This window comes from Rana temporaria, chromosome 3 (genome assembly GCF_905171775.1).
Source record: "Rana temporaria chromosome 3, aRanTem1.1, whole genome shotgun sequence".
Classification (NCBI taxonomy): Eukaryota; Metazoa; Chordata; class Amphibia; order Anura; family Ranidae; genus Rana; species Rana temporaria.
Genome location: NC_053491.1, coordinates 49,265,450 through 49,337,538, shown reverse-complemented (window position 1 = coordinate 49,337,538; position 72,089 = coordinate 49,265,450). Strand labels below are relative to the sequence as shown.

The 72,089-nt window shown below is 44.0% G+C and overlaps 1 protein-coding gene across 3 annotated transcripts; it reads left to right on the top strand.

Annotated features, from left to right (window-relative positions):
* Positions 1-32,423: 32,423 nt before the first annotated feature.
* Positions 32,424-56,021, top strand: LOC120931270 (putative olfactory receptor 2B8). 3 transcript variants are annotated; one of them, XM_040342548.1, is made up of 2 exons: positions 32,424-33,328; positions 38,432-38,462. In XM_040342548.1, the coding sequence occupies exons 1-2, from the start codon at positions 32,424-32,426 to the stop codon at positions 38,460-38,462; spliced, it is 936 nt and encodes a 311-aa protein (XP_040198482.1). The 3 variants fall into 3 exon arrangements, with proteins under 3 accessions (XP_040198482.1, XP_040198481.1, XP_040198479.1); XM_040342545.1 differs by lacking the exon at positions 38,432-38,462 and adding an exon at positions 54,742-56,021 and having other exon boundaries at positions 32,430-33,020; XM_040342547.1 differs by lacking the exon at positions 38,432-38,462 and having other exon boundaries at positions 32,424-34,090.
* The last annotated feature ends 16,068 nt before the right edge of the window (positions 56,022-72,089 follow it).

Genomic DNA, 72,089 nt, shown 5'->3' with positions numbered 1-72,089 from the left:
GCCGCCATCCGCAAAGACATCAGTATCATGCTGGGCAGCAGCGGGTGTCCTTACGCGGACTGACTCGCTTAGTCGGCCTGTTCCCGGTGTCAATCCAGGCCACTCTCCAGCCCCTCTTCACTGTCGAACCCTCCAGAGACTCGAGACTCTACATCTTCGCTAGGGGCTTCGCTATACAAACTAAGTGAAGCCATGGTGGACCTACGGTAGTGGTTACGTCATGCCGTCAAACGGAACGGCGAGACATTTTCAACTCCTCACCGGATTTCGTCATAGGGTCGGATACCAGCCGCCTCGGCTGGGGTGCTCGGTGCAGTCCCTCGTCCTCCGGTAGGACGTGGTCCGCAGAGAACCCTCGGCTGCACATCAACACGTACACCCCTGACGGCCTTTTTTGCCATCGGAAGTCTGTTGCCACGCACGTCCATCTGCTGTGTGCTATTGCGTTCGGACAACGTACCCGCAGTCCGGTACGTCGATCGCTTGGTGGGCCCCTGATCCAGAATCCTAGCGGATCTAGTAAGACTTCGGGCACTTCTGCCTGGAATGCAACATTGTCCCGATTGCGGGATATGCCACAGACTATCCCTATAGGGTGGCAGATTGGATTCTCGTTACCTGACCGATTCCAACGATTGGCGACCGCACCGGTCAGGGTCCCTGATCCTCGCTCACTTCGCGGATCCTTCTCTATGGACCTGTTTGTTCCCCGTATCAGCCACCAGTTTCCGCGCTCTTACAACCGGAGGCCGGATCCGGAGGCGCACCATGTGTTCCCGGTGACCCTCAGGGTCCTCCTTCACTTAGCGAGCCGGAGGGCATCAGTCGTGCGGTTCACTCCGTGGTGGCCGACGCAACCATGGTTTCCCCTCCTTCTGAGGATGACGGTGGAACTCCCCAGGTTGTTTCCTCATTCCCCCCACCTCCTCGCTGGTCCGAACGGGGATCTGCACCCTCTACTCACGAAGCACATCCTACCTCTCCTCACATGGTTAGTATCGGGGTTCCGGTCGCAGACTACGACCTTTCGGGAACAGCTAGGGATTCCCTGCCTTGGACTGGGCCCCGGGACTAGATCAGCATCTCGATCTACCTGGGGACTCTGGGTTACTTGGTGTGATCAACGACGGGTCGACCCCGTTCAAGCGCCAGGGTCTGTAATAGCCAATTATCGGGCAGACTCTTTGGATCCGTTGGTGTGTCAATTTTGAAGGCGTTAAGTTTAAATCGCCCAATGTACCAGCACACTTGGGATTTTTCCAAGGTCATGATCATGTTCTCGGGCTGGGGGACGTTGACACTCTGTTTTGAGGTTACTGTCTTTCGAGCTTACTGTCTTCTTGTGTCTGATTTCCATCATCGTGGGTCAGACGTCAAGGCTTTGGACATATCCAGGCGTCATTCCTCGCCTCAGAGACTCAAGTCTTTTTCCGTCGTGCGTTGGACCAGACGGTACTTCGATCGGTTTTTCTACCCGTTCTTTCCCGCACATCCACAACTGTATGTGGTCCGCTGTCTACAGACTTATATGTCCTTGACAGCCTCGCTGCGATCTTCGCAAGTCTTTCAACTCCTCGTTTCCTACGTTAATCCTCTCTTCCCGGTTTCCTCTGTGACTTACTATAGCGGCGGACTGTTGTCAGCGACCGCTTTTCCGCCAATCCCGCTTTGAACAGGAGGTACACATATCTATGTCAGTGTTGTGGATTATTTTGATTGTTATTGGTCATATGCATTGTTATAGCTTTGAACTTGCATAAGATATGAGCCTCCTGTCTGATGTATAATTCGAGATTTTCCTAGCTTGTGACGGAAAATATTAATTATATGAAGACAGGAGGCGAGTATCTTCCCTCCCAACCCAACCCTGTCACGAGGTTGTCTCTCTCTCGTTCTAGACTGATGAACCACGCACCCTGCAAGTCGGAGGCTGGTACGCCCCGGGAGTTTGTTTTCACTATCCCCGTTGGGATTGCTGTCCGTTTCGATCCATGGGTTTAGTTCACCGCAGATGGAGGTTCCTACTGCGTTCCAGATCCGGAGTCGGGATGCCGTTGACTGAATCCGTTGGTCCATGTTCCTGAGGACAACTGACCGGTCGGCTCCGAATGGTTTGGGTTTCCTATAGTCCCCGTTGGGATGAAGCTGGTCCGGATGAAGTTGGTCCGTGTTGGCCTTGTCCTTTCGTTTCCTCCAGATTCGGATGTTGTGTTCCGGTCGGAAGGTTCCCGGCAGCCGCGGAGATGTCTAATTGGACTTTCGGTTCCTGTTTACACTAATTCGCATGAAGAAAGAGGAATAGGTTACCTCAGACAGTCCCTTATATAGGCTACGGTCTGGGAGGGGCTACACTGGCCCAGGGACTGCTGGGAAGGGTAGTTCTTTGAATTTTTTAAGTTACAATAAATGTTTACTGTATTTCTGCTATGGGCATTATTAAAGAAAGATAATGCATAAGATACTCGCCTCCTGTCTTCATATAATTAATATTTTCCGTCACAAGCTAGGAAAATCTCGAATTTACTCTGCAGAAGTCTGGTTGCTGCACTGCCAGGCACAGTGTGACACACCATTAACCACTTCCCGACCGCCGCATGTAGATATACGTCGGCAGAATGGCACGTACAGGCACATTGGCATACCTGTACGTCCCTGCCTAGACGTGGGTCGGGGTCCGATCGGGAACCCCCCGCTACATGCGGCGGTCGGATTCCCTCGGGGAGCGATCCGGGACGATGGCGCGGCTATTCGTTTATAGCCACTCCGTCGCGATCGCTCCCTGGAGCTGAAGAACGGGGAGAGCCGTATGTAAACACAGCTTCCCCGTGCTTCACTATGGCGCTGCATCGATCGAGTCATCCCTTTTATAGGGAGACTCGTTTGATGACGTCAGTCCTACAGCCACACCCCCCTACAGTTGTAAACACACACTAGGTGAACACTAAATCCTACAGCGCCCCCTGTGGTTAACTCCCAAACTGCAACTGTCATTTTCACAATAAACATTGCAATTTAAATGCATTTTTTGCTGTGAAAATGACAATGGTCCCAAAAATGTGTCAAAATTGTCCGAAGTGTCCGCCATAATGTCGCAGTCACAAAAAAAATCGCTGATCGCCACCATTAGTAGTAAAAAAATGTTTTTTATAAAAATGCAATAAAATTATTCCCTATTTTGTAAACGCTATAAATTTTGCGCAAACCAATCGATAAACGCTTATTGCGATTTTTTTAGGTAGAAGAATACGTATCGGCCTAAACTGAGAAAAAAAAATTATATATGTTTTTGGGGGATACTAATTATAGCAAAAAGTAAAAAATATTGAATTTTTTTCAAAATTGTCGCTCTATTTTTGTTTATAGCGCAAAAAATAAAAACCGCAGAAGTGATCAAATACCACCAAAAGAAAGCTCTATTTGTGGAGAAAAAAGGACGCCAATTTTGTTTGGGAGCCACGTCGCACGACCGCGCAATTGTCTGTTAAAGCGACGCAGTGCCGAATTGTAAAAACCCCTTGGGTCATGTAGCAGCATATTGGTCCGGTCCTTAAGTGGTTAAAATGTTCCTTTGCAGTGGGGTCACCCTCTGCTCTACAAGGGTTAGTTGCTCATTGTACCTTGGGAAATGAAAAAGGTGATATACTGTATTTACTGTATTCCTTACTCCCGCAGGCTTACTCTGCGCTGCATGACCATTCCCTCCGAAGTGTCTTCCCTTCATTGCCTGGCCGGTTGTAGCTCTCTGATCTCATCCCATATAGTGCAGATCCAGGAGTCCTGCATTATATGGAAGGATGTTGAGGGCCATGGGAAGCAGAGGAGAGTGCTGGCCAGGGCTGGACTGGGACAGAAATTTGGCCCTGGACTTCATCCAGACTGGCCCACTTTGACAGGTCTCTCCCATGGCGGCCGGACAACTCCCGCCCCCTCTCCCCCCTAGAACGGCTGGTACTGGTCCTCTTATAAGCAGTACCAGAGGGGAAGCTAGACATTATTTCACCCGGGCAAAGAATCAGTTTGGTGCCCCCCCTTATGGGTCAAGATTAGGCAGAAGTGAGAAACTCCCAGGCCATATCTGTTGAGTCAGCTGTCTGTCCCCTCCCCCCATGCTCCTCTGTCGTCCCCCCTGCTCCTCTGGTCCTCCCCCTGCTTCTTTGTTCCCCCCAGGTGAGCGCTGCGGGGAGGGAGAGGAGGTAAGCGCTGCAGGAAGGGAGAGACAGAGGAGCGGAGGGGGGCGGCGGTCTGCTGTCACTGAAGTCGGCCCACTGAGCCATCGGCCCACCGGGAAACTCCCTGTAGTCCCAATGGCCAGTCCATCCCTGGTGCTGGCTGCCAGGGAAGTGATTAATAAGTTAAGGATCTCACCATATTCACCTCCACATGGCAAAATTAGCATTTAACCCTTGCAGTGGTGGGGGGCAAGGGTGTACAGATACTCTTGCTGAGAACTTCATTCCCCTCCTTTCCCCATAGACTTGGCTGAGTGTACATGTTTATGCTGCACATGGTGTACAGTCTTGTGAGGAGGGTCATATTGTGTCCCCCCAGTGTTTACAGTCCCCTCAGTAGTTATCTTTGATCACTTACCTTCTTAATGTCTCCTTCTCCAAGTATCTTATGGAAGATGAAGTCCTCTGGACCCAGCGAGGCCGTTTCACATTCTTTACTTTTTGTGCTGTGAGTCGATGTCGTTGCGCTAACTCCTAGAGAAAGAAAAAAAAAAGAAAATGTATTACCCGTCACCAATCATGTTACTGGACTTATTTCTATTGGCAATTGAGGCTCAAACAGAAAGAACTGCTAAAACTGAGTACAGCAAACAAAAACATCTTATTCCAACTACAACTGATCATTCTGTTTTGCATTTAATCAGTTAAATGTCAAATCATTAACTAATTCCACTGCCACAATGGAAACCAGATCCTATTCAAACAGCGCCCCTTTCTGATATACTTGGGATCTATATCCATCTCACCACTCTTCATGTCAGGATTAGAAATAAATAAAAAACTCTTTATTTCTCAGGACTAAGATCATATTGTTTTTACAGGTTCCCTTTACCCGTTCCTGCTAGCTCCTTATCACCCTTTCAACTGTCATATTTTGCTGGCCAGCTTGGTCTGTTAAAGGAATCGGAGCCACAGACTTACTGGCTGGATCACCAGGTGATAGCACCAGGTGATAAACTGTTACAGGTGGGACTCAGAAAAACAAAGACTGCAGTCTACTGACAGCCTGTATCATGTATGTAATTTTTCATTCCTGCCAGAGATACACTTAATTTTTTTTAGATCTTCCCTTTATCTAATGCCGTGTACACACCATCAGGCCCCATACACACGAGAGGATTTATCCGCAGATACGGTCCAGCGGACCGTATCCGCGGATAAATCCTCTCGAGGATTTCAGAAGATTTCTATGCGATGGCGTGTACACACCATCGCATTGAAATCCGCGCTGAAATCCTCTGCCGATGACGTGTCGCACCGTCGCCGCTATTATGACGCGGCGACGGGCGCGACGCTGTCATATAAGGAATTCCACGCATGCGTCAAATCATTACGACGCGTGCGGGGAATCCCTTTGGACGGATGGATCCGGTAAGTCTGTACAGACGAGCGGATCCATCCGTTGGAATGGATTCCAGCAGATGGATTTGTTGAGCATGTCAGCAAATATCCATCTGCTGGAAATCCATCCCAGGGGAGATTTATCTGCGGATAGATATCCGACGGAGTGTACACACCATAGGATCTATCCGCAGAAACCCATTTGATGGGATTTATCTGCGGATAGATTCTATGGTGTGTATGGGGCCTCACTTTATGTGATGAAAAAAAACTACGTTTTTAAAAACGTCAATTAAAATGACCGTGTGTGGGGAAAAACGTGGTTTTATGTCTTGTGAAAAACGACAAAAAAAAATTGAAGCATGCTTCAATTTTTTGTGTCGTTTTTTAAAACGTCGTTTTTTGTGTCAATTAAAATGATAGTGTGTGGTCAAAACGACGTTTAAAACAACGTTTTTAAACCCGCGCATGCTCAGAAGCAAGTTATGAAGCTAGCTTCAATGGAAAAGACTGCTGAACGTAACCGCGCTTTGCTAGAGCATTTTGAAAAAATGATGGTGTGTAGGCAACGTCGTTTTTAAAAATGAAGTTTCAAAAACGTTGTTTTATTTCATGATTTAAAACGTCGTTTTTTTTTAATCACAGAAAGTGATGGTGTGTACGCAGCATAATGCTAAAATTGATGGAGAAATGCCTCCCCCTCATGTACTATACCATGATCTGTTATTATAACACTTACCTGCTTTGTATGTTCTTTCTTTTTTGGTCACAGGACTCTCACAATCAGGCTCTCCAGTGGATTTTCTCTTCTTGCCTTTCTGTTCTGTAGTGTCCTGTACTGTCTCTCTAGCAGTGTAATATCTGCTCGGCGTCTCACCATCCTCCTCTGAAGAGCTCTGTACTGTCCTCTTCTTCACCACAGGACTCTCACATTCAGTCTCTTCAGTATATTTCCTCTTCTTTCCTTTCTGTGCAGCGCTGTGTCCTGTCTCTCTGGCAGTGTAAGATCTGCTCTGCTTCCTTGTAGTATCATTATCCACCTCTGAAGAGCTCTGTACTGTCCTCTTCTTCACCACAGGACTCTCACATTCAGGCTCTTCAGTATATTTCCTCTTCCTTCCTCTCTGCTGTGCAGCGCTGTGTCCTGCCTCTGCAGCGCTGTCATATTTTCTCTGCTTCCTTGGAGTTGCACCATTCTCCTCCACAGAATTCTCTCCTTCCTCTCTGGTGCTATCAGATACTTCCTCTCTGCACCTCTTTCTGGCGCTCATATCTGAATTATTAGATGTTGAACAGCAGACGTTCTCAACTCTGCTGACTTCTTCTTCTTCTTCTTCTTCTTCTTCTTCTTCTTCCTCCTCCTTAGATTCCCCAAGTTGTCTCTGGGAGATTGGAGCAAAACTCTCCTTCCTCTTACGGATCTGTCTCACCATTTTAATTTTTTTTTTTTTAATATAAGTATAAACAAACTGCTCTTTTCCTCCTCGGTTGCGATGTACTTCCTCTAATATATATTATATAATGTTCTATATAACAGAATGAATAATTCAACAACTCTGAAATGGAGCAACTGTAAACACGTCTGTCCTCTACAAGCTTCTAGTTAGAAGTGAGAGTTTCATCTGTGAGCAGTTATTTACCAGGTTGGAATCACTATGTGCTATGAGGTCACAAAGGAACATTGTTGCCCTGACAACTAGCTTCCCTCACTCCACAGAACATGCGTTGCCACGGCAACTAGCTCCACCCACTCCACCTCTGTGGAGAGCTTCCTGGGTGGCAGTTATTATGCAAATTAGCCAAATCTCTGCAACTATTACTGGACAGCAGATGTGACAGTTATTATGCAAATTAGTTACAATTTTCTTCTAGGTGTCATTCACCTCCTCTGACATAGTCTGTAGTTTTGTACAATCACAAATCATTCTACAATACATTCATATAATTATGACTGACATATTCTACTTTTTTTTTTTTAACATTGGCTGGATCCAGCACACAACACTTATGTAAAATTGATATGTGTTAATTGTATTTTTTTTAAATTAACATGAAGCTTAGTGAGCTTCTGAGGGTTTAACCACTTAAGGACCGGACCAATATGCTGCTACATGACCCAAGGGGTTTTTACAATTCGGCACTGCGTCGCTTTAACAGACAATTGCGCGGTCGTGCGACGTGGCTCCCAAACAAAATTGGCGTCCTTTTTTCCCCACAAATAGAGCTTTCTTTTGGTGGTATTTGATCACCTCTGCGGTTTTTATTTTTTGCGCTATAAACAAAAATAGAGCGACAATTTTGAAAAAAATGCTATATTTTTTACTTTTTGCTATAATAAATATCCCCCAAAAACATATATATAAAAAAAAAATGTCCTCAGTTTAGGCCGATACGTATTTTTCTACCTATTTTTGGTAAAAAAAATCGCAATAAGCATTTATCGATTGGTTTGCGCAAAATTTATAGCGTTTACAAAATAGGGGATAGTTTTATTGCATTTTTATTAATTTCTTTTTTTTTTTACTACTAATGGCGGCGATCAGCGATTTTTTTCGTGACTGCGACATTATGGCGGACACTTCGGACAATTTTGACACATTTTTGGGACCATTGTCATTTTTACAGCAAAAAATGCATTTAAATTGCATTGTTTATTGTGAAAATGACAGTTGCAGTTTGGGAGTTAACCACAGGGGGCGCTGTAGGATTTAGTGTTCACCTAGTGTGTGTTTACAACTGTAGGGGGGTGTGGCTGTAGGACTGACGTCATCGATCGAGTCTCCCTATAAAAGGGATCACTCGATCGATACGCCGCCACAGTGAAGCACGGGGAAGCCGTGTTTACATACGGCTCTCCCCGTTCTTCAGCTCCGGGGGATCGCGACGGAGCGGCTATAAACGAATAGCCGCGCCGTCGTCCCGGATCGCTCCCCGAGGAAATCCGACCGCCGCATGTAGCGGGGGGGGTGTCCCGATCGGACCCCCGACCCGCGGAAAGGCAGGGACGTACAGGTACGCCAATGTGCCTGTACGTGCCATTCTGCCGACGTATATCTACATGCGGCGGTCAGGAAGCGGTTAAATGGACAGCTTAATTTGCCCTTCAACCAGCAGAGCAGTGACATGCTAGCTCCCTGTGAAAACTAGATAAGCCTCTCCTTGCTGAATGTATATGTCCGTGTTTAATACAGCTTGGCAGTTTGCACAGCTAATAAAGGAGGGTGTAAAGGCTTGTGTTTTTTCACCTTAATGCTTCATATGTATTAAGGTGAAAAAACACCTGGCAGTCACCGCCCTCAAGGTAACCCCCTCAGGAGAGCATTTCTCCTAGGGGTTATCTAATGCGGGGATAAGCCGCCAAGAAACCCCAGAAGTGGATGTTCGGGGCCACTCTGCGCAAAACGAGCTGCACAGTGGAGGTAAGCATGACTTTTTTATTATTTAAAAAAAAACGAAGCTTTAGTATCACTTTAAGTTTTTTTTTATTCTGCTTTTTAGGTCTGTCTGGGTCCCCTCTATGAGATATATTCAGCTACCCATCCACCTTTAATTATTTAAACCTGTGAAATGAATCGCCGCACCTAATCTCAATTAACCACTTTACAACCGCTGTACGACAAAATACGTCCTCGACTTTGTGCAGTGATATCTGAATGATGCCTGCAGCTACAGGCATCATTCAGATATCACCGTCTTCAGCCGGCGATTCTGTGCACAATAAGAATGATCAAAGCGGCAGTTCCGCCGCTTGATCACTCTAATGCCGCGTACAGACGAGCATACATGTACGATGAAACCGGTGCGCCGGACCGTTTTCACCGTACATGTATGTCCGGGGATTTCTGTATGGTGGCTGTACTCACCATCATACAGAAATCCGCGCGTAAACAATACGCGGGGCGTGTCCGCGCTGTCGCCGCGACGATGATGCGGCGACGTGGGCGGCCCTGCCAGTTCAATGCTTCCACGCATGCGTCAAAGTCATTCGACGCATGCGAGGGATGGCGGGCGCTCGGACATGTACGGTAGGTCTGTACAGACGACCGAACATGTCCGAGCGGGCAGGATTCCAGCGGGCTGTTTTAAAACAAGTCCAGAAATATTTGCCTGCTGGGAAAAAGCCCGGCGGGCAAATGTTTGCTGGAATCCTGCACGCTCGGGCCTACACACGACCGAACATGTCTGCTGAAACTGGTCCGCGGACCAGTTTCAGCAGACATGTTCGGTCGTCTGTACGGGGCCTTACCGGTGCTTCTCCGGGCTCTCCCTTGCCATCGGGGGCCTAGAGAGCGAATCGGCCGGCGCTGGCTGGGGAAGCATAGAGGTGACTGGTGACCATATGGTCCCCAGTCATCTCTATGACCGTCGGAGGCCCGGGCGCGACGTTATGACGTCACGCCCGGTACCCGGAAGTAAACAAAGCCGCAATCGCGGCTGTCGGTGTGAGATCGGTGAATGTTTTTTCACCGATTTCATGCTTGTAAGCCTGGAGGAGAGATGTGGGGTCTTATTGACCCCACATCTCTCCATAAAGAGGACCTGTCACACTGATTCCTATGACAAGGGATGTTTACATTCCTTGTAATAGGAATAAAAGTAATCAATAAAAATAAAAAATAAAAGTGTAAAAATAAAAAAATTAAGTAAAATAAAAATATTTTTTTTATTAGCCCCTATCCCCGGTAGCTCGCGCGCAGAAACGAACACGCATGTAAGTCCCGCCCACATATGTAAACGCTGTTTAAACCCAACATGAGGTATCGTCACGTGCGATAGAGCGTGTGCAACACTTCTAGCACTAGACCTCCTCTGTAACTCGAAAATAGTAACCTGTAAAAAAAAATTTAAGCGTCGCCTATGGAGATTTTTAAGTACCGAAGTTTGGCGCCATTCCATGAGTGTGCGCAATTTTAAAGCGTGAAATGTTAGGTATCTATTTACTCGGTGTAACATCATCTTTCACATTATACAAAAAAATTGGGCTAACTTTACTGTTTTGTTATTTTTTAATTCATGAAACCTTTTTGTTTCCCAAAAAAAGGTGTTTGAAAAATTATTGCGCAAATTCCGTGCAAGAAAAAAAATGGCAATGCCCGCCATTTTATTCCCTAGGATGTCTGCTAAAAAAAAATATATATATATAATGTTTGGGGGTTCTGATTAATTTTCTAGCAAAAACATTGTGATTTTTACATGGAGAGAAGTGCCAAAATATGCCCGGTGATCAAGTGGTTAAAATAGATAGGCATATGCATATTGTGTGTGGCTACTTTTACACCGAGGCGTTGGGGGCGTCAGCCATAAAGCGCCACTATTTTTAGCTTCACCGTCTTTTTTGCGGCACATTTCAGCTGCTAGCGGGGCGCTTTCAACCCCCACTAGCGGCCGAAAAGAGTTAAAATCGACCGCAAAGTGCCGCTTTGCTGACGGTTTGGCGGCGCTGACCATTGATTTCTGTGGGCAGGGGCGCATTAGGAGCGGTGCATACACCACTCCTACAGCGCTGCCAGCGCACCGCTTCAGTGTGAAAGCCGTGAGGCTTTCACACTGGAGTGAGAGGAGAGGCTCATTACAGGCGCTATTTTTAGCACTATAGCGCCTCAGTGTGAAAGCAGCCTGTGTATATGTGTGTGTGTGTATATATATATATATATATATATATATATATATATATATATATATATATATATATAAAATTGTTCTCTATGTCCATCTAATTCCGTCAATAATAAGGTTTTTCTTTTTTTCTTTTTTACTCTGTAGTGATTGATTAAATTTCATTCCACTGCAGATTCTGAATTATCTCCCTTTTGAAAAGACTCATATGCCTCGCTGTCAACTACATATGCTTTAAGATGTAGAATTTATCTTAAAGTGTTTGTAAACCCCACTTTTTGACTTTTACCTACAGGTAAGCCTATAATAAGGCTTACCTGTAGGTATAAAGAATATCTCCTAAACCTGTACGGTTTAGGAGATATTCCCCTCGCAATGCGCCGCTGATTGCAGCGGCACATGCACAGAGGAGATCCTCGGCTAAAGGGCCGGCCGCCGCCAGCCAATCGCTGCTCCAGCCAATCACAGCGCTGGAGCGGCGATACCCAGAAGACACGCTGAGGCAAGATGACATCTCGCTCGGCGTGGACCAGGTAAGTTCCCTACACCTTTTACTTTTCAGGTGTAAAAAAACAAAAAAAAAAAACAAATGCGGGTTTACAACCGCTTTAACACATCTGCTGCTACAATATTAACCCCTTCCACGTTAGACATATTTTTTACCTATATTCCTATTCAATCATTTATACATGTTTTAAGATATAACGGCTCACTAATGATTTTGGAATCTTTAAGTCCAACCAGCACTTCTTTTTCACTCTCTTCTGTGTTAATTCTTACCAACCCCAGTAGAGTTCAGGCTGATTGCAATGGTGCCTGTGCCCTCTACTGGTAACTGGAGGGCATTGCCTATACTTTCCTTTACCCATGTCTATTTTGTCAGCCTTTAAACAGGTACAAGTGAGATATACAGTTAATGCATAGAAAAAGAAGCTTACTAATGGATTTTTAATCTTTTGTACTTTTAGCAATTTCTTGATTATGTTTTTATTATAGAATATTGCTTCTTGCTTCCATATACACCCCTGAAGAAGATTATGATTTTTTTTTTTTTTATGAAACGCATTGGGTGTGCATTGTATGAGGCACTCTGATGTTTTCAAGTTTTATGGTCTTTTCTACAATGTATTGTATGTGTTTTTTTAAAACCAGTGTTGTGACATTTAATAAAGCAATTTGTAAAAATCGTTTAACCATTTCAATACAGGGCACTTTCCCCCTTCCTATCCAAGCGGATACACAGCTTTTCCTGTTTAAGCCTTGTACACACAACCGAGAATCTCGTCATAAATTAAATGTAGTTTTCCTCGACAAGGTTCTTGTCAAGCTTTCTTTGCGTACACACTGTCAAGACAAAATCTCGTTGTTCTAAAACGCGGTGACGTACAACACGTACGACGGCACTATACAGGGGAAGTTCGATTCCACTGGCACAACCCTTGGGGCTGCTTTTGCTAATCTCATGTTACTGCGTGTTAAGTAAAAGTTTGGTGAGAGACAATTGATGCTTTTCAGTCTGTTACAGGGTGACGAATGTGCTATCTCCATTACGAACGCTGCTTTTACCGAAGGTGTGCTCCCGTCTCATACTTTATTCTGAGCATGTGCGGGTTTCTAAGCATACACACGAACGTGTTTCTCGTCGAAAACCAGCCCGACGGGAAACACGACGAGGAAATTGAGAAACACGACGAGAAAAAAGAGACATGTTCTCTTTTTTTCTCGTCGAGATCCACAACAGTTTTCTCGACGAAAAACATACACACTACAATTTTCCTTGGCAATAAAGCTCTGCCACCAATTTTCTTGATGGATTTTGTCGAGGAAAACGGTTGTGTGTACGAGGTCTTTACACTTTGATCAGCTGTTATTGGACACAGCTGATCACGTGGTAAAGAGCCTCCGTCAGAGGCTCTCTTTACCTAGATCGACATTGCGGAGTGCCATACTAAAACACCATCAATCGCCGCGCGTGCTGGCTTGTTATCCTGCTGGACATTATATGTTGCCCAGTCAGGATGTCGTCTGAACCACTTTCCGGCCGTCATTCTGCTATAGGCTGGATGGAAGGTGGTTAAAGAATATACTCCTAATTGCAATTTACTTTGGGTAATATCTGTTGCCATGTAAAGTCCCGTTTATGAGGGTCCTTGTTCCATATACATGTATTTAAGGGATGTAGACAACCATCCATTTTATACTTGGTAGTAAAATGTAAGGTCATGTGTGTGTGTGTGTGTGTGTATATATATATATATATATATATATATATATATATATATATATATGGTCAAGACCCATCTATCTCGTAAGACAACATTGTCATGGAGTACCAACCCTGAAAATATAAATGAAGGAAGGGAAGTGGAGGGTATGTATTGGGCGTTAAACTGTCATCTTCAGACATGTATATATAAAAATGCACCAAAATGTATACAATCAGTTATAATTTAGTAAAAAAAAGGACAAACACAATATATTTACATATATAGGGAAGAAAGGTAACATTCCTATAATGAACAATATCATATGTACAACAAATTGGTTGCATAAAAGCAATCAATAGCTGACATGTTTCGTGGTAAATGTGCATATCCACTTCTTCAAGGCTGGGTTGCTTCTTATTTTAATCAGAATCTGAGACATCAGGATTAAGGGGAGACCAAAGAGAGAGCATGCCAAAGGTAGAGTCCACAAAGTATGAAGAGCGCACCTAATATGTAAAGCCAATGTGGTTGTCACTCCAAATGGGAGAGATATCAATGAACGTTTCCCTGTAGGTAGGGTGATTTGGCTTCAACAAGTGGCTGATGCCTCCAGTGACAAAAATAAATGCATATATTCTAAAGCACATAACAGGCACAAGTGACGTCTGAAACTTGTGACGTATACAGTCTGGAGGAGAAGGCAGCCATAAGGGACACTATTCCCAATGCGGGGTCCATCCGACTTACATTGACTCTGGGTCTCCTGAGGATTTCGCTCTCCAGCATTATGGCTGCCTTCTCCACCAGACTTTATACATCAGAAGTTTCAAACGTCACTTGTGCCAGTTATGTGCTTTGGAGTGATATATCTGGTATCCCCACCACAACTACAGATGCTCCAGACTGATAGATTCCAATTGTCACTCATACCCCCAACTACTGACTCTCTACCCGAGACTGACTTCCCCCCACCCCCAGGGCAGGACTTAGGGTGGTGGGGACCCCTGGGCTTGAGTGTTGATTGAGGGGCCCCCTGGAGCCGTGAAGCGGGGGGGGGTCGAAGTTGTTGAGCGGGGGGTGCCGCAGAGAACGAAGCTGATCAAAGTTGTTGAGCGGGGGGGTGCTGCCGAGATCAAAGCAGAAATAAAGTTGTTGAGGGGGGGGGGCGCTTATCGTAGTTGTGTTAAGGGGACTTCTTACCTCTTCATCAGCAGCGGCATGGCTCTTCCTGCTTCCTCCTCCGGGGGCCCCCTATTAGGCGGGCCCATGGGCTTGAGCCCAGTCAACAAAGAAACACCCGCAAGAAGCGCTACACCATAGGAATGGTAACCACAGTATTGTCAGTGGTTTAAGAAGTTTCACTAAAACATAAACCCGTGCAGCTGTCAACCACTAAGGAGACATGGGCAAAAAGCAAAAGAACAAAAACAAACAGCGCACAAGGGTTAAGTGAATGTCACTTTATAGTCTGTAATGTGTGGAAAAACATATAAGCATGAAAAATTGAAAAAATTGAAATAGCCACTAATAGCACACAGGGAAAAGGAACATTAAAATTTTAAAATTACTAATAAAAATAGTCCACATAACAAAGGCAGCAGTTCACGTGGAGATGATAGAGTGAAGACACATACACTTCGGGGGAGATGTTAGGAGTGAATCCAAAAAGTGTGCATACACTTGTAGGCAGAGGTAATACAATACCTCGACAAAAGCAGCCGCTTCAACGTCTCAATGCAGGGAGATGGAATCCATAGGTGGGAAGATGACAGCCACACTGGGAGCAGATGTAAAAGTTATTTCATGCAGAGAGGATACTGCCGTTTAAACACCACAAGCTCTAAGGCTGATGGAAAGGAAACCTTCTTCGCAGACAGGGATCTCCAGCGGCAGGGGAAGTCCTGGAGGGGAGTGACCAAGCTGCGTCACTGAACCGGCTTGGTGACTCCCCTCCAGGACTTCCCCTGCCGCTGGAGATCCCTGTCTGCGAGGAAGGTTTCCTTTCCATCAGCCTTAGAGCTTGTGGTGTTTAAACGGCAGTATCCTCTCTGCATGAAATAACTTTTACATCTGCTCCCAGTGTGGCTGTCATCTTCCCACCTATGGATTCCATCTCCCTGCATTGAGACGTTGAAGCGGCTGCTTTTGTCGAGGTATTGTATTACCTCTGCCTACAAGTGTATGCACACTTTTTGGATTCACTCCTAACATCTCCCCCGAAGTGTATGTGTCTTCACTCTATCATCTCCACGTGAACTGCTGCCTTTGTTATGTGGACTATTTTTATTAGTAATTTTAAAATTGTAATGTTCCTTTTCCCTGTGTGCTATTAGTGGCTATTTCAATTTTTTCAATTTTTCATGCTTATATGTTTTTCCACACATTACAGACTATAAAGTGACATTCACTTAACCCTTGTGCGCTGTTTGTTTTTGTTCTTGAGCCCAGTCAAGCCCAATGGTAAGTCCGGCCCTGCCCACCCCCATCTACCCCATATTGACCCCCTCACCTCCACTGTATTTTATCAACTCCAAAGTCAGCGCAGCCCTCTACCAGTACTTCATGTTTTCATCTGCTGATAAGCTTTATGGAGATGCTGATTTTATCTTCCAGCAAGACTTGGCACCTGCCCACACTGCCAAAAGTACCAATACCTGGTTTAATGATCATGTTATAACTGTGCTTGATTGGCCAGCAAACTCATCTGACCTAAACCCTATAGAGAATCTGTGGGGTATTGTCAAGAGAAAGATGAGACCCCAGACCCAACAATGCAGACGAGCTGAAGCTACCTGGGCCTCCATAACACCGCTGCAGTGCCATAAGTTTAGCGCCTCCATGCCACGCCACATTGATGCAGTAATTCATGCAAAATGAGCCCCAACCATGTATTAAGTGCATACTATTACTGTACATGTATATACTTTTCTGTAAGCCAACATTTCTGTATTAAAAATCTTTATTTTTATTAGTCTTATGTAATACTTACATTTTCTGAAATACGGAATTTTGGGTTTTCACTAGATGTGTGTACGTGTGTATATATATATATATATATATATATATATATATATATATATATATATATATATATATATATATAGATAGATAGATAGATAGATAGATAGACATTATTGGCTGTGTGTTGAGTTATTTTGAGGGGACAGTAAATTTACACTTTTATACAAGCTGTACACTCACTACTTTACATTGTAGCAAAGTGTCATTTCTTCAGTGTTGTCACATGAAAAGGCATTATAAAATATTTTCAAAGATGTGAGGGGTGTACTTTTTTTGTGAGATATATATATATATATATATATATATATATATATATATATATATACACACACTAATACCTGCAGTGCTGTAAGCTGTGATTAATACAGGGGGCAGTACTATACTGCATCACATATTTTTATCTCTCGTTTAATTACCATTTTCAGCTGGTATTTGGCATGGAGAGCCTCTGCTTAGCTCATTGTAAATCCGTAGCCACGTGCTGTCAGACATTTTAAGCTTAAAATGGGGAAAAGACCCTCTTATGGGATTTTGAAGGCAACCAAAAAAGGAAAATGCATAACCATTTATATATAAAACAACTTTTTATTACAAGGCTCTAAAAAGACATAGCCTTGTTAAAAACACGCATGGCCCTATTTAGGCCAAGGTCCATTGTACACATCAATATGCCGTTGATACTTTGGGAATGTTGCATATCACTTTGGAGGATTTGATATCCGACAGATAGTTTGCTTGGACATCATACATCCAACACGTTTTTAGATTTATTAATTAACCTCTTCATCAGGGATGATTAGATGCCCGGAAGAGAGTCAGCACAAGTGCCCCCATAGCAAGCAGCTTGCTATGGAGGCACTCAGCGGAGGAGAGGAGCCAGGGGTGCCATCATGGGATCCAAAAAAAAGGATCGGGGTTGCTCTGTGCACAGAGCAGCCAAGTATAACATCTTTGTTATTTTAAGGTTTACGATCACTTTAACCACTTAAGCCCCGGACCATTACGCTGGTCAAAGACCAAGCCACATTTTGCGATTCGGCACTGTGTCGCTTTAACTGACAATGGCGCGGCCATGCGACGTGGCTTCCAAACAAAATTGACATCCTTTTTTCCCCACAAATAGAGCTTTCTTTGTTGTGGTACTTGCGTTATAAAAAAAAATAGAGCGACAATTTTGAAAAAAATTCAATATTTTTTACTTTTTGATATAATAAATATCCCCCAAAAATATATATATAAAAAAAAAATTCCTCAGTTTAGGTCGATATGTATTCTTCTACATATTTTTGGTTAAAACAAATTGCAATAAGCGTTTATTGATCGGTTTGCGCAAAAGTTATAGCGTCTGCAAAATAGGGGATAGTTTCATGGCATTTTTATTAATAATTAATTTTTTACTAGTAATATCGGCGATCAGCGATTTTTATCGTGACTGCGACATTATGGTGGACACATCGGAAAATTTGAACACATCTTTGGGACCATTGTCATTTTTACAGCAATCAGTGCTATAAAAATGCACTGATTACGGTGAAAATGACACTGGCAGTGAAGGGTTTAAGTGTTCCCTAGGGAGTGATTCTTACTGTTAGGGGGCGTGGCTACACATGACATGTCACTGATGACCGTTTCCGATCATGGGGAACAGCCATCAGTGACAGTGTCACTAGGCAGAATAGGGGAATGCCTTGTTTACAAAGGCATCCCCCTGCTCTGCCTTTGCTGACCGCAATTGCGGGCCGCCCGTGAACATCGAGTTCCCGGGACCCGCAAACGTGCTCAAGAGGCACACGCGGGCGGTCCCCCGGCGGTGCCCGCGCCCGCTGGGCGGCAGATTTAATGGGATGTACTTGTATGCCAATCTGCCTGCCCATGGCATTCTGTCTACGTATATCTGCGTGCGGCGGTCGGCAAGCGGATAATACAACATTAACACTTGCTACGGATGTGCTGTGCCATGTTAACACAGTTGCCGAGACCCACATAACATGATTAGGATGTTTTTTCTGTTGTCTCTAACCTCCCAGGTGCTGTATGTGGGCAGCTCATTGAAGTCTATTGGGGCGCAGTGGCTGCACAGACACAGCCGCTTGTCCTACATACAAGGGCCAATTACCCTCTTGTCTGTCACATCAGGATGAGGGGCTGTGTCTGTGCAATGGCTCCATCTTTATCAGTGGGCTGCTTGTATGCAGCTCTCAGGCCTCATACACACGACCGAACATGTCTGCTGAAACTGGTCCGCGGACATATTCGGTCGTGTGTAGGGCCGACCGGACAATTTTCCGGCCGACCGGACAGGTTTCCATCAGACAAATGTTTCTTAGCATGCTAAGAAACATGTCCGCTGGAAGCCTGTCCGTCGGACATGTTCGGTCGTCTGTATGACTCACCGGACATGTCCGCTGGCCCGAGAACGCGCATGGCATCGAAGTGATTCGACGCATGCGTGGAACCATTGAACTTCCGGGTTCGCACCCCTTCGCTGGTCACGTCCTTGCCACATCACCACGCTGTCTGTCCGCGGGGATTTTGGTTTGATGGTGTGTACAACCATCAGACCTAAATCTGCTAGCGGACATGTCCGATGAAAACGGTCCGCGGACTGTTTTAATCGGACATGTCCGCTCGTCTGTACGAGGCCTCAGAGGTTGGGTACACTGGAAAAAACAGTGAATGAGACCTGAAGTATAATGCTGCTTTAAAATTTTCCCCATTTTAAATGAAGTTTGCACATCCATCAGGTTTAGCTGTTCCTGTCCTTGCAGTCTTTATATTTCAATAGTCTTTATTAAAGTTTTACAGTACAAACAACAAAGATTTCAGCTTTGCATTAAGCAGATTGAAGCATATGTGGAAAGTCATACCTCAAACTAGTTATGAAAATGCTGGACAATAGTCTGCCAGAAATAAATGAGAGGTACAACTAAACAGAAAAATAACAGAGGTCGAAACCCAATAATTAAGATCATTATAAAAAAAAGGGGGGGTAAAAACAAAGCAAAGAAAAAGTGCAGAGAATACAGTAAAGGAGGGAAGGTTGGGGGGAGGGGGACTACAGCTTTGTGCCTTGAGTCCCATAACTTAAGAGTGGGTTTAGTTTGTGAGTGTTCTGGGGTCGTTTGACAGGTAATTGATCCATGGATCCCATACTTTGTTGAATAACGTCATCTCGTCTTGCACAATTGCTGTTAACCTTTCATTTAGCATAAGCCACGATATTTTACGTTTAAGCTGAACAAATGGCAGTACAGCGGACCTCCAGTTCCTGACAATTGTTGTTTTAGCTGAAATAAATAAAAAAGTGAGGAGCCGTTGTTGGACTCTGGATGCTTCAGCTATCCTGCCACCGAGGAGTGCATGTTTTGCCGATTTCGTCAGGCTAATCTGGGTAAGGGTATATATAAAATTGTAGACCCTGATCCAAAATCTCCTGACCTTGGGGCAAGTCCACCATATGTGATAGGTGGATCCCACTTGACCACATCCTCTGAAACACCCAGAGGTGGCTCCGGGTACAAAGGTGACCAATCTGGCCGGTACCATATACCACCTCAATAAGACCTTGTAGTTAGCTTCTATAATGGAGGTATTAATGAGCGATCTAGAAGCAGTCTCTGATATCTCATGCCATTCCTCTAGATCAGTAAAGCGCTGCGTAAACTGTTGGCGCTATATAAATCCTGTATAATAATAATAATAATAATAATAATAATAATAGATCAGTGGTTCTCAACCTACCAGTGCCATGACCCCTTGATAAAATTTCCCAAGTTGTAGGGACCCCTAACATTAAAATAATTTTTGTATGGTGGGTTGTCAGTACCAAAGGCAAGACAAGAAATTTTTCGCCCCTAACTTATGGACATTTAGTGCTCCCTGAGTCCCTTCCACTCATACAGTATTAAAACCCCTTAGGATACATTTTTTTTCCCCATCCCTCTCTCTAGCCATCTTTATTGTTCTCTCTCTTATTCTTTCTCTCTCGTTTTCTTTATTCCTCCCCCTCTTTTCCTCTCCCTTCCATGTATGGGATGAGTGGTAGTGCTCGTGGGGGGTGGGATCAGTGGCAGAGCTGGGGGGAGTTCTGATCAGCACTTAGGTGCTCTTGATCAAGGTCATCTTCTGATCTGAGAACTGTAGTGGGGACTTTTAATGGCAACTCTAATCACAGGTAGTGTTACTCACTGTGTCTCCGACTTCACGGTGTCTCCAACTTTGTGGTGTCTCGCAGCAGTGACACCAATGCTGAAATCAGGAGATAGGGTCTCATCCAGCCCTTCAAATTTTACATTCCTCACCAGTCAGCTGACCTCTAGTCTCTGCCCCCTAGCCATGCTATGAAACTGAATGGGCGGCTGCGAAGAGGCTGAGTGGGCAGCCGTGGGCTCCAAGAACAGCCAAGCTGGGTGGCAGCAAAAAGGCTGGAAAAGCAGTACAGGCTTCAGGAACAGCCCAGGATTTGGTGACCCCTGGCAAATCGTCATTCGACCCCCAAGGGGGTCCCGACCCCCAGGTTGAGAACCACTGCTCTAGATCAAGGGTTTCATGCAAATCTTGTTCCCATCAGAGCATATAATTCAGTTTAATCGAGACATACATCAAAATTGTATTCGCTTATTATAGTGCCTGCACAAATGTTCCATGGGGGTCATCTTCACTAAGTCCCCCTTACAAGCTACCGTTTGCATATAATGATATATTTGAGTATATCTGTAGCGTTCGGAGGGAGGCAGTTGATATTTTTCTACCAGGGATCGTTCGGGTAGCATACCTATATTGTCACAAAGATCAGCTATCCGTATTAAACCCTTATTGGTCCACCATTCAAATGCGAGGGGGGAGAGGCCTGGGGTGAAGTCCTTATTGCTCAACAGAGGAGCTAACGGAGTGTGGGGTGACTTGAATTTCTGGGACCGTGACAGTCTATCCCAAATTCCTAGCAAGAAGGAAAGAGAGGGGCATAGTACTATTGGTCTCTCCTTCATTGGAAGCCACGTAATATGAGAAACTGGTTCAGGGCAACAGGAATAAGATTCCATAGTCATCCATATTGTTCTGGGTTTTTGGGAGTGAAACCTGGTGAGTTGGGCCGCGTAAAAGTATTTCAATAGGTCAGGCAAGCCAAGCCCCCCTTTAAGCTTTGGAGGGTACATTGTCCCTTTGTTCACCCTAGGCCTCTTGTCACCCCACATGAACTGGAGAATTTTATTTTGGAAGGCTTGGAGGTCTGTTCGGTTTAATGACACCGATATAGTGCAAAATAAATATAGGAGCTTCGGTAATATATTGATTTTTATCGAGTGTAGTCTGCCGAACCACGATGGGGGGTGGATCTGCCATCTGGCTAGGTCACCAATCAGTAATTGGAGGCAATCCGCGCTATCCCCAAAAAAGTGTCAGTGCCACAAAGTGCACAAAAAAACTGTCAGTGCCACAAGGTGCACAAAACAACCTGAAATGTTTGTTCTCTTGGGGGCACAAACAAAGTGACATATAAATATGACAAGGTGCTGCAATTATAAATAAGTTCGAATAGTCAACTAAAAGTAAAAGTGAAAAAGAGTAAAAATTAATGCGCAACCAGAAAAGTCGCTTAAACAGCGACTTTAAATTATATAGATATGTGAAAATATATATAATGAAAAAACCTAGGGGTGAAAGTGATATAACTATACTCCTAGGATAAAATGTAGCAATTCTCAATACACACGTGTAATGAAACAGTATAGTTGAGCAAAACCCCAAAAAGTGACTGTAAGTAATCATTCAAGTCCAACCAGAAAATGTAAAAAATTAAGAAAAATAAGATAAAAATTGGTTATAACTTGAAAGTCCAAAATAGCAAAAGATTGGAAGTCCTACAAGATGTAACAATGTAGCAAATAAACTTCAGATGTTCAATCAAAACATGGGAGCAGGGGTATGAATCTTCAGTTTAACAGCTTCCATCAAATAAGGTAGATAAATGGCCGCTTACCACATCAGATGGACCTCTATTACGGAGATCATACAAGCTCAGCACACACAGGATGGTTCATCAGGCTCCAGGCATGGAAATCACTCCTCAGCAGAGAAAAACTTTTTTTCACCTCTCCAAGGAACACCGAGAACTCCCCCGCATCAGCTGGATCCTTAGTGCACATACACCGTCTCCTCTCAGCTCAGCAAAAAGGGCGTTCAGTAGGCAGTAGTATTTAGAATAAAAAGAAGGGAAACTTCATGGTGCAGTATGTAAAAACACGTACCCTTTATTGAATGGGTTACTGACATCCAAAGAAGATTAAAACAAAACTCTCAAAAACAAACTACCAGCAGCGGCTCACGCCAGACCAGCTGGAGTATGATGACGTCAGAGTCCTTAGCTCCACCCGACACTGCGTTTCTGCGTACAAGGCGTCCACTGGGAAAGGAGGCTAAGGGTTCAGACTTCTCATCATTTAAATACAAAAAGCAGGAGAGATGACACCGGAAACAGGCAAAGATAACCATACGCCTGCTCGCTGTCACACATCCGCAAGGATCAGAACTAAATGGGTGAGCAAAATTCCTGCTACCTGGAAAGTAACACGGCAGCTGACACAGATATTCCCGATCCTCGCGTCTAATGCATAGATAATTTCAACATATATCATTATTGCACATAAATAAAGATATATAATATATCTATATACAAATTAGAAAATAAATAAAACTGTCAGTTATTATATTTCCTCTAAATAAAAAACCCTCTGTGCAGTTCCCTGAGTGTTATCTCTAAGGGAAAAGGGAAAAGGGAAAGAATATAGAGCAGCCCTTACTCCATTACTATTAAATGCAGCGAAAGCATTAATCCCGAGATATTGGAGAATGAAGGACCCACCAAGGATAAAGGAATGGTTTAATGAGGTAGATAAAATAAGAGTAATGGAGGAGTTAATAAGCTTTCAAGAAGATGCAGAAATAAAATTTCAAGAGACTTGGGGGAAATGGATACATTTTAACCTCCTGAGACCCGCGCTATAGTCGAATGACGGCTACAGCGCGGATCTCAAAATCCAACTAGACGTCAATTGACATCCGCCCCTTTGGGCGTTCCCCGCGCGCGCTCCAGAGCGCGCAGCGGGGAAACTCTGTGTTGGCCGTGTCCCTTGGACACAGCCAATTACAGATCGCCACGAACGGCCAATCAGAGTGGCCGTTTGCGATGCGATCTGTGCGGCCAATGAGAGATGATCTCATATGTAAACATATGAGATCATCTCTCATTGCCGGCTCACACAGAGACAGCGGTGCTGTCTCTGGAGAGGAGACCGATCTGTGTCTCTTGTACATAGGGACACAGATCGGTCACCCCCCCCCCAGTCACCCCCCCACCTACAGTTAGAACACTATATAGGGAACATATTTAATCCCTTCCTCACCCCCTAGTGTTAACCCTTTCAATGCCAGTCACATTTATACAGTAATTAGTGCATATTTATAGCACTGATCGCAGTATAAATGTGAATGGCACCAAAAATGTGTCAAAAGTGTCCGATGTGTCCGCCATAACGTCGCAGTCCCAATAAAAATCGCAGATCGCCGCTATTTCTAGTAAAAAAATAAATAATAAAAAATAATAATTCTGTCCCCTATTTTGTAGGCGCTATAACTTTTGCGCTTATTGCGATTTTTTTTTTTTTTTACCAAAAATATGTAGAAGAATACGTATCGGCCAAAACTGAGAAAAAAAATGTTTTTTTTTTTTAAATTGGCATATTTATTATAGCAACAAGTAAAAAATATTGTATTTTTTTTCAAAATTGTCGCTCTTTTTTGTTTATAGCGCAAAAAATAAAAACCGCACAGGCGATCAAATACCACCAAAAGAAAGCTCTACTTGTGGGGAAAAAAGGACGTCAATTTTGTTTGGGAGCCACGTCGCACGACCGTGCAATTGTCAGTTAAAGCGACGCAGTGCCGGAAGCTGAAATTTCACCTGGGCAGGAGGGGGGTATATGTGCCCAGTAAGCAAGTGGTTAAGCAATCCTCGATTTATCTGAAGATAATGGGGAGAGAAGAAAATTTACAGGCTGGCACTAAGGCCCCGTACACACGATAGAATCCATCCGCTAAAAAATCCCAGCAAATGGGTTTCAGCGGATAGATCCTATGGTGTGTACACTCCAGCGGATCTGTTTCCGCGGATATTTATCCCCTGGGATGGATTCCAGCAGATCGAATATTTGCTGACATGCCAAACAAATCCATCTGCTGGAATCCATCCCAACGGATGGATCCGCTGGTCTGTATAGACTCACCGGATCCATCCGTCCAAAGGGATCCCCCGCATGCGTCGTAATGATTAGACGCATGCGTGGAATTCCTTATATGACAGCGTCGCGCACGTCGCCGCGTCATAATCGCGGCGACGGCGCGACACGTCATCGCCAGAGGATTTCGGCGCGGATTTCAATGCGATGGTGTGTACACTCCATCGCATGAAAATCCGCCGAAATCCTCGAGAGGATTTATCCACGGAAACGGTCCGCTGGACCGTATTCGCGGATAAATTCTCTCGTGTGTATGGGGCCTTAGAAGGGGAAAGAAAAAAAATGTCTCCCTTCTTTCCTCTTTTTGCTCCTCCTCCTTTCTCCCCCCCCCTTTTTTTTTTACATAAAATGAAGTGATGGGGAGGACAGAAGGCCCACCCTTTCACTTCCTTAAAAAATAATGACACATATATGGACACAGGGATAGGTATGGGTTACACTATAAAAGGGGTAATCTCCCCAGGGTTTGGAAGGGAGGAGGAGGGTGAAAGGAGAGAGGGGAAGGGAAATCCCCCCCTTTTTTTTTTCTCTCTTGGTCTGATGACAAGAGACACATGGGTATATATATATAAAGGAATGGGTTGTGCGCAGGGGGGAGGTACGGACTGTATGGAAGTACTTGGAAAAAAAAACTCGCTCCTGCTCCCTTATTTTCACTAGAGTTTTTTTTTTTTGGTTCAATGGAGGGGGGAGGGAGGGGGGAGAGGAGAGGGGAATGTGCCCTAGTATAAAGAACACCATCATAGAGGTAGTATTATAAGGATGGACCTAGCTCTGTACCCACACAAATGTTTTTTGTATTTTTGTAGCATGTAGTTTGTATATGTTAATGTTACATGTATGAAGAACTTATGAATTTTATAACGATTGTTGATTTAAAAAAAATGTAAGAAAGTTTGTAAAGTTTTTCTTATGTGAAAATAATAAAAATAATTTAAACACAACTTGAGAGAGGCCTATACTCATCTCCAGGGAAGTTATTTTATTATTAAAACCACAAAGGTACAATAGCTGTGAATGTCACAGGTACATTGTAGCTTCTTTACAGCTTTTTTTTTTTTTTTTACTTTTCTTTCTCGTTGGTGTTTTGAGATATTATCTCCCATGGGTAAAAAGGTTAATTAGCAGCACAAGAGTATTCATTAGGGATTAATAAAGTCTTACAAGCTGTATCATGTAGACATAGAATCTAGATATGGTCTCTGAATTCTATACCTTGGAGACAAACACAATGTATATAAAATGGAGACCGCAGTTTAAATAATTTTGTTTTGATTGTTAGGAGGGATATCAGGTAAGCCATGTGCTCTATATATGCTAAAACGGATTTCCAGCATCTAAAAAAAAAAAATCAGCAGCTACAAAAAGTAGCTGACTTTTAAATATCAAACACTGACCTGTCCCACGGTCTAGCGATGCGGGCGCATGAAGCCCAGCTCCTCTCCCCCTCCTCTCCACGGCGCGGGCAATCTAACTGTGAGCGCCCTGCCTTTACAGCCGGGTACGCACTGTGTATGCTTAGGACCTGTGATGTGTCCCAGAAGGTTGCAGGGTAGGAGGGGGGAGAGGTGGTCTTCCTTCCAGTGCCGCGGCGCCAGGGAGGAAGTGGGGTGGAACTCCGCTTTAACGTTGGAAATAAGAATCTTGTACAATACTTCTCTAATCTACATGCTGGCAGCCTGTGACTGTCTGTAATGAATCTGAATCTCATAAACCTGATTGTCCATTTTAAACCCATGATGGAGTCAGTCAAACCTGAAATCTCAATTTTGAAACATGAGGCTCCAAAGTTTTTTTTTTTTGTAATTCCTTTATTTTCCAAAAGTTGCAATTAGGAAGAAAGTTTTAAAGATAATTGCACCTTTAAAAATTACAACATACAATTGAGCAAATTTATAGTAATACCTTGTGATTCTGTACAGTTACTACACATTTCTAAAGAGCCATTATATGTCAGTGTTGTCACTGTGTCCCTGCAAGAATATTGTGTAATGTTGCATGGAAAAGTTGCTGTTGAAGTAAAAATAAAGGGCCAGATTCAGAGACATTTGCCCTGGCGCAACGTATCAGAGATACGCTACGCCGCCGTATCTTACCTGGCGGAATTTCGAATCCAGGAAGATTTTGCGCCGTAAGTTACGGCGGCGTAGTATATTTCTCGGCACGTATTTCAAATTGGGCAGGTAGGGGGCGTGATTCATTTAAATGAAGCACGTCCCCGCGCCCATTGAAATGTGCATGCTCCGTTTTGAAATTTCCCGCCGTGCTTTGCGCGAAATGACGTCGCACTAACGTAATTTTTTGAACGTAGACGTGAGTTACGTCCTTTCTTATTCACGGACGACTAACGCAAAAAAAAAAAAAAAATTGACGCGGGAACGAAGGCCATACTTTAACATGGCAAGTCTATCAATACGCCACAAAATAGCAGCTTTAACTATACGCCGGGAAAAGCCAACTGGCGACGACGTAAGAGAATGCGACGGCCGCGCGTACCTTCGTGGATCGCCGGAAAAAGCTAATTAGCATCCCGACGCGGAAAACGACGCAAATTCCACCCAGCGGGCGCCAAAGTATTGCACCTACGATCTAAAGGCGTACAAAGCCGTACGCCTGTCGGATCGAAGCCAAAAGCCGTTGTATCTTGGTTTGAGGATTCAAACTAAAGATACGACGCGGCAAATTTGAAAGTACGCCGGTGTATCAGTAGATACGCCGGCGTACTTGCACTGTGAATCTGGCCCATAGTGTCTGCTGTTGCTGAACCCCTTCTGGAAATGCTAGTTGCCTGGTTGTTTTGTCACTTGCATGCAGGCTCTCTGAGTCAAAGTAAGTAAGCACACCAGAAGAGCCCGATGTCCTTCTGTATACTGTACATTTTATAGTAGATGTGTAGAACTATGTCACCACTATCTACATTTGCCATGGACACCTCAGTACGGTTGGCTCAGCATGAGGCACATGATTCCTATCTGACCTTGTGCAATGCAGGGGAATATAATTATTTTTATTTTTAGTTGCAGAACATGAAAAAAAAAGGGTCCATGCACACTGGCTTAAAAACACACAATTTTTCCACGCCACAACTGCCAGTCATGGCTACAAATTAGGTAAATAGGAATTAAAAGGTATAGGTTAATGTAATTAAAGCAGGGTTCCGGGCATAATTTTTTTTTTTTTGCAAGCTAAAATTAATCACATTAAATAGTCCCTAAAACATATTAATAGCTCCCCAATCATTCCAGAAATCATTGCAAACACTTGCCTTATATCCTCCAGCTCATGTTGTGGCCGTATCCATCATATGTGTGGGCATGTGAAGCCCAGTTCCTTTTTCTTCCTGGTTTTCAGGGAGAGGTGCATGCTGGGCGATTTTTAGGCACAGTAATGCCCAGAGAGACTCCTGGGAAATGAGTGTCATCATTTCCCAGGAGGCAATGGGGTCTTAGGACAGGAAGTTGAACCACCTAGGACCAGGAACTAGGGTTTTTTTTTTTACATTAAAGGCAAGCTGTTGATAGAAAGTTCATTTTTAGGGTGGAACACCACTTTAAGTGGCCCTGTAATCTATTTTTCATTAATGTGTTTCATACTGTGTTTTTCTGCCTCCTTGTGACATTCTCTATGAGGCTGACAGCAATAGAATAGAAAAAAAAATACTCAAACTGATTTTTTTTAAGTTTACTGTCACTTTAATATTTAACAGTTTGATCAATGTGTATTAACATACTAAAAAACATTTTTTCTGTGCATGTCTTCCATAATTCCATATACATGTGGGCAGCCATGTTGATCCTCACCTCTCATTGCTGATTGAAAACAATTGACTCTTTACAATTAGGATGGTTAGCCATAAAACTAGCTTAGCTGCGGAACAGTAGAATATTTTAATTGAAGGAGGGACTTTATTTACTCAAAATAATTATGTGATTTGGTAGCTGCAGGCATCATTTAAATATCCCCACTCAAAGTCCAGGGCGTCATATAACGGCCCAAGTGTGAAAAGTGGTTAAATTATGATTTTTAGAGAGCAACTGTCATCTCTGTCCCTCAGAGGCTCCTCCTAACAGCATGTCGCTCGTTAGCGCATGAGCACTGCAGTACAACTGATGGTGCCGTTTTTTTCCTACCCAAATTTAAGCTTTGCTGTACAGTGACTGTAAGGGGCTGATACCAAATCAAATTCAGGTACTTACACTGCTGGCATTTAAAACTCATTTAAGGATGTATTAATTAATACACAATGCATTAAAGGATCACTAAAGGATTTTTTTTTTTAGCTAATTAGCTTCCTTTACCTTACTGCAGTCCTGGTTTCATGTCCTCATTGTTCGTTTTTGCTTTGAAGTTGCTGTAATTCTGCTGTGATCTCCACACTTCCTGGTTGTCGGTTTCCTTATAACTATCGTACTGGGAGCTTTCTCTCTGTGGTCTAAGCTGTCATTACTGTGTGTCTAAAACTTAACAGAACCAATCAGATTCATTTTAAAAACAAAACACTGCTCTGGATTTGTTTGTTTTTGTTCTGTGGGTCTCTTTACTTCACAGAAACATGAAAACAGTTTAAAAAACGAAAGTTAAACTGTAGGCACATTATATGATTGAATTTAATCTATTTTTAATCATTTTTAAAAGGAATCAGTTAACTTTTATGTCTCTATACCCTGTAAACAGTCATTTCAGCAAAAAATTTCCTTTAGTGACCCTTTAAGTTGCGTTTTGTTTATTTGCCTATAGTTCAGGTTTAAACGATCAATTTATATTAACTAGGGAAGAAAATTTCAATGAAGAGAAATAAATGTACCCTGTTAATGACATTATAGTAGAGGATAGGGAAACCATTTTTTTGAGGCTTGGACCTTATAAAGATTTACACACATGGGTAAATATATAAAAATTTGTATTTATTGCAGCATTAAAAAAAAAACACAGATATACACAGACAGATTTTGCCACCGAGGGCATCCAATTGCTCTCTATGAACTGGACAAAAATATAGTGATGGTAAAAAAGGTTGAAACTTTAAAACCTTATTACGTATTATATATATTCAGATTCTTCTCGACATTTTCTGCGGATATAGTTCCACTTCTTCAGGAGTTTTTAGAGAACAAGCACAGAAATGTATTTCTACAGAAAAGAAAGCAATAATTATAGTAACAGCATAACAAAAGGCAACAATATGTACTTAAAGGGGTTGTAAAGGTTCGTTTTATATTTTCGAAATAGGTTACTTTAAGCTCGTGCATTGTTGGTTCACTTACCTTTTCCTTCGATTTCCCTTCTAAATGTTTTTTTCTTTGTTTTCTTTGTCAGAATTTCTCACTTCCTGTTCCTCCTCAGGAAGCTGTTCAGTAAGCTGTTCTAAATGACTTTTCACCGCTCGGATGATGGTGGAAAGCTTACTGAGGAGAAACAGGAAGTGAGAAATTCAAACAAAGAAAAAAAAACATTTAGAAGGGAAATGGAAGGAAAAGGTAAGTGACCCCACAATGCACTAGCTTAAAGGAACCAATTCAGAAAATAAAAGACGAACCTTTACAACCCCTTTAATTTCAAAGACCTTACCCTCGGTGTGACCGTGGATGTGGTACCACAGTATACGTCTATCCCGGCAAATATAGGAGCACTACAACAAGGGCCATAGATTCCCAGTCTGGTGGTGCTGAAATATGTCATCAGATAAGGAGCCAGGGGGAATAGTCTTGAAGGGATGTAAGTATTAATGTAGAATCACACACCGTATCAATGGATTGTAGAGCTGCATGATTCTGGTTAAAATGAGAATCAACATTTTTTTCCTTAGAATAAAGATTAAGATTCTCTGGGTGTGACATCATCTTTCACATTCTACATAAAATTAGGCTAACTTTACTGTTTATTTATTTTTTTCAGTTCATTAAGTGTATTTGTTTAAAAAAAAACATTTGAAAGATCACAGCGAAAATACAGTGTAACATAAAATATTGCAACAACTGCCATTTTATTCACTAGGGTCTCTGCTAAAAAAAATATATACAATGTTTTGTGGGTTCCAAGTAATTTTCTAGCAAAGGATACTGATTTTAACTTGTAAGCAACAAATGTCAGAAAAATGTTTAGTCTTTAAATGGTTAAACTGAAGGTCATTCCTTCAATCTAAGAACGAAATGTTACAATGTTTCTCTTTATCTACTATGTTGAAATAAACTGATTTGTCAGGTGTCAGAAGTTAGCAGAGAACTTCACTTGTTACATAGAATCGGAGAAATGCTGTTTTAAGATTGGGAGGGGAGTAGAATTTCGATTCTTTAAAGATTAATCGTGCAACTCTAATGGATTGTGGTGTCTTAGCTAGAAATGTAGATGGTCCTGTGGCTAAAATGTACTTCTTGATGAATATCATAAAACCACTGGGGTAGGCGTGGGGCTCAGCCCTATACAGTATATTATAGTAGAGGATGATAAAGGTGTAAAACACAGGCACAAATAAACTATGTAAATGCAATCTCTCTGGTAATTTTTTTTCCATAAATTCTTTCATTAGGCATTTTTTTTACTTTGAATAGTGCGGAGAGGGATTAGAAAACCTGTCTGGTTTGTATTGCTATCTGTGCCCCCATTAGGGAGATTCACCCTTTGTTTTTGTCATGTTTACTATTATCATTGAAAGTGAACGTAAAAAAAAATCCCAAATTTCACGTTGTCCCCATAAAAGTAAGAGATGGGAAATCTCACAATGGAGACACTAGATCTGGTGACTCTGGTGACAACAAGAGCCATCTCGTGTTGTAATAGTTCAGTTTAAAAATTACACTAAAAGTTATTTCTTATGCCAAGTACATACAACCATTTTTAATGGTCTAAAAAAAAAAAAATTTTTTTTTCAACCCGATTCTTGTCAAGCCTGCGTTGCCTACACACGATCATGAAAAAAAAATGCTCTAGCAAAGCGCGGTGACGTACAACACGTACAATGGCACTATAAAAGGGAAGTTCCATTTGGATGGCGCCACCCTTGGGGCTGCTTTTGCTGATTTCGTGTTATTAAGAGTTTGGTGAGAGACAATTCACGCTTTTCAGTCTTTGTGCTTTTTAGTCTGTTACAGCGTGACGAATGTGCTATCTCCATTACAAAAGCTAGTTTTACCAGAACGAGCGCTACCATCTCATAACTTGCTTCTGAGCATGCGCGTTTTTTTTCATGTCGTTAAAGCCTACACACGACCGGTTTTCACGATGTGAAAAACGACAACGTGAAAAACAACACGAAAAAATAGAGCATGTTCTAAATTTTTAATGCCCATTTTTCACGTCATGAAACATGCTCTGGAACCCACACACGGTCGTTTTTAATGACATTAAAAAAATGAAATTTTTCACGTCATGAAAAACGGTCATGTGCACGCAGCATTAGTGTGCTGGATTTTCACCTGTCAGGTTTTCGATAACATGGAAATCAAAGAGAATAGAGATCCGACCCACCAAGACTGTACCCACATCCAGATTCTACAGCAGAGGCCAGGTGACACATCTGCTTGATGTATAATTAGATATTTAACTTCCATAAAATAAGTAAAATCTAGGATCTCAGAGAAAAAAAGTCCAACTTTTCGTATTTCCAAATTCTTGAAAAGGCTGCCAGACGTGTGAAGTCAATCAGCTATCATACTCTTTATTAATAAGCCTGAATATCATGATATTTTATAAAATAATTCTATTTTCAGACATTCTTCATGGGAATGATTACGTGGAACTACACAGAAGTTGAGGAATTCATTCTTCTGGGGTTGACCAGAAGCCCGGAGATGCAGATTATTTTATTTGTGATATTTCTTATCAGTTATGTTATATCCCTTATGGGTAATGTCCTTATTATTTTTATCAGCAGGATAAGCCCCCGGCTCCATACACCCATGTATTTCTTCTTGAGTAACTTATCATTTTTGGACATATGGTACACCTCCAGTATAGTTCCTAAAATGCTCAATAACTTTTTGTCATTGAAGAAAAGTATATCGTTTCATGGTTGTTTCACCCAACTGTTTATACACCTCTGTTTAGGAGGCACAGAATGTTACCTTCTCTTAGCAATGGCTTATGATCGTTATGTGGCTATATGCAGCCCCCTACACTATACCACTATTATGCATCCAAGCTTATGCAATAAAATGGCAAGCGGCTGTTGGATTGGAGGCTTTATAAACTCATTAACACACACATTGTTTGCATTGCGACTGTCATTCTGTGGCCCAAATGTCATTAACCATTTCTTCTGTGAAGTACCATCTGTACTAGAGCTATCCTGCACAGATGCCTCTCTTAACAAGACCATCATTTTCTTCTGTGCTATGTTGGTGGTAATGGGCCCATTTTTCCTTATTATTATTACTTATGGCTACATTATCAACAGTATACTGAAGATCAATACATCAGTGGGACGGAAGAAGGCTTTTTCTACGTGTGCCTCGCACATAACTGTAGTCACTTTATTCTATGGTACAATCATTTTCATGTACATGAGACCAGGAGACACTCATGTGGCCAATCAGGACAAAATGGCCACCTTGTTCTATAGTGTTGTGACTCCTATGCTCAACCCTCTCATCTACACTTTGAGAAACAAGGATATTAAAGGGGTGTTGCTAGAGATTAAACGAAAAAGAAATGTGCCATAATAACAATAGGCAGAGTAAAAATATATATATATCTATATATACACTATATTGCCAAAAGTATTGGCACACCCCTCCAAATCATTGAATTCAGATGTTCCAATCACCTCTATGGCCACAGGTGTACAAAATCAAGCACCTAGGCATGCAGACTGCTTCTACAAACATTTGTGAAAGAATGAGTTGCTCTCAGGAGCTCAGTGAATTCAAGTGTGGAATGTGCAATAAGTGCAATAAGTCCATCCGTGAAATTTCCTTGCTACTAAATAAAAAGTGGAAGCAACTGGGAACAACAGCAAGTCAGCCACAAAGTGGTAGGCCACGTAAAATGACAAAGTGGGGTTAGCGCATGCTGAAGCTCACAGTGCGCAGAAGTTGCCAACTGTCTGCAGAGTCAATAGCTACAGACCTTCAAATTTTGTGTGGCCTTAAGATTAGCACAACAACAGCGCGTAGAGAGCTTCAAGGAATGGGTTTCCATGGCCAAGCAGGTACATCCAAGCCTTACATCACCAAGTGCAATGCAAAGCATCAGATGCAGTGGTGTAAAGCACACTACCACTGGACTCTAGAGCAGTGGAGACGTATTCTCTGGAGTGACGAATCACGCTTCTCTGGCAATCTGATGGACGTATCTGAGTTTGGCAGTTGCCAGGAGAATGGTACTTGCCTGACTGAATTGTGCCAAGTGTAAAGTTTGGTGGAGGGGGGATTATGGTGTGGGGTTGTTTTTCAGGGGTTGGGCTTGGCCCCTTAGTTCCAGTGAAGGGAACATTTTAAAGTGGTTGTAAACCCTCAGGGTTTTTCACCTTAATACATTCTATCTCAATGGATGCAGCAGCAGGACTTGGGAGTGCATCTGCACTGAGATCAGCTCTCTACGGGGCACTCGAGAAGAGGAGGAGCCAGGAGCGCTACGGGGGACCCCAGAAGAAGAGGATTCGGGCCTCTCTGTGCAAAATCACTGCACAGAGGAGGTAAGTATAGACATTATTGTTATTTTTTTTATTTAAAAACAAACCTTTAAAATCATTTTAAGGCATCAGCATACCTAAACGTTTTGGACATTTTCATGCTCCCAACTTTATGGTAACAGTTTGGGGATGGCCCCTTCCTGTTCCAACATGACTGCAAACCAGTGCACAAAACAAGGTCCATAAAGACATGGATGAGCGAGTTTGGGGTGGAGGAACTTGACTGAACTGCCCAGAGTCTTGACCTCGACCCAATAGAACTCCTTTGGGATGAATTAGAGTGGAGACTGCAAGCCAGGCCTTTTCACCAAACATCAGTGCCTGACCTCACAAATGCGCTTCTGGAAGAATGGTCAAACATTCCCTTGGACACACTCCTAAATATTATGGACATGTTTCTTAGAAGAAAAGTTGAGGCTGTTATAGCTGCAATGGTTAGGCCAACTCAATATTGAACCCCATGGACTAAGACTGGGGTGCTATTAAAGTTCATGTCTGTGTAAAGGCAGGTATCCCAATACTTTTGCCAACATAGTGTATATACAGTTTATATATATATATATATACACACACACATATTTTTATTTTTATTTTCAAAATGGAAGAGCTTTACTGTCATAACATTTTGTCAGTTGGGTTGTTGTGTTTTCCCAATTTGCAACTACTAGTCTGCAGTAGTTAGAAGGTAAAAAAAAATAACATGCTCTTCACTAATCTTGTATGAAGGCACCATTATCGAAAAGCTTTTGATTGTTCACACAGTTAGATCTCGCTGTCCTTACATGCCCATCCTTTGTTTAAAGCCCTTTGGGCAGAAACTTTATAGTGACATTCAGTGCTGACTATAAACTTAGAACAGGAGTCTGCCAACTGAGGCCTATGCTTGCCTTTATCTGACCCTTGCAGCACTATCCTTTCAACTGATACAAGGCAACAATCCTTCTACTGACACCAACAGTGGTGCATAATTCTCCCCACTCCTACTATTCAATGAAGGAGCACTATCTATTCCAAGTATGGGGCTGCACCAACAATGGGGCACTTTTCCTCCCACAGGCACCAATGACAGGGCACTATTCCTTCCTGTGAAAACAACAATAGGGCATAATTTCTTCCACTGACAACCAATGGTGGGGCGCTATACCTTCCACTCCCACATGTGTGTGGGAGTCATGCCTATAACTGTACACCTTGCAATGTCTCATGGGACTTGTAGTTTTGAAACAGCTGGAGGGCTGCCAGTTTGACATCCCTGATCTAGCCAGATAGTCCTGTAGAGATCACAGGACAAACGACCATAGTGAGTAGATTCAGACTTTCCTTTGCCAGGCTTTGAGTGCAAAGACCTTCCCAGGTTTGCTAGAAGATATAACCACAGACAGCATGTACTGAGTGTGCACCAGGACCCCCTCCTAGGTAGATATGCTATTGCAGCTCCCAAAGGACCTTCCAGATAAGATGCCATCAGATGGGACGTGTGTTTTTTTTTACCAAACGCTATTTAATTATAAATTATTTATTTTAATTCTTTATTTACCAATTCCAATTATACATAAAAGCAGTAACAGTACAACAACATACAGTCATATATATTGAATACAAATTCCAAATAAGTACGCCACAAAGGGCACATATCATTTTTAAAGAGGTAATCTATTCTTTATTTTAAAGCCTAATTCCACCCAAAAAAATATTAGTTAGTTTTATATAAAGAGTAATGGTTAAAATTCCTGTGAGATGTTTGTTTGCTTGGGACCCCATTGGGGAGATTTGCCCTATTTCCGGTCTCTGTGCAAGAATTTGAGGTGCAGAACTTAGGACAATAAGTCACAGCGGTTGATTTACTAAAGACAAATAGGCTGTTGTAAATTGAAAATTGGCCTGCAAAATGAACAGCCTATTTGCCTTTAAGAAGTTCAAGCCCTCCCTCACTCTTAATAAATGTGCACTTATTTTTGCTTCTTATTTCAGGAACATTTATATAGTAGGGTATCCCAAATGTATTCTTTCTTGTGTAGATATAATAAAAATATTAAAAGTTATTAATGGTTCAATTCATGGAGCATGCACAACACTGGGCAAATATCATATTGGGAATGGTGTAGAAGTAAGTTAATAGTTATATTAAAACAGTCTGTGGCAGTAGCGAAATTGTCTGCATTTACTAGATAATAAAAAAAAATGTATGAACCTGAATCCAATGATAAATATTAATTTGTAAGCAGTATCCCTATTGAGCTGAGTTTAAAATAGTAGAAATACGTTCAAAAACGTAATTATTATTGAGGTCAAATCAACATTCGCTGTGACAAGAAGATTCTAAGTAGGATGACATTTATTTTTCGAAAGAATGGATTTCTAACGGTGAATATAGTTTTCATTTGCTAAAGCCCGTGCATTCCAAAATCAAATGTTAAAAACAAATTACATTTTGAATTACTTTCAAATTACATTTGTCAAGCTGTCAATTGTAGTGAAAATTTTCATACAAATTTTAGTACGAAAATCTACTAATGTATAGCTAGATTTAGTGAGATCTGCAACTAAAATTTTGGTAGGTACTGATGTTATCAGTTACAACATTTTTAGATAATGCTTATTGTATTTAATTATGGTGATCAGGGGTGATCTAAATGTGATTTTTAATTATTCAGTTACTCTAACTGTCATTTTGAGAGGTAGGGTTACAATGAACACCACAATGTTCTGTTAAACTTTCAGGAGAATTTGTGTAGAGAAAAAAAAATGTGAACCTCAATCTTAAGGTTGAAGCAAAATGGAGAAAGTGTAACGATGGGAGCTTCTTCGCAATCTCGGGACCTGGTTGTCTTGCAGTCATTGAGAAATCAATTAAATCCAAGTTGGATCCAGAAATTCAAAAGCAGTGCCTCAGGTCTTCTGTCTACGATCTACATTTCAAAATCATTTTGATTATGCAATTTGACAATCCACATTCCAAAACCCATATCAGTATATTAAAAACATATAGATGTAGGATTTTTTTTTTTAATGGCAAAGGCAGAGCCCTAACTCAAATCCAATTTATTATGAAAATGTGGGTCATTGTCAGACTGTATGATACAGCTTCTTTTTAGATTCAGACCACTGTCAGACCATTGAGGGCATTGTCATCTTTCCAGAGAATTAAGCGATTGGGCTTGGAGAGCAAAGTAAATAAATTCCTTTTTGATCCAAAGCAAAAAAAAAAGAGAGAAACATCTGAAGCTGCTCACATTTATCGTTTACTGAAGGCAAACTTTGGCGTTTCACTTTGCAAGGAAATTTCCCCAGAGTTTAGTGAATGTGGTGAAATTTCACTTTTCACTCTGAAAAGAATAATCAATTAGGATTACCTGGCTGTGAGCTTCCATTTGGAAGCTTCTGTGCAGCTGTAGAACACACAACACGGCTGCTCTGCAATCCCTGAGTGATGGATAGGAAAAGTCTTGGGTCCCTCTCTTGCCACTGCACAGACTTCTGCAGTTTCACCAGCGACCTACTGAGCAACATGGATGGTGCCCACTCCTTTAGATGAGGCAGTGGTCTCTTCACCTGAACTGCTTGATCACCAGGATAGCTCTGCCAACATTGAATGGCAGCAGGTAACCAGGCTGATTAAATCTGTAGAGATGCCACATTATTGGAAAAATTCGAACTTTTATTACAAAGTGAGCTGTCTGTGGCTACTGAACAATCGTATAATACCCTTTCTAGGGAAACAAGAGACTTAGGCACACACTTTGGTGATTTGGAAGAGAAATTAGATGGCACTGTGACTGCTGTCAACTTTCATGAGCGAGAACTAGATATACTAAAAGCTGACTTTGCTGAAGCCATTAGCAAGACGGAAGACCTGGAAAACCGCAATAAAAGGGGCAATTTTAAGATCCCGGGCATACCAGAGCATGTGGAAGGCCTTACCTTCTATGGTTACAGCCTTACTCCAGGAGCTGATTCCTGCTAGGAGTTTGACAGAATCCAACATCTCTTGGCCCAAAAAAATCTGATGGACCACCTCCAGAGGCGTTGCTAGCGGGGTGCGCTCCGCACTGGGTGACACCCGCTAGAGGGGTGACACCATCCGACTCTTCTAAGGGTGAGGAGGGTCCTGGCCAAACATCTCTAGCGCCATGCACCGCAGCCAGCTCATCTCTCCAGCTGTCTCCCGGGACGTGTGTCTGCGTGGTTTCAAGCTGGTGCTGTAACAGGCGGGAGCGCCGGGAGGGTGTCAGCATGTTGAGGGGGTGACCACCGACCCGAGGTGAGAGGAGGGGGGATTGCCAAGGTGTCTATGTGAGTATGTGTAGCCTGTGCTCGTCTGATGATGGGGGGGGGGGGACTGGACACAGCTCTCTCTCTCTCTATATATATATATATAGCCTGGGGGTGCTATGGGAGGTGAGAGGGGGTTCTGCACTGAGGGGGGTCTATGCTTATGGAGGGGGGGTTTGCACTGAGGGGGATCTCTGCTTATGGAGAGAGGGGTCTGCCCTGAGGAGGGGAATCTATGTTTATGTAGAGGGGGTCTGCCCTGAGGGGGATCTATGTTTATGGAGGGGGGCTGCACTGAGGGGGGGTCTACTATGCTTAGGGAGAGGGGGGTTTGCACTGAATGGGATCTATTTATTTGTAGAGGGGGTCTGCACTGAGGGGGATCTATGCTTATGGAGAGGGGCTGCACTGAGGGGGGTCTATGCTTATGGAGGGGGTCTGTTCTGGGGGTGTCTATGCTGTTGGGGGGGTCTGCACTGAGGGGAGGTATATACTGATGGATACGTACTTAATAGGAGTGGGTTATATTGAAGAAAGGGAGTCTGTACTTAGTGGGGGGGGGTCTATAATCAGGGAGGGTGGTCTTTACTGAAGGGGGACTATAGTTGGTTGAGGGGGGGGGTGACTCCAATTTTTTCCACACCGGGTGACACCAACCCTAGTGACGCCACTGACCACCTCATGATATTATTGTCAAGCCCACCTTTTACAAAACCAAGAAAGCAGTCAGACCGTCCAGACATACCAATACCAAGTCTCCTGACTTGAATCCTCAGACTATTCTAAAGTGCAAAGTCCTAAAACATTTTCTTACCATACTTCAAAACACAGGGATAAAATACAAATGGGGGTTCCCTTTCAAACTCTCATTTAATGATCAGAATCACCTGTATTCCTTCTCTCCGGAAGAAGCTCATGATCTCCTGAACTACCTTCACCTTCTGCCACTGGATTTCCCAGGTACTTCAGGCTCCCAATCGGGTTCCCAATGCTTCATCTGTGACATTATGGCGGACATATCGGACACTTTTGACACATTTTTGGGACCATTGTCATTTTTACAGCGATCAGTATTATAAAAATGCACTGATTACTGTGAAAATTACACTGGCAGTGAAGGGGTTAACCACTAGGTAGTGCTGTAGGGGTTAAGTATGCCCTAGGGAGTGCTTCTAACTGTAGGGGGGATGGGCTGTGTGTGACAGGACAGTTATCACCGCTTCCGATTACAGGAAGTTGTGGTCACTGTCTTGTCATTAGGAAGACTGGGGAAATGCTTGTTTACATAAGCATTTCCCCCTTCTTCCTCAGCGTTACACGATCGCGGGTATGCACGTGTACAATGCTGGCTTTTTAAAGGGGAGGTATATATATGTCCTTTTGGCTGCCTGTACCATGCTGCAGATGTATATCTGCGTGCGGCGGGTGGAAAGTGGTTAAAGAAGAATGCAGGTAAAAAAATAGCATTTAGTATTTTTTGTTTTGGGAGTCTGTAAAGAATTGCACCAGCGATCAGCAGATTTCTGGTACCATGCAGGACTCCTGCAGAATGAATGAATGAACTAGCAAAGTGCTCAACAGTGTCATGGTAGTTCATTGAGACTTGTTGTTTCCCATTCACAGAGGACTGTGAATGAATGACGTGGTCAGGCAGACAGAGCCCCACACAGCCACATTAGTTTCAATGAGTGACAGCGGGTGCCCGGAGAAGATGTCTGCCCGCTGTCACTGGGGATGGGCTGAGAGAGGGTGAATGGCTGCAGCTGCTGGAACATGTTGCATGTTCCACCCTAAATGCATGGGGAACACATGGCCTGTATTGTATTCTTAATTACATTTCCAGTACACTATGGAACCCATTTCCAGTAGTCTCTATATACACTGAACACCAATGGCCTTATGGAGAATACATGGCCTTGTTAGCCTATTGGTGATATATGGCCTGGAAGGCTTAGAATTGAACATCCATTCACAGCAGCAGGGGACTTCCACAACACAACTGAGCACTTTCACACTCAGTATTCATTGTATATCAGCAATTCTGCTCTTTGCTCTCTTCTACTTAATTTGGCTTTGCTGTGACCAGGACAAAAATTGGAGTATAGCCTCATGAAAAAATATATAACGAATAATAATGACATACCATCATCCCAGTTAGATGAGAACATAGGGGGAGTTGCTGAGGCTGAACCCAAAGCTACCCACACAATTGAATGAAGGGACTATCTCGGTACTGATAAAACAATATAAATAAAATTATGTAAAAAAGTTTATTAATAAAATTTAGCAAAACAGATAGTTGTACATATCAACGATTGGTCGAGATCGACTAGTTTTGCGGAAGTTCATCGCTTCATCAGGAAAACCAATCTGTAGAATGCATAATGATAATAATAATAATAATAAATATACGGCTGGAACATTGTCCAGTTAGCGTTAGGATAAATCCACCATGCTTATGGGAAATAATCAGTCTAATCAGGGTATAAATATGCAAAAATTGCTAACTGGACAATGTTCCAGCCGTATATTTATTATTATTATTATTATCATCACTATCTATACCCTTAATCTCGTTATTTCAGATTAATTATTGTTTCATTATACCTTTTATCCCCCACTGCCTTGGCAATTTCAGTTTCAGTCTATGGGTATATTTGTATGGTGACCTTTCCCATACTTCTTTCATTTCTTTTATGTTTACAAATTTTCTATTTATTCTAACTTAGCTACTTTTTTCTCTTTACTAGCTGTGGGCACTATATATTTATGTTGTTGCACTACCCCATCCCAATTTTGGGACTGCTAACAATGAATTACCTAGATAAATAAATGTATCCACATCTCACTTTTATTTAGAGTCGGATCACACTGGGGAGACACGACTTCCAGCGCGACTTTCAGAGGCAATGAAGGCATGAACCACAGGGCGATCTGGGGCGATTTACAACACGACTTGAAGTCGTCTCCAGGACAGGAGACTTTCCAGTGGCCAATCAAACAACAATCAGCTCTAGGGGAGGGAGGGAGAGGGAGGGAGAGGTTTGCCTGAGAAATGTATGTTATCTTCCTGAAAAGTTGCTTCAGTTAAGACAGTGATCAGACTTGGAGGTGACTTCCATTGAAATCAATGGGTACAAATCGCCTACAAGTCGGATTGAAGTAGTACAGAAACCTCTTCTGAAGTCGGATCGCCTTGAGTCGTGTGTATTAACACCGCTCCCATTCACTTACATTGTTTTTCTCTACAGCGCGACTTGAGGCGACCTCAAGTCGGATCCCAAGTCTCCCCAGTGTGAACCGACTCAACCTTCTCCCATCACTTTCCCACCACTTTTTACTCACATTACTTTATCTTGCTACATCACATTGCAGCCTTTTATTTATTTATTATGGTTCTAATCGAACCCCAGCTTGGGTCCAGGGATATAGGGGATGCCACAATTGGTTGCCCCCTGATGCCTTGTTCCCCCAGCTTTTTAAGTATACACCTCCAATTTCATCCCTCACTTTAACTTCTGGCCTAATCGCCATGTTCACTTTCATCACTTGTTTGCACTGCATATATGCCCCGTCTTGTATTTCTGCCTTTCCTACAGGTTCCCCTCTGTCTTGCAGCTGTCAATGATATGACAATATTCTATGTCACCATAAATTAGCAATCATTCTTGTGGGACTTACATTCCCACTCATTATTATTACCTTGCTTGTTTTTATTTCGTCATTATTGATGTTTTGATCTTTTTGTTAATTAACTACCCCTTGAGTGTTTTGTGTGTGTGCCTTGGCTGCCTGTGCCTCCCTTCTGCGGCGGACGTCCGTTTTCCCTGGTGGGGGTGTCTACCCATTCACCCCCTCTTGCTCTTTCCCATCTCGGGGCTTTCGCCCTCTGGCTCGGCTTGAACGCACATGCGCAGTAGCGCTGTTCGCGCACCTGTGCAGTGCGGGGAAACTGACCCGGTGACGTCATGGCGCCGCTGATCTGGCGGCGTCTTTGGCGTCTCCGGGTTGGGGTAGCTCATTTAAGGGCCTTCGGGCCACCGGATGAGCCGAGTGGATCTCGCCATCTGTGGCCCCTGAGTCTAGGCAGTGACAGGTCAGGACTTGATTGGCAGTCCATTGGGGATCTTTATGGATATAGGTGCAGCTTTACTTTCTTATCCCTGTCCATGCATTACCCTGCATTCTGTCACCGTTTTAGTTACCTCCTTGGATGACATAACACTGTTTTTTACCAGTACAATCGGACCTTAATTTTAATACTGCACCATCCCTGATCCCTCTACATTACTGCACCTTCGATCCTGTCAATCTGTCACCAGGAATTTTCTACCTCCCACTATGGCTTGGCTTTTACTGTCCACGGACCTAACTGCCGTGGTAAGTACTACCCCTACTTGACAATACCCATCCAGCTCCCCTCTTTTCCACCTCCTTTCCCCCTCCCCTTTCCCTGTCCTCTCCTTCCCTTCCCTTCCCTCCCATCCCCCCTTTTCCAACTACAAACCCCCCTAAACCTCCCCCCCTTTTTCTTCTGCTTCCTTTCCTTAATCCTCCTCTCCACCCCCCTCCTTTTTCCACCTCACCTTCCTTTCTTCTTCCCTTCCTTCTAGTCCTTCCCCCTTCATTCCTCCTCCCCCTTTTCCCTTACCCCCCTCTCCCCAACTTTACCAAGCTATGGGTTCTATATATTTATTATGCCTACATTTAGATATCCACGACCAAACCCCCATGCCCGCCGCGGGGGAAATCATTCGGGCAGCCCAGCTCTGTGCTTTATCAATTTACTCAAAGGGTCATGCCCTGTACACCCGATCAGTCCATCCGATGAAAACGGTCTGATGGACCGTTTTCATCGGTTAACCGGTGAAGCTGACTGATGGTTAAAAAAACGATCGTGTCAGAACGCGGTGACGTAAAACACAACGACGTGCTGAAAAAAATTAAGTTCAATGCTTCCAAGCATGCGTCGACTCGATTGGACGTGCCTACAAACGATAATTTTTTTGTATCGGTTATGTATTCCTCGGTTAAATTTAAAACAAGATTGATTTTTTTTAAACTATAGATAAATAACTGATGGGACCTACTGTACACACGATCGGTTTGGTCCGATGAAAACGGTCCATCAGACCGTTCTCATCGGTTTGACCGATCGTGTGTACGCAGCATAAGTTACTATTTTCCTTATACACTACATACTTTATTGCTGAATTATACTATTCCATTATGTATTCTACAGATTGGTTTTCCTGATGCAGCGGTGAACTTCCGTGAAACTGGTCGACCTTTGACCAATCGTTGATATGTACAACTATCTGTTTTGCTAAATTTTATTAATAAACTTTTTTACATAATTTTGTTTATATTGTTTTATCAGTACCGAGATAGTCCCTTCATTCATTTGTGTGGGTAGCTTTGGGTTTAGCCTCAGCAACTATTCCCTTGCCCCCACTCCCCCTATTTGCTGTGACCATAAATAACCAGACTCCATTGGATGGATCAGTGCAGGTCCGTCTTAACAGCATCATGGGCCCCTGGGCAAAATAATGCTCTGGAGCAGGCCCAGACTGGCCATCGGGCAAACCGGGCATACGCCCGGTGGGCCGCGGCCACCGAGATGCCGCCAGGCTGCAAGCCGCGGGGCACAAGCCGCGCCGCTCATCTACCCTCTCCGCGGCCGCCGAGGTGGACGTAAACACAGAGGGGGAGGAGCTAGATGAGAAGCCTTTGGCCTCTCCACGGCCGGGGGGTGTGACTGCGAGGGGGAGGAGCCAGAGCCGACACCTGCTAGCTGCTGCTACAACACCGGACCGGATTACAGAAAACGTGAGTGCAGCCCCCCCCCCGCTCCTGTAACCTGGATAGGAGGAGCAGTGGGGGCGGCTGCATATCAAAAATCTTTTTCTCTGTCTCCCTTCTGCTGTATTGGAAAGCCTGAGGCTGCGAGAGGTACAGTAAAAGCAGCAGGCATTCCAATACTGCAGAAGGGAGACGATGGAGAAAAATATTTTTATATGCAGATGCCCCCACTGCTCCTCCTCCACCTCCCATACTCTTCTCTTTGCCTCCTTGTGATCTCCACCTCCCCCCAGTGCTCTCTGCCACCTCCCCCCCAGGGCTCTCCAAGACCCCCCCCCCCCCAGGGCTCTCCAAGACCCCCCCCAGGGCTCTCCACCTCCCCCCAGGACTCTCTGCCACCCCCAGGGCTCTCACCCTCCCCCCAGGGCTCTCCACCTCCCCCCAGGACTCTCTGCCACCCCCAGGGCTCTCACCCTCCCCCCAGGGCTCTCCACCTCCCCCCAGGACTCTCTGCCACCCCCAGGGCTCTCACCCTCCCCCCAGGGCTCTCCAAGACCCCCCCCCCCAGGGCTCTCCACCTCCCCCCAGGACTCTCTGCCACCCCCAGGGCTCTCACCCTCCCCCCAGGGCTCTCCAAGACCCCCCCAGGGCTCTCCACCTCCCCCCAGGACTCTCTGCCACCCCCAGTGCTCTCACCCTCCCCCAGTGCTCTCACCCTCCGTCCAGGGCTCTCCGCCACCCCCCAGTGCTCTATGCCACCCCCCAGTGCTCTATGCCATCCCCCATGGCTCTCAACCTCCCCCCCAGTGCTCTCCACCTCCCTCCATGCTCTATGCTACCCCCCCAGTGCTCTCCACCTCCCTCCATGCTCTCTGCTACCCCCCCAGTGCTCTCTGCCACCCCTCAGTGCTCTCAACCTCCCCCCCAGGGCTCTCTGCCACCCCCAGGGCTCTCACCCTCCCCCCCAGGGCTCTCCACCTCCCCCCAGGACTCTCACCCTCCCCCCAGGGCTCTCACCCTACCCCCAGGGCTCTCACCCTCCCCCCAGGGCTCTCCAAGACCCCCCCAGGGCTCTCCACCTCCCCCCAGGACTCTCTGCCACCCCCAGGGCTCTCACCCTCCCCCAGGGCTCTCCAAGACCCCCCCAGGGCTCTCCAAGACCCCCCCCAGGGCTCTCCACCTCCCCCCAGGACTCTCTGCCACCCCCAGTGCTCTCACCCTCCCCCCAGTGCTCTCACCCTCCCCCCAGTGCTCTCACCCTCCGTCCAGGGCTCTCCGCCACCCCCCAGTGCTCTCTGCCACCCCCCAGTGCTCTATGCCACCCCCCATGGCTCTCAACCTCCCCCCCAGTGCTCTCCACCTCCCTCCATGCTCTCTGCTACCCCCCCAGTGCTCTCTGCCACCCCTCAGTGCTCTCAACCTCCCCCCCAGGGCTCTCCGCCACCCCCCAGGGCTCTCCGCCACCCCCCGTAGTGCTCTCCGCCACCCCCTGTAGTGCTCTCCGCCACCCCCCGTAGTGCTCTCCGCCACCCTCCGTAGTGCTCTCTGCCACCCCCAGTGCTCTCAACTTCCCCTCCAGTGCTCTCAACCTCCCCCCAGGGCTCTCCGACTCCCCCAGTGCTGTCTGCCACCCCCCCAGGGTTCTCCATCTTTCCCCAGTGCTCTCAACCTCCCCCAGTGCTCTCTGCTACCCCCCAGTGCTCTCTGCCACCCCCCATGGCTCTCAACCTCCCCCCAGTGCTCTCCACCTCTCTCAATGCTCTCTGCTACCCTCCCCCAGTGCTCTCTGCCACTCCTCAGTGCTCTACACCTCCCTCCATGCTCTCTGCTACCACCCCAGTGCTCTCCGCCACCCCCCAGTGCTCTCTGCTACCCCCTGCAGTGCTCTCTGCCATCCTCCAGTGCTCTCAACCTCCCCTCCAGTGCTCTCAACTCCCCCCCAGTGCCCTCTGCCACCCCTCAGTGCTCTCAACCTCCCCCCCAGGGCTCTCTGCCACCCCAGGGCTCTCACCCTCCCCCCCAGGGCTCTCCACCTCCCCCCAGGACTCTCACCCTACCCCCAGGACTCTCACCCTACCCCCAGGGCTCTCACCCTCCCCCCAGGGCTCTCCAAGACCCCCCCCCCAAGGGCTCTCCAAAACCCCCCCAGGGCTCTCCACCTCCCCCCAGGACTCTCTGCCACCCCCAGGGCTCTCACCCTCCCCCAGGGCTCTCCAAGACCCCCCCAGGGCTCTCCAAGACCCCCCAGGGCTTTCCAAGACCCCCCCCAGGGCTCTCCACCTCCCCCCAGGACTCTCTGCCACCCCCAGTGCTCTCACCCCCCCCCCAGTGCTCTCACCCTCCGTCCAGGGCTCTCCGCCACCCCCCAGTGCTCTCTGCCACCCCCCAGTGCTCTATGCCACCCCCCATGGCTCTCAACCTCCCCCCCAGTGCTCTCCACCTCCCTCCATGCTCTCTGCTACCCCCCCAGTGCTCTCTGCCACCCCTCAGTGCTCTCAACCTCCCCCCAGGGCTCTCCGCCACCCCCCAGGGCTCTCCGCCACCCCCCGTAGTGCTCTCCGCCACCCCCTGTAGTGCTCTCCGCCACCCCCCGTAGTGCTCTCCGCCACCCTCCGTAGTGTTCTCTGCCACCCCCCAGTGCTCTCAACTTCCCCTCCAGTGCTCTCAACCTCCCCCCAGGGCTCTCCGACTCCCCCAGTGCTCTCTGCCACCCCCCCAGGGTTCTCCATCTTTCCCCAGTGCTCTCAACCTCCCCCCAGTGCTCTCTGCTACCCCCCAGTGCTCTCTGCCACCCCCCATGGCTCTCAACCTCCCCCCAGTGCTCTCCACCTCCCTCAATGCTCTCTGCTACCCTCCCCCAGTGCTCTCTGCCACTCCTCAGTGCTCTACACCTCCCTCCATGCTCTCTGCTACCACCCCAGTGCTCTCCGCCACCCCCCAGTGCTCTCTGCTACCCCCTGCAGTGCTCTCTGCCATCCTCCAGTGCTCTCAACCTCCCCTCCAGTGCTCTCAACTCCCCCCCAGTGCTCTCTGCTACCCCCCAGTGCTCTCTGCTACCCCCAGTTCTCTTTGCCACCCCCCCAGTGCTCTCTGCCACCCCCCATGGCTCTCAACCTCCCCCCAGGGCTCTTTGCCACCCCCTAGGGCTCTTTTCCGCCACCCCCAGTGCTCTCTGCCACCCCCCAGTGCTCTCTGCCACCCCCCAGTGCCCTCTCCCACCCCCCAGTGCTCTCAACCTCCCCTCCAGTGCTCTCAACCTCCCCCAGTGCGCTCTGCCACGCCACCCCCCAGTGCTCTCTGCCACCCCCCATGGCTCTCAACCTCCCCCCCTGCTCTCTGCTACCCCCTCAGTGCTCTCCGCCACCCCCCAGTGCTCTTCGCCACCCCCCAGTGCTCTCTGCTACCCCCCCAGTGCTCTCTGCCACCCTCCAGGGCTCTCAACCTCCCCTCCAGTGCTATCAACTCCCCCCCCCAGTGCTCTCTGCTACCCCCAGTGCTCTTTGCCACCCCCCAGTGCTCTCTGCCACCCCCAGGGCTCTCAACCTCCCCCCAGGGCTCTTTGCCACCCCCTAGGGCTCTTTTCCGCCACCCCCAGTGCTCTCTGCCCCCCCCCCAGTGCTCTCAACCTCCCTTCCAGTGCTCTCAACCTCCCCCAGTGCTCTCTGCCACGCCACCCCCCAGTGCTCTCTGCCACCCCCCAGTGCACTCTGCCACCCCCCAGGGCTCTCAGCCACACCCCCAGTGCTTTCAACCCCCCCCCCAGTGCGCTCTGCCACCCCCCAGGGCTCTCTGCCACCCCCTAGTGCTCTGTCACCCCCTAGTGCTCTCCACCTCCCCCATGCTCTCTGCCACCCCCTCCAGTGTTATCCCCCCCCCCAGTGCTCTCCACCTCCCTCCAGTGCTCTCAACTCCCCCCCAGTGCTCTCTGCTACCCCCCAGTGCTCTCTGCTACCCCCAGTTCTCTTTGCCACCCCCCCAGTGCTCTCTGCCACCCCCCATGGCTCTCAACCTCCCCCCAGGGCTCTTTGCCACCCCCTAGGGCTCTTTTCCGCCACCCCCAGTGCTCTCTGCCACCCCCAGTGCTCTCTGCCACCCCCCAGTGCCCTCTCCCACCCCCCAGTGCTCTCAACCTCCCCTCCAGTGCTCTCAACCTCCCCCAGTGCGCTCTGCCACGCCACCCCCCAGTGCTCTCTGCCACCCCCCATGGCTCTCAACCTCCCCCCCTGCTCTCTGCTACCCCCTCAGTGCTCTCCGCCACCCCCCAGTGCTCTTCGCCACCCCCCAGTGCTCTCTGCTACCCCCCCAGTGCTCTCTGCCACCCTCCAGGGCTCTCAACCTCCCCTCCAGTGCTATCAACTCCCCCCCCCCAGTGCTCTCTGCTACCCCCAGTGCTCTTTGCCACCCCCCAGTGCTCTCTGCCACCCCCAGGGCTCTCAACCTCCCCCCAGGGCTCTTTGCCACCCCCTAGGGCTCTTTTCCGCCACCCCCAGTGCTCTCTGCCCCCCCCCCAGTGCTCTCAACCTCCCTTCCAGTGCTCTCAACCTCCCCCAGTGCTCTCTGCCACGCCACCCCCCAGTGCTCTCTGCCACCCCCCAGTGCACTCTGCCACCCCCCAGGGCTCTCAGCCACACCCCCAGTGCTTTCAACCCCCCCCCAGTGCGCTCTGCCACCCCCCAGGGCTCTCTGCCACCCCCTAGTGCTCTGTCACCCCCTAGTGCTCTCCACCTCCCCCATGCTCTCTGCCACCCCCTCCAGTGTTATCCCCCCTCCCAGTGCTCTCCACCTCCCTCCATGCTCTCTGCCGCCCCGCCCCCCCAGTGCTCTCTGCCACCCCCCCCAGTGCCCTCTGCCACCCCTCAGGGCTCTCTGCCACGCACCCCCAGTGCTCTACACCTCCCTCCATGCTCTCCGCTACCACCCCAGTGCTCTCCGCCACCCCCCAGTGCTCTCCTCCACCCCCTGCAGTGCTCTCTGCAACCCCCCAGGGCTCTCTTCCATCCTCCAGTGCTCTCAACCTCCCCTCCAGTGCTCTCAACTTCCCCCCCAGTGCTCTCTTCTAACCCCCCCCCCAGTGCTCTCTGCTACCCTCCAGTTCTCTTTGCCACCCCCAGTGCTCTCTTCAACCCCCCAGGGCTCTCAACCTCCCCCTAGGGTTCTCCGCCACCCCTAGGGCTCTCTGCAACCCCCCAGGGCTCTCTACCACCCCCCAGTGCTCTCTGCCACACCCCCATTGCTCTCTGCCACCCCTAGGGCTCTCTGCCACCCCCAGTGCTCTCTGCCACCCCCCCAGTGCTCTCTGCCACCCCCCCAGTGCTCTCCGCCTCCCCCAGTGCTCTTTGCCACCCCCCAGTGCTCTTTGCCACCCCCCCTCCAGTGCTCTCAACCTCCCCTCCAGTGATCTCAACCTTCCCCCCAGTGATCTCTGCCTCCCCCAGTGCTCTCTGCCACGCCACCCCCCAGTGCTCTCTGCCACACCCCCAGTGCTTTCAACCTCCCTACAAGTGCTCTCTTTTACCCCCCCCCCAGTGCTCTCTCCCACCACCCAGGGCTCTCTGCCACCCCCTAGTGCTCTCTGTCACCCCCTAGTGCTCTCCACCTCCCCCATGCTCTCTGCCACCCCCCTATTGCTCTTTGCCACCCCCCTACAGTGTTCTCCACCACCCCATGCTTTCTACCACCCCCCCCCCAGTGCTCTCCAACTCCCTCCATGCTCTCTGCCACCCCCCAGTGCTCTCAACCACCCACCAGTGCTCTCCACCTCCCCGCATGTTCTCAGCCGGAGGTGCCGGTTAGCATGTCATGGGCTGCTCAATCAAAAATGCCCGGGCCTATTTTTTGTCCCAGTCCGGGCCTGCTCTGGAGCCCCTACCAGGGAAATGGTGACCTGCTGCGCACATTGTGCATCGTGTCAAAAAGTGAGTGTGGCAAAATTATACTAAATATTGGGTGTGGCTTTTTAATCGGATTAGAAACAACAAATAAACACAACCAGGAAATTATTCCAAATTAATCTCACCCCCTGTACACACTGGCCTGACCTCTGCCTCGATCTCTGTGATATTAAGACACTGGGGTAGTGGACGCAAGTCATTTGCCCTGGGCAGTATAAATTTGTCCCATTTGCCCTACCAAAAAAATTATAATAATAGCAGTGATGTAATGAAATCTTTTTTTAACTAAATGTTGCGGTCTTATGTTTGTCAATTGCGTTCTTACTTACTAAATATAATAATAACAAAATATATAAATAAATAATTACAGTGATAGTAACTCACTAGTAAACGGGGACAAATCATTTAGAAACTTAAATATGCTCATCTTCTAAAAAAAAAAATGTGCCTAAAGTTTCAGTTATGTCAGTTAAGTCATTTTATAAATAAATCCACAAAGGATAAATTATGGATAAGGATAAATATAAATATTTTTTTTTTATCCAGCATTACTTTCTTGTTAGTGTTTTGAGATATTATACCCCATAGAGTTAATTAGCAGCATAAAGTCTTCATCAGGGAGTAATAGATTGTTACAAGCTGTATCATGTAGACATGTACCGTGCCTTTACCAAAGACAATATATATAAAATGGAGACTGCAGTCTAAAGATAATTTATTTTCATTGTAATGAGGGTAAGCCATGTGCTCTATATACTTTATATATTATATACTATATTAATTAATTGTTGTTATGTTTTATTTCCAACACAGATCAGCACTGTATTTATGAACAACTCCACATTCACACATTGTCTCCACATTTTCATTTATATTTATTTAATAGCACTTTATTTTTGCAGTATATTTATATATATTTATTCATTTATTGCATTTCTTTTTATGTTTTTACATACACTTTTTGGCCCAGATTCACGTAGAGCGGCGCATCTTTAGACCGGCGTAGGGCATCTCATTTGCGCTACACCGACGTAAATCAGTGAGGCTAGAACAGTATTCACAAAGCACTCGCTCCCAAACTTGCGCCGGCGTAACGTAAATTGTCCGGCGTAAGCCCGCCTAATTCAAAGTAGGAAGGTGATCTATTAAAATGAAGCGTGACCCCATGTAAATGAAGGGCCGAACGAACGGCACATGCGCGCGCATGCTCAGAATCACGTCGCATATACTCCCTAAGATACGACGGCTCAATGCCTACGACGTGAACGTAACCTACGACGGCTGTTCCAACGTCCATACGCTAACATGACTTACCCCTGCTTTATGAGGCTTAACTTTACACCGGACGTACGCCTTACGTAAACGGCGTAGATAACAGCAACGGGCGCAAGTACGTTCGTGAATCGGCGTATATCGGTCATTTGCATATTCGACGCGTAAATCAATGGAAGCGCCCCTTGCGGCCAGCGTAAATATGCGCCCAAGATACGACAGCGTAGGAGACTTACGTCGGTCGGATGGAGCCAAAATTTAGGCGTATCTTATTTCAAGCCTCAGGCGCATAGATACGATGGCGCATCAGTGCACTTACGCGGCGTATCAGAAGATACGTAGACGTAAGTGCTTTCTGAATCCAGCTAATAAAGTCTATATTATAAAATGTGTTTTAGGTTAGAATGTCACATACACATGTGTGTTTTTGTTTTTGATTGTGCAGATGCTGTTCTGACCATGGGTTGTGTCAGTTTCAATCAGGTATCTAATTTTCTAATGCTGTGCAGACCAGCTCTAATTGGTTTGGATGCATTCAAAGTTTTCTATTTAAATCCTTTTAGATCCTCACACAACCCAGCTATGACTAAGCATCTATCCATGATGTGAAACATGTTAGCTTTTTTGTCCCCTATGTCCACTTTCTAGCATTGGTTGCAGTGTTGCATGAATTTTTGGATGTTATACAGCTTTGGGTTTTATCCTTTTTTCATTTTGTTTCAATAAATCGCCTATCAGAGTGCGGCAGTCGAGGAACATTTATTTTTTCCACTGCTCTATATACTTGTTGTTGATGCTGAAAATAATAAACTTGCACAATACTTCTCTAATTAACATGCTGCCAGCATATGACTGTCTGAATTAAATCTGAATCTCATGAATCCAATTGTTCAATTTAAACCCATAATGAAGACAGGCAAAACTGAAATCTCGATTTCGAAATATGAGGCTCCATAGAAGAAAAATGTAAAGATAATTTTTAAACCTTTAAAAAAATTACAATTGAGCAGATTTCTAGTAATTATTTTCTGATTTTGTAGAGTTAATAACATTTTCTAAAGAGCCATTATCTGTCAGTGTTGTCACCGTGTCCCAGCAAGAATAACGTGAAATGTTTCATGGACTGACAAGTCACTGTTGATGTAAAAATAAGATAGGTGCTGTTGCTGACCCCCTTCTGAAAATGCTAGTTGCCTGGTTGTTGTGAAACATGCTTCAAGGCTTTCTGAGTCAAAGATTCAGTAAGTAAGCACACCATAAATGTCAGATGTCCTTATCTGTATACTGTACATTTTATGGTAGATGTGTAGAACTGTGTTACCAGTATCTACATTCACCATGGACAAATTTGTACAGTTGACCCAGTAAAAGGCACATGATTTCTATCTGACCTTCTACAAATCACAATAACCCAGAGTCTAGGCAAAGTTTGAGGAATACAAAGGCATAGAACATGGGTGCCCAACCAGTGGCCCTCGGAGCCCTCTGATGTGGCCCTTGACCTCCTGCTCTGGGATGGAATAGAATAGAATACTAATATTAAAGGTAAGTTTATTACTAAAATCACAGGGTATATATGTGTTCCGCAGTGGTTACTGGGCTGTATTCAACTGATCCACAGGTCCAGAGCAATGCACCTTTGGGTTACCTGCACTGAGCCATAGACTATTACTTGCAAGTTTGATGTGCTTTCTGAAAGTGAACCACATCTACAGGATATAATAGAAGTCTATGGAAAAGTGCAGCTAACCTGCAGGAAAGCCACAGGTGAACCTGCGGGTAAACAACAGTGCATCAGTGTGAAAGCAGCCTTAAGCCCCTTTCAATATGGTCAGGCCGACCCAATCGGACCCTCCATTCACCTCTAAGGAGTGGCAGATGTAAATGGAATTGTGTCTGTTTACAAATGTCTACCTCCAATTCGATCCGAGTTCAGTGGGCTCTATAGAGTGGGCTGCCATCCACCCGCTCCGCTCATTGTGGCCCTCGACCGGTTACCAAGTCGATTAAGTGGCCCTTGCTCTTCAAAAGGTTGGGCACCCCTGGCATAGAACGTTTTTTTTTGTTTTTGTATGCATAGAAGAAATAAAAAATCCTAAAAAGAATTGGGCTGTCCGCTGGGGTCCCACTATCCTGTCACGGAGCGGCAGAACGGGGAGATGCCTATGTAAACAAGTCATTTCCCTGTTTTGCCTAGTGACAGGACAGTGATCTATTGTAAAACATAATTAAAAAAAATAATAATAAAATAAAAAAAGTAATACAACTGATCCCTCTTAGGCCTTCCGTTTTTTTTTTTCCGTTATACAGTTTAAGCCAATGATTTATAGACTATAACTCATTCTGTTACCCTCATATATAACCTAAAAGGTTGATTGTACATATATATCCCATTGTACCCCAACAACCGGTTGCACTGATTTGAGATCTATACTTTTTCTCCTTGTATGTTGGACAAGCATACATAGTGTTACTTTGTTGCCGTTTAATGTATGGTATTCTTTTCTTGTAACCTCAATAAAATATTTGAACAAGACAAATATCAATGAAAGGCGAAACATTTGTGTATAGATATAAAAATGAATTTTAAATAAAAAAAAGTAATAATACAAATAGAAAAAAACTACTGACACTGTCCAGTCAGTCAGAACAGCTTACTGAGGAGGAACAGGAAGTGAGAAATTCAGACAAAGAAAAAAAACATTTAGAAGGGAAATTGAAGGAAAAGGTAAGTGAACCAACAATGCACTAGCTTAAAGGAACCTATTTAGAAAATAAAAGGCGAACCTTTACAACCCCTTTAAGCTTTGACAATAAAAACTTGGAAGCTGATTGGTTTCTATGCAGAGCTGAACCAGATTCTGTGTGCACCAGGTTGAGTAAATCTTCCCCTATATATTCTGTATACACTGTACATTAACCCTTTACTCTGCCTCTCATGATGCCTATTCATTAAACCCTTTACTATATACGTTCACCTATACACCTCCCTTTTATTCACTGTAACACACTAAAAACTTTTTGGACTTGTACAGCTGCCCCAAGCTTAAACCAGTGGAGAAAGCAATGTCAGGTGGACTCTTACTATGGAAGGGGCGTACTACAATTTATTCATGAATGTATAATTTTTATCATGACATTTCCACTACAAAATTCTATCTGCAGGACATCTTATTGAAAATAATGACATGGAACTACACGAAAGTTGAAGAATTCATTCTTCTGGGGCTGACAAGCAAACCGGACTTGCAGATTGTTTTATTTGTGATCATTCTTATCATGTATATTGTTTCCCTTCTGGGTAATGTCCTTATTATTTTTATCAGCGGTACCAGCCCCCGTCTCCATACACCAATGTATTTCTTCTTAAGTAACTTATCATTTTTGGACCTTTCGTTCACCACCAGCGTAGTTCCCAAAATGCTTAGAAACATTTTATCACCAAAGAATGGTATATCATTCGGCGCTTGTTTCACCCAAATGGTTGTGTACATGTGTTTAGGAGGTTCCGAGTGCTGCCTTCTCCTAGCAATGGCTTATGATCGCTATGTGGCTATATGTAGACCATTACACTATACCGCCATTATGCATCCATGTTTATGTATTAAAATGGCAAGTGGCTGTTGGATCACAGGCTTTCTAAACGCATTATTAAACATGTTCTTTGCATTGAGATTGTCATTCTGTGGCCCAAATGTTATTAACCATTTCTTCTGTGAGATACCATCTGTCCTAGAGCTATCCTGCACAGATGCTTCTCTTAACAGGACCGTTATTTTCTTCTGTGCTATGTTGGTGGTCATGGGCCCATTTTTTCTCATTCTTATAACATACGGCTACATTATTTTCAATATTATAAAAATCACGACATCCACGGGCCGAAAGAAGGCTTTCTCCACTTGTGCTTCACACATGATGGTAGTCACTTTATTCTATGGTACAATCACTTTTATGTACATGAGACCTGGAGACACTCATGTAGCCCACCAGGACAAAATGGCCACCGTGTTCTATAGTGTTGTGACTCCAGTGCTGAACCCACTTATTTATACCTTAAGAAACAAGGAAGTTAAAGGGGCATTTCTGGGGATTGTGAGAAAAAAGCATGTGCCATTATAGGAACATTAAATATGGTTGGATAGTAGGAGTGGCGCTATTTTATTAAAACCCCAAATAAACTATTTCCTATTTGGTTCTCAAAAAATCCCTTACCTAAAATGCAGTAGTGAAAATTATATAAATTAAAAATCAATTAAATAAATAAATATGACACTAAATGCCTTTCCAAAGTGCATGCGTGCCTGTGCGTTAAATTAGTGATTATCTTATGTGCAAAACCTGAAGCATAAAGTTGCTTACGTGCAAACTAGCAAAAGGTGCTGCAAATATACAATAGTCCAGAAATAAATGATATAAAATGAATATGAGACGTGCAAACTAGCAAAAAGTGCTGCAAAAAAAAAATTCAATAGTCCACAATATATAAATATAGAAACAAATGAATCAATTTGTGCAGTAATTAAAAAAAAAATTCATCAAGTCTTTGATTCCTCAAGTGCTAATCAGAATCGTGCTTGGTGCCAGGTGAAAAACAGTTGCTAGATGCCAAAAGTGATCACAGCAATCCGTGCTCTTATAAAATCCTCACTCACCGAATATTCCACCCCCTCTTTGGATATGAAGCATTCACAGTGTATGCCACTGTGTAGCACTCTGGCAATATCTCGTCCCCCTGCGCTTTTGGTGATGCTTCAAATATTAGCCCATATATAGGAGAAAGGAACCACAGATAGTGTTTTATCGTTTTAAAAACCGTTTATTATTAAAACTATAAAATAGGTACTCACATTTGAGCAAAAACAATAAAGCATATAATGCTGACACTGAAAAAGATCACTGACCGGAAGTGGTGTGACGTTCTGCTTACTCTGCTCTACCGGTTTCGTCTGTCTGACGTCCAGATGACTTCAGTAGTTAAAAGAGGCAGACAGATTTCCCAATTTAACCCTAAGGTACCAACATACAAACGTTTCTGCTGATCGTGCTAAAAAAAGTTGGACTTTGACATGGACATTCTTTGTTCAAAGCATTTTGGACCAACACCTCACAAGCAGTGACATTCAGCTAACCTTTTCAAATTTAAGGAGTGAAATTAGTCCACTCTCAGGACTTGAAACCACATGCATTATCAGCTTTTTCTAATAACCATATATTATACATTGGCAGTTAAGAAAATGTACTTAAAGTATAGAGAAAGATTAGCACCCCCTATCATAAAACCTCCCAACTAGGCCTCGTTTGCAGGGATTGACCTTTTTTGGAATCAAATTACTCGTCCTTCTTTCTTCTGCATTTGTACCTCTTTTTAGCCTGATGAAAAGATCTCTCTAAAATATCTTTTATTTCACTATCAAAAGTGTTTTACTGCAAAAAAAAGTTTTTATCTAACTTTAAAATGATTCTGTAAGTTATTTTGAAAAGCCTAAATAAAGGAAAAGTAGTAATAAAAAATTTGGAAAAAAACAATGATTTTTGCTTATTAAACCTCGTGGCCCATGTTACTGGAGGTATGCCATACTGTGTCGCTCTTTTCCATCTCACAAAGTTGGGAGGTATGCCTATCATGTTTTTATTGTGTCTCTGGGAGATTTGATCTATCTATCTATCTATCTATCTGTGACGGACCTCCTGGCACCCCACCTGGGTGCCTCTGCCAAGATACAGCTTCATCCACTCTGGAACCAGGAACCAGGTATTATAGCTGAGCATTGCACCCAAGAACTAGATGACACAAGCTTAGGAGCAAGCTGGAACTCTTTATTCAAAACTCACCCAGAATTTATACCACACAAAATCAGATCAGAGCTTGATCACATTATCCTAAACAATGCAAACTTTAACAGTAATATCCTCAGTACATCTAACAGTGCATCTAATGAACAGCTAACATACAGTAAACTAGACATGTGCACAACAAAAAATTTAGATTTTTTTTTTTTTATTTCGTCTCGTTCCGTAGGTTCGTAAAGATTCGTAATTTCGTAAGACGCAAGTTTTCCTATTTGGACCCGTTCGTATTTTCGTAACAGTTTTATTTTCGTTTATACTGAATGATTCGTAATTCTGTCTAATTTATTTTTGTTGATTCGAAATTCGTAATTTTGTTAGATATTAATTTTCGTTTAATGGATTCGTAATTTTGTACTTTCGTAAATACATCGCTGCGCGGTCATTCGCAATATCGTATTTTAGCTTAATTTTCAACACGCGGCTAATCCATATTAAGATAGACTTTCTCCTAAGCCCCGTACACACGGTCTGACTTTTTGCCAACAAACTTAAAAATGAGTGTTTTCCAAAAAATCTGACCGTGTGTACGCTCCATCGGACAAACTTTTTCGGTTTCAAAAGTCCGGCCAACTCCCTTCGGACAAAAATCCACGGAAAAGTTTGCTTGAAGTCCGATCGTGTGTAAGAGGGATTACACTGTCCAATGTGACTCAGCACAAAAGAGATACGCTGATTGGCTAAGATATTAAGTAAGATACATCACTCACTAACTACACTGCCCATTCGAAAGAACGATACAAGTACACAAATTTACGAACAGACAAAGAAACGGATTTACAAAACACACAAATGAAAATACAAACAGACAAAGGATTTAAAATACGGAATGCAAATAGTTTGTTATAGATGTCATTTTCGTTCTTTTGCTGTTTTGTTGGTGATTCGTATTTTAGTAAGATTGTCCAATCGTACATTTGTATTTTCCCTTGTTCGTTATTTGGCTTATTCATAATTCCGTAATTTTCGTATTTTGGTTCTTTCAGCTTTTCGGGTGTTTGAATAGATCAGAATGTACAAATACTTAAAAATTCGTATGAAAATCCATTTGTTACGAACGGGAACGCACATGTCTACAGTAAACAATAAGCAGTAAACAATAAACAATAAGCTAATCAACTGCTAGCAAGTAACAGCTAACAGTGACCTAATTAATAGTAAACAAATTAACGACTAGTCACCTAGAAAAGCCTAAGTGACTCAGGTTATTGCCCACCCAGACAGTTTGACACCAGTTCCCCGTGGCTGTCCAAATCTCATTAACCAGCTTTCCCTTGTGTAATCTGTCCACTAGACAAGTCATCATAAGACAAAACTCATACAGTGTTCCAGCAGTCTGAAAAAGTGGAATTAATTTATCTTCATAGATTTCTTGAGGGATATTGTTGATAAATATTTCTGTCCCAAGTGGAGGAGCTTCTCCAACCCAGTCTGCAGGAGGGCCACCATATTTTCTCAGACCATTAACCTGTACTAGATTAATATTACACCTTTTCATACACTCCGAAGGGAAGCTTTATTGTCTTTAATCAGAGAATTAATCCAAGCTTCACTCTCAGCTTGTTGTTGTCCATCATTAGAGAATGATCTGCTCTCTCCATAGAATCAGAGGCTAAACTGAGCTTTTTTTCCATGCTCTGACTAGGAGAAGCAGACAAAATCGCCAGTTTCCTCCATGGGCCATAATCAGTTGGTAGAAGGCTAGCCCCTAGTCCCCTCCAAAAGCCCCTGTCCCAGTTGGGTTGGGGTTATCTATCTATCTACCTATCTATCTATCTTGCTCAGGTATAGTTGACAAAAATATGCCCAGTGGCTCTACAGTTTAAACGTTTCCAGGCTGTCCACCACATTTATATACTGCGGCAGGGTGGCCGGCTGTGCGAAATCACGTACCTCTACGTGATTTTGTGCACACAGTGTAGGGGGCACACGCACCGCAGAAGCGGCCAATCAGCGGGTCCGGCGGGCGCAATGGCTGCTGCAACCTGCTGATTGTTCTGTGGAGAGACGGAGCAGCTGTGTTCAAACAAGGCAAACCATTGATCTCTCGGGGAGAAAAAGAGAGATCTTGTGTTTCAGTTGTTGGACGACCTCTGTGTATACCCACTGCAATACCACAATTTTTTTTTAGCATAGAACAGTAAGCAGGTGTAAAAAATTTGATTGCTTCTCTGGACAGATGTCTTTTATACAGGTAACAAGCTGAGATTAGAAGCACTTCCTTTAAGAGAGCACTCCTAATCTCAGCTCGTTACCTGTATAGAAGACACCTGAAAGGCAAAACTTTGCTAAATGCTAGGGGATCAAATACTTATTTCACTCATTAACCACTTGCCAACCATTTCTCTCCTACATGTAAAAATCATAATTTTTTTGCTAGAAAATTACATAGAACCCCCAAACATTATATATGTTTTTTTTAGCAGAGACCCTAGAGAATACAATGGCGGTCATTGCAACTTTTTATCTCGCACAGTATTTGCGCAGTATTTGGGGAAAAAATGCTTAAAAAAAAACAGTAAAGTTTTGGCATAATTTGAAAGATGAAGTTACGCCAAGTAAAAAGATACCTAACATGTCACACTTCAAAATTGCACACGCTCGTGGAATGGCGCCAAACTTCGGTACTTAAAAGTTCCCATATGCGACGCTTTAAAATTTTTTACTGGTTACATGTTTTGAGTTAATTATTGCTCTCGCTCTAACGTTTGCGGCAACACCTCACATGTGTGGTTTGAACACCCTTTTTTATATGTGGCGGGACTTATGTATGCGTTCGCTTCTGCGTGCGAGCACATGGGGACAGGGGCACTTTAAAAAAAAAAAATATTATTATTATTTTAATTAATTTTACTAAATATTATTTTGACACTTTAAAAAAAAACTAATAATTGATCACTTTAATGTAAACATCCCTTGTAATAGGAATATGGCATGACATGACCTCTTTAAAGTGAGATGTGGGGTGAAAAAGACCCCACATCTCACCTCTAGTCTGGGAAGACCGAAATCCCCTAAAAAAAAAGAAACAATCATTTTTTTTTAATGCAGAGGCTGGGCGTGACGTCATAACATCGCGCCCGGCCTCCGACGATCATAGAGACTCCGGCAACCATCTGGTCCCCCGGGAATCTCTATGATCAACATCCGGGGCCGACAGATCCTGTCACCGACTCACCGATCGCACAGGTGGGCGGCGGGAGGGGGGGTCGTCCCCTCTCGCCGCCCATAAGAACGATCAAGCGGCGGAACAGCCGCTATGATCATTCTTATGGTGTAGGGAACGCCGATATCTGAATGATGCCTGTAGCTGCAGGAATCTTTCAGATATCCCCCCCACAAAGCCCAGGACATCATATGACGGCCAGCGGTCGGCAAGTGGTTAAAATGAAAATGACTGTATACCCATTTTAATGCATTTTTCTTGTTATTTTTGTTGTTATTCTGTCTCTCACTGTTAAATTAAACCTACTATTAAAATTATAGATGGATCATTTCTTTGTGAGTGGGCAAACTCACAAAATCAGCAGGGGGATCAAATACTTTTTTCCCCTCACTGTACTCTTATCCAAAAAAAAAAAAACAGAAAAGTTTTAGACCAGTGAAGTAATTCTGTAAATAAAATGTCAAAGACTTTTCTTTTTTAAGTTTCTTTCTTGTTAGTATTTTGAGATACAATACCCCATAGAATAAAGTTAATTAGCAGCACAAGAGTATTCATCAGGGATTAATAGAGTCTTACCACCTGCATCATGTAGACATTAAATGTATATAAAGGAGACTTGAGTCGAAATATATTTGTTTTCACTTATATAACTTTATAAGAATGCTGTATAAGACTTATGCACGGTATTTACCATGATAGCGTCAGGTAAGAAAAAGAGCTAAATACAGAGATAACAGATATATTTTAGCTCTTTTAAATACCTAGGATTTGCATTTCTGTTTATTCAGCCCTGATAGTCACACATTTCTCCTACACAGCATAGCCCTATCTGACAGGACAGGCTACCTGATTTTTTTCTCTGCTACAGGCAAGTAACACTTACAGGCAGGGGTGGACTGACCATTCAGGCACTCGGGCACTGCCACTAGGGGGCCCCATCAGGGTTGCCAGGCTCAGTAAAACCAGGGACAGCATGTAAAAATCTGTGTTATGTCCGATATCGACATGCTTTTGATGTGAAAATCCTGAAATTTTTGCTGCCCCACCTCTGCACTGCCTCCTGGCGTGGTGGCCATCTGTAGGCCTGAGGGCCCCATAATCTTCTATTGCCCGAAGGGCCCCATAATCTTCTATTGCCCGAGGGCCCCATGAGTTGTCAGGGTGAATTAATGTATTGTGATATACTGTACACTGTTTATGCTGAACTTTTTTTTTTTTGTATCACAGTGTCAACCTGCGCTTAACCACTTAAGGACCGCCTCATGTACATATACGTCAGCAGAATGGCACAGGCAGGCACATGTACGTATATATACGTGCCCTGCTTGACGTGGGTCGGGGGTCCGATCGGGACCCCCCCCCCCCCGTACATGCGGCGGTCCCCGTGGCTTCAGGAGCGATCCGGGACGACGGCGCGGCTATTCGTTTATAGCCGCTCCGTCGCGATCGCTCCCCGGAGCTGAAGAACGGGGAGAGCCGTGAGTAAACACGGCTTCCCCGTGCTTCACTGTGTCGGCGCATCGATCGCGTCATTCCCTTTATAGAGAAGACACGATCGATGACGTCATTCCTACAGCCACACCCCCCTACACTAGTAAACACACACAAAGTAAACCCTAACTCCTACAGCACCCCCTGTGGTTAACTCCCAAACTGCAAACTGTCATTTTCACAATAAAGAATGCAATTTAAATGCATTTTTTGCTGTGAAAATGACAATTGTCCCAAAAATGTGTCAAAATTGTCCGAAGTGTCCGCCATAATGTCGCACTCACGAAAAAAATCGCTGATCGCTGCCATTAGTAGTAAAAAAAAAATCGCTGATCGCTGCCATTAGTAGTAAAAAAAAAAAAAATGCAAAAAAACTATCCCCTATTTTGTAAACACTATAAATTTTGCGCAAACCAACCGATAAACGATTATTGTGATTTTTTTTACCAAAAATAGGTAGAAGAATACGTATCGGCCTAAACTGAGGAAAAAAAAATGTTATATATGTTTTTGGGGGATATTTATTATAGCAAAAAGTAAAAAATATAGCATTTTTTTCAAAATTGTCGCTCTATTTTTGTTTATAGCGCAAAAAATAAAAACTGCAGAGGTGATCAAATACCACCAAAAGAAAGCTCTATTTGTGGGGAAAAAAAGACGCCAATTTTGTTTGGGAGCCACGTCGCACGACCGCGCAATTGTCTGTTAAAGCGACGCAGTCCCGAACTGTAAAAACCCCTTGGGTCTTTAGGCAGCATTTTGGTCCGGGGCTTAAGTGGTTAATAAAAAACTGTTATTTGAAAAAAAAAGAAAGGAGAAGCAGGAGTCTGATTAGCTCATCTTTCTTTCTCTCTGCTCTCTCCTTCTATCAGCATATACTTTGGGGGGGGGGAAGTGTGCTGCAGCACAAATGATTGGTTCTGTTTGCTGCTACTCACTCTGAGTCTGAGCTTTGCTGTACAGGAACTGTAAAGTGTGCATACCAGGTACTTACACTGCTTGTATTTAAAATATAAATTTGATGATGCATTCATGAATACTAGCTGTAAGACCCCTTTCACACTGAAGCGTTTTTACAGCGTTTTAGCGTTAAAAATAGCGCTATTAAAACGCTCATAAAACACTCTCCATGCATCTCAATAGACCCTTTCACACTGAGTCCTACAAGCAGCATCTTTGGAGCAGAAAAAAAACGTTCCAAAAACGCCCCTTTCCATTGAAATGAATTGAAAATCGCTGTAAAAATGCCCTAAAACGTTAGGGTCTTAGTGGTGCTTTACCAGCGTTTTTCAGGCACTGGCAGTGTGAAAAGGGATCTGGAAGCACTCGTGCTTTCACATTGGGATTGCAGATGAGGCTTCTTTCAGGCGCTTTACAGCTTCTTTTTTTTAACGCCAAAGCGCCTGAAAAACGCTTGAATAACGCCCGAAAAACGCCCCCGTGTGAAAGGGGCCTAATCATTTAAAGTGCCTTGAAAAAGTATTTATACCCCTTGAAATTTTTCATATTTCTTCAAGCTACAACCAAAATGTAAATTTATTTTATTGGGATTTTATGTTAAAGACCAACACAAAGTGCCACATAATTGTGAAGTGGAAGAAAAATGATAAATGTTTTTTAATTCTTTTTACAAATAAATATGTGAAAAGTGTGGCGTGCATTTGTATTCAGCCCCCCTGAGTCGATAATTTGTAGAACCCCCTTTCACTGCAGTTAGAACTGTAAGTCTTTTTGGGGATGTCTCTACCAGCTTTGTACATCTAGAGAGTGACAGTTTTGCCCATTCTTCTAGGCAAAATATCTCAAGCTCTGTCAGAATGGATGGAGAGTGTCTGTGAACAGCAATTCTCAAGTCTTGCCACAGATTCTTAATTGGATTTAGGTCTGGACTTTGACTGGTTCATTTTAACACATAAATATATTCTAAACCATTCCATTGTAGCTCTGGCTGTATGTTTTGGGTCGTTGTCCTGCTGGAAGGTGAACCTCCACCCAGTCTCAAGTCTTTTGCAGACTTTAATGCCATGTACACACGATCGGTTCATCCGATGAAAACGGACCGATGGATTTTTTCATCAGATATCCGATGAAGCTGACTTTCATCAGTCGTGCCTACACACCATCGGTTAAAAAAAGATCGTTTCAGAACACGGTGATGTAAAACACAACGACGTGCAGAGAAAAATGAAGTTCAATGCTTCCGAGCATGCGTCGACTTGATTCTGAGCATGCGTGGATTTTTAACCGATGGACGTGCCCACAGACGATCGTTTTTTTCTATCTGTTAGTTAACCAATCTAATAATTTTAAAACAAGTTCCTATTTTTTTTACCAATTGATAAATAACTGATGGGGCCCACACACGATCAGTAGTCTGATGAAAACGGTCCATCAGACCGTTTTCATCAGACAAACCGATCGTGTGTACGTGGCATAACAGGTTTTCTTCTAAGATTGCCCTGTATTTGGCTCCATCCATCTTCCCATCAACTCTGACCAGCTTCCCTGCACCTGCTGAAGACAAGCATCCCCAGAACATGATGCTGCCACCACCATGGTTCACGGTGGGGATGGTATGTCCAGGGTGATGTGCAGTGTTAGTTTTCCGCCACACATAGTGTTTTGCTTTTAGGCCAAAAAAGTTCAATTTTGGGCTCACCTAACTAAGGCATCTTCTTCCACATGTTTTCTGTGTCCCCCACATGACTTTTCGCAAACTGCAAACAGGACTTCTTATGACTTCCTTTCAACAATGGTATTCTTCTTGCCACTATTCCATAAAAGCCATATTTGTGGAGTGCACAACTAATAGTTGTCCTGTGGACAGATTCTCCCACCTGAGCTGTGGATCTCTGTAGCTCCTTCAGAGTTACCATGGGCCTCTTGGCTACTTCTCTGATGAATGTTCTCCCTGTCAGTTTAGGTGGACAGCCATGTCTTGGTAGGTTTGCAGTTGTGCCATATTATTTCCATTTTTGGATAGTGGATTGAACAGTGCTCCGTGAGATGTTTGGGATATTTTTTATAACCTAACCCTCATTTTTTCTTCTCCACAACTTTATCCCTGACCTGTCTGGTGTGTTCCTTGGCATACATGATGCTGTTTGTTCACTAAGGTTCTCTAACAAACCTCTGAGGGCTTCATAGAACAGCTGTATTTATACTGAGATTAAATTACACACAGTTGGACTCTATTTACTAATTAGGTGACTTCTGAAGGCAATTGGTTCCACTAGATTTTAGTTAGGGGTACCCTTGAATACAAAGGCATGCCACACTTTTGTAAAAAGAAAAAAATGAAAATCATTTATAATTTTCCTTCCACTTCACAATTATGTGCCACTTTGTGTTGGTCTATCACATAAAATCCCAATAAAATACATTTAAGTTTTTGGTTGTAACATGACGAAATGAGGAACATTTTAAGGGGTATGAATACTTTTTCAAGGCACTGTATGTCTGGCCTGAAATTCACCTCTAATGCTGGAAACGATAAATCATTGTACAATGCATGCAACTCTAATTTAAAGGCTGGAAGACTGTGATAGTCTGGATTAAATGCCAATCTTTCATAATATTATTGTTCATATTAAACTTAAGGAAGCACAATGTATAAATACCTACACAACCATTGAGGTAATCTCTGTTGTTGGTTCTTTACATTCTTATTATTTTTTTCCCCATGCATTGGAGCTGTGCCCGAACTGCATGGGTCAACTGCTTGTTTTATCTAGGGGTGAGCAGAAAGCTTATACTCACTCGATCCTTCAATCCTTCAGAGAACGGTGCTTCCTCACTGTCCAGAAGTGGACTGTTCCTGTTCTATGGAGCCCATTCTAGGCGTGATGATGTCAAGAACAATCCACTATTCAAAACTACTGGAGCAGAGGGGGTTCCGGCCTGGTCTTGCGCTGGGAGGATTGAAGAATTAGGTAAGTATATCTCTGTTCTCCTCTCTTCTAGAAAAAAAACAAGTATTTAAACCTTGCAGTGTGAGTGCAGCCCCACTGCATGGGGAAAAAAATGTAAAGGTCACCATAGGTGGACTGAAATTGAGCCAATTGAGCAGGAACAGTAGCGTTTTGATACTTATATGATTTAACGCTTAACAAAAATATTCAATAAACAATAAACAATAAAGGAACAGGTAGAATATTGATCAGTATGTAGCCATGCCTGCTCAACAGAATTCAATCCCTTGATCAACTTCTGTTGAAGAGACGTGCTTGAAACATTTCTCGATAAGCGGCTGTAACGGCTACCCATGTAGTGAGAGGGTATCAGCCGTTGGAGACGTCCTTTTCCCTGGCAAGTTGCTGTATGCAAGTAAAGCCGGTATAATCCCATCCACGAGATCCAGAGAGAGAGTCAGGTTCAGCTGTAAAAGGAGCAGAATAATAATCCAATAGAATGCCCTTTCAAGAACGAGACGGGGCTACGTTTTGAAGGGTCAAGTAGGACTCTTTAATGGTACACTTAGCTTTCTTATATACAGTACAGCATGTTAAAATTAATCACAGGAACAATGAACTCCCCACCCACACATCACACCTTGGGGGGCTTCAATCACATTCTTTGAGCTAATTACTAAACATTCTAGACATGTCGGCGCCGGCCTATAATTATCATGATCTAATCACTGCACATTCCTTCATTAACAGAACTCAAACAAAACACCATCACACAATGATCTCTTTTCAATCCACATCCCTAGACAGACGTTCTGTCTCCGACAAGTACATTCCACACATAAACAGTATTTAGCATACATAATTAGAGGTCTGGGAGCAGACCTGGATTAACACATTTCAAAAGAATGTGTCCCCACATTGAATAGCCAACAACTTGTGATATCTCAAGACATCCTGCAAACATGAATTATTATTAATGTCCCATCTCATGTAATACATGAATTATGATTCACTTGCCACCCCATCTCCTGGCTCAATCTGTGCCCAAAAGTCACTCCTGTTACAGCGGCTGCATCATTGCAGCCGCTGTTAAAATACAATGTCCTGGTAGGGGTATTCCTCCATATGCCTGGCTTGTGTGAATGGAGGAAGCTTTAAGTTTTTTTTTTTTCATTCAGCCTGCTGGCTGAGAGAAAAAAGCTACTTGTCTAGACCCTGCTCAAACACATCAGGAAAATCAGACGTCCCTTTCTGCATGCTTGTTCTGAGTCTGTAACTCAAATAATTTAAACAAATAGTCAGTATGACAGCCAAATGACAAAACCAAACAAGGAACGAGGAAGGAGACAGGAAAATAATCAGTACATTTATTAAAGCTAAAAACAATAGCACACTTCCAGTATAATAACTGTGATCATCTAGAACACACACAGAACCGGTGTTCCGTCGAAAGAGCCAATTTGTCAAAATCTCCAATTACGTCACTGCCGGTGACTCTCCAGTAGCAGTAATTGCAGATTTTGACGACTTGCCTGTTTTCTTAGAACACCGGCAGTTATATACACTACGGTACACGTCGAGTTGGCTGTTTTGACAGAACACCAGGTAAGGAGTAAAAAAACATGTGGCCGCCTTGGAGGCGGCCATGTAGTTAGCTAGTAGCGGGTGGACTAACAATGTCCACTCCATTATATCGTGTAGCGTAGTGTATACGCTGCCGGTGTTCTGTGAAAACAGGCAAGTCATCAAAATCTGCAGTTACTGCTGCTGGAGAGTTACCTGCAGTGATGTAATTGGAGATTTTGACGAGTTGGCTCTTTTCACAGAACACCGGCAGCCTGAGCTTCTCCAACCCACAGACGAACCATGCTATCAAACAGCACACAGCCAGCTCAAGAAAACATCAGAGAAAAGCACCTGAGGCCAATCAGTGTTCTCGTGGATGAAGTTGGCTGTAGGGGTGGGCAGCAACGCGTTTCAAAGAATCCACCTTCTTTGCCAGACCTGCCCAGGATTGGTATCGGGAAAGATTTATGCAAGAATGAGTGGCAGAACTATACGGCCCAGTGTGACACACAGGGCTTGACATCACACTGAAGTATTTGGACTTATGGACTATAGCACCCAGCAATACCATCAATCAAATATTGGGTAAACAGATAAAAACAAAAATCAGGTGGACTACCTAGTTCAGCAAGCTGTCTGTAATGAATACAAAGATAATATAAATAAAATGGAACAAATCCAAAACAAAGTGTATAAGGGGATGTGGCACAAGGACATAAATGATGGAACTAATAAACTACACAACCCAGCAGAAGAACCACACATAATGATAGCAAAAATATTGAAAATTAACATGCTGGGGGATAAACTGCATACTTAACACAATAAGAAAGAAACTGTCTCCCCTGGGACTTTGTTGCAGCCAGAAAGTAACAACAGTGTATACAAAAAATATAAAAACTGAAATGATAAAAACTCTGGTCTCTATACATGCGAAATACGCACCCTCACAGCATGGACATATGAAACATCAATACATGTCAAGAAAAATTTGTTACTCCACATAAAACCTAATAAGTTTTGATTATCAATTAATCTTCATCAGGAGTTGGTGGCGAAAGTGCATGGATTGCCAGAGTATGCAATACGCAGCATTAAAATTTGCCCTGCAGGACCCACAGAGCCATGTTGATCTGGCGTAAAAAAATGAAAAGGAGCTGGGATAGATTGAAACAAGCCAACACCCACTGCACAGTCTACAGTTGTGGCCTTGTGTGCATAGGTCCTGGGTTGAGACAAATACTGCAATTAATACAATACAAGCCAGACTGCATAACCTAAAAAGCCCTTAAAGGAGTTGTAAAGGTTCATGTTTTTTCACCTTAATGCATCCTATGAGCTCTTCATTGGATAGATTGATAGCAGCGCAGCCATTGGCTTGCGCTGCTGTCAATCAACTCCAATGACGTGAGGGCCGGGAGCTGAGTCCTGTAGTCGGCGGCTATGGATGCCGAATACAGGACTCAGGAGTGCGCCCGTAAGGTAACCCCCTTGGGAGAGCGCTTCCCATAGGGGGTTATCAGAAGCAGGGAGGAGCCGAGAGAGCCGCCGAGGGACCCCAGAATATGCCGTTCGGGCCACTCTGTGCAAAATGAGCTGCACAGTGGAGGTAAGTATGATATGTTTGTTATTTAAAAACAAAAATATTCGAACCTTTAGGCCTCGTACACATGATAGGTTAACCAGAGGACAACGGTCTGATGGACCGTTTTCATCGGTCAAAACCGATCGTGTGTGGGCCCCATAGGTTATTTAACCATAGGTGAAAAAAAAGCCAACTTGCTTTAAAATTAACCTATGGATTCCTAACCGATAGGACAAAACCGATCGTTAGTAGGCACGACCATCGGTTAAAAATCCACGCATGCTCAGAATCAAGTCGACGCATGCTTGGAAGCATTGAACTTCGTTTTTTTCAGCACGTCGTTGTGTTTTACGTCACCGCGTTCTAACACGATCGGTTATTTAACCTATGGTGTGTAGGCGTGACGGACCATCAGTCAGCTTTATCGGTTAACCTATGACAACGGTCCTTAAGACCATTCTCATCGGATGGACTGATCGTGTGTACGAGGCTTTAGTGTCACTTTAGTCTGGAGAAGGATATGCAAGTGGAAAGTATAGTAAAATCCTGAAAAAATAACACATGATTATGTACTCTTAAAGATCGGGTATTTAAAAGCAAATAGCTATATCATTTATTGCACAATACATTTAAAAACAGATATAGATAAGTTAAAAAAGGAGTTAAAAAATTAAGAGCGATTTACTATATCTAGGAACTAGTTTTTAAGACTTCATTCACACATGTCTGGTGCACATTTTATGTCCATTTTCACTGTGAATAATATAAGCATTTGTTCAGCAGTTCAGGTTTTGATGCAAAATTTGCAAGGTTCAGGAAGGAATTTTTGTCACAGCTGCGATTTCAGTGCTGGCCAATACATAGTAGATAAAGGGTGTTAACTCTTTTATTAGGAGAATAATCTGTGCTGAAATCCTGAACTGAATTCTGAGCTGAAATCTGAAAACAGCTAAACACATGTGCGATTCAGAAGTGTTCCCATAGAAATTATTGTTATTTCACATGTGATGTGAATCAAATGCGGTTCAAAACACATCTAATTTGCATATACTGTTTGTGAACCGAGCCTTAAGAGGAAGGCAAGTCAAAATCTAACTAAGCAGTAATGCAAGGCTTTCTCCCTGGTGTGGAGTGTCATGCTCGCCCCCTCCCTTGAGGGGGGAGGAGCGAGCAGGAGAGTCAGGACGCCCACTAACACACAGCTCCTTTCTCTATCTGCAATGTAGAGAGCGTCCTGAGAAAAAAAAAAAAAAAAAAAGAGAGCGTCCTGACTCTCCTGCTCGCCCCCTCAACCCACTAAAAATGGGAGCAAGCTGATATGGGGCTAGATCAGACCTTCCTGGGCCACATTGGAAGAAGAGCACTAACAAAAAGAATGAGCAGAAAAAGTCAGGCAAATCCCAAGTTAACGATCACTAATGAACCTATCTGAGCAATAAAACTTCATTTGTTTGTAATATTTTTTATTATAAAAGTAAAAGAGGGCAACATAAAACTAGTGCAATATTCACAAGATTTGTTTTTGATAAACAAATGCATCAATATCTGGTTGTATGGATGTAGTGGCAATCAATTCTCAATGAATTCTCAAGGTGCTCATCAGATATTTCTTTGTGTGCTTCAGGCTTGAAAATAGTTTCTCACAAATATAGGTGCTGCCGAAAACTGATGACATGAATATGGAGTTATGTGTAAATTGGGACAGTTTTCTTTGGGAAGATAAAACTTGTGGAAGTTCAGCAGAGACACTGTAAAATGTTCTTTGGCTGCATGTGCTTGCTAAGTGTAAATGCATATTTATAAATAATACCCCAAAAATCTGTATTTTTAAAAACGTTTTACATTTTTTGTTGGGTCGCATTCATATTCGTCATGGGCCACAGGTTGGACACCCTGGAATAGAAGTATAGATATCATTAAAGGTTGGTATTTACTCTTAGGCCGCGTACACACGGTCGATCCATCCGATGAGAATGGTCCGATGGACCGTTTTCATCGGTTCACCGCTGAAGCAGACTGATGGTCTGATGTGCGTACACACCATCGTTCCAAAAACCGATCGGGTCAGAACGCGGTGACGTAAAACACACAACGTGCTGAAAAAAACGAAATTCAATGCTTCCAAGCATGCGTCGACTTGATTCTGAGCATGCGCGGGTTTTGAACCGATGCTTTTGTGTACTAACCATCGGTTTGGACCTATCGGTCAGCGGTCCATCGGTTCGATTTTAAAGCAAGTTCTCTAATTTTTGTCCGAAGGACAACAGACCAATGGGGCGTACACACGGACGGTTTGGACCGATGAAACTGGACTTCAGGCTGTTTTCATCGGTTTGGTCCGATGGTGTGTACGCGGCCTTAAATTTCCTAATTTAACTATTTTGGGGCCAGAGTATCTAAAATAAAAATCCAAAACATTTCTCTATGGCGCAATTTTTAAAATCTTCTGAAAAAGATTTACCGTTAGGAATGGCTTCAGTGGCACAGACTTTAAGACCTTCAGTTCTCCTGTTATGTTTCAGTGTAAAATGTATGATCACAGTAGGATCCCTTTGTTCTGACAGCTAAACAATTGGCATTTTCTGAAGGAGAAATCAGCAACAGCCACTTCCATTTTTATTTCAAGATAGATTTATTTTCTTGTCCAACTTAGCTTATCCAAACCCAGTGTCACCTCAAGACAAAAGCCAAAGGATGGCTGCAGAGTGTATACACATCTGTAGTGATTTTTAATAAAACAAATAAAATAAAAAACTATTTTAGCATAAAGAAAGTCAAATATTCACTATTATGAATTTGAAGTAAATCAGTTAACTCTCTTTTTTTTATAGGTACACTTTAACTACAACACAATACTAATTACATAACACAAAATAACAACTACATTACCAAACACAGATTTCATTGCAGCGCTTTTGCAATTACTGAACTGTTCTGAAATATAGGATTA

Bases quoted from the DNA above. Each gene is read 5' to 3' on its own strand.
- LOC120931270 (XM_040342545.1), top strand. From the start codon at position 32,430: ATGATTACGTGGAACTACACAGAAGTTGAGGAATTCATTCTTCTGGGG. The intron at 33,021-54,741 runs ATCATTTTCTTC...TATCTGCAGGAC, and splicing joins ATGCCTCTCTTAACAAGACC to ATCTTATTGAAAATAATGAC.